Source organism: Capsicum annuum, chromosome 3 (assembly GCF_002878395.1).
Source record: "Capsicum annuum cultivar UCD-10X-F1 chromosome 3, UCD10Xv1.1, whole genome shotgun sequence".
NCBI classification, from domain to species: Eukaryota; Viridiplantae; Streptophyta; class Magnoliopsida; order Solanales; family Solanaceae; genus Capsicum; species Capsicum annuum.
This window is the reverse complement of record NC_061113.1, coordinates 23206877-23278965: the sequence shown is the minus strand read 5'-3', so window position 1 is coordinate 23278965 and position 72089 is coordinate 23206877. Positions and strand designations below refer to the sequence as shown.

The window sequence follows — 72089 nt, the reverse complement described above, 5'->3', positions numbered from 1 at the left end:
TCCCTTCGTTCATTTTTACTTGTCATATTTTAATTTGACTCACCCATTAAAAAAAATAATTAGCATGTCTATTTTACTTTATAACCCATATTAATTGATGTTTCATATTATTAAAAAATAATTTTAAAAATAAAATAAATATAAAAAGATAATTATTTTTTATTAAAATATCAAATGTGTAACATAAATTAATTTATTCATTAATTTTTCAATAAAAAGATAAACAAGCATGGGGGATGGGGTGTACTATAAATTTCTACTATATAGAAAAGCCACTGGCAGGACAACCGGTGACAGTTTGGAAATTCTATCTTTATCTAAGGGCAAAATAGTAATTGCAGTTAAGACGACCAGGGGTAAATTTGTCTTTAACAAAAAATTCAACTTCAACCGATTGTACATTGTGCATAGAGAGTACAATTTTTTCAAAACATCAGTCCAATTTCAATAAATTCTAATGGGCACGTGGTTGGTTATCCATACATTCAAATGTTAAAAGATGTTGCACATATCTGGAGTTGTGGGCCCAATTCATTGAGGTTCTTTTTCTTTTCTTTTGTCTGTTTTTTTCTTAAAAAAAAGACTAAAGTTCAAAAATCAGACTATACAATTTCTTATTTTCCGTTTTCTGAATTAGTATGATATCTAATCCAACACATGCTCTATTTTGCTATTACTTCAACTTAATACATAACTTATTTTTAATTTATCATGTTAACTAAATATAGTAGACTTATTATTTTGAAGTAGAAAAATATTTAATTATTTCTTTCACCTTTATAGAAAAATATAAGAGGGGGTGCACGTTAACACAAATGCTCTCGGTGCACGATAAGTCAAGGTAGGCTAACTTGCGCCAATGGCAAAACAACGAAGACAACCCCCAGCGGCAAAGAAGACCAAGAATCTAGTGACACCAGCTACCGGAATACAACAACAACTAGCTCCGATTACGTTTGGAAATTTTCTTCCAGCTCAATTCCAAGCTGTTGAAGAAATTAGTGAACCTAAGGATGGAGGTGAAACTATTGCGAAACTGAAGGGGAAGGGTGATAGCCTCGGAGACAACGGCGGTACCCCGCCGACTTCATTTCTCTGATGTGAGCACATCGACTGAACCTACACCACAGAGCCGCAGACCTACCTCTCCGGAGAAGGAAGTGGAAACCAAGCCACAGAGCTGCCGACCCACCTCTCTTGTGGAGAATCGAGAAAGCAAACCAGTAAACAATCGAAGCTCACAAATGGGAAAATCACTGAGTTTTGTCCCACCAATGCAGAACAATGGAAACCAGTGGTGATGATAGATGAAAATGACATAAGAGCACAAGAGGATTATTGGGCTAAAGCTTTGATTGGGTATGTAATAGGGGATATACCATATGTGCGATCAATGGAAAACTATGTTGAACGGGTATGGAATTTTGTTCCCAAACCTCGAATCCTCTATCATGATGATGGGTACTATATGTTTAGATTCAACACAGTTGAGGATAGGGATCGTGTTATGCAAGCTGGGCCATACACCGTCCACAACAAGCCATTTATACTACAACACTGGGAAATTGACTTTGACTTTGACCCGGAATGCATTAGGAGAATACTCTTATGGGTACAATTCCCTGGATTGCTTGTAAGGTACTGGTCGACTGAGGCATTGAGTAAAATTGCTAGTGTTTTAGGGAAACCTCTGTACACAGATAAAGTTACTGCTAAAATGGAAAGAATATCGTATGCCAGGGTACTTATTGAGGCTAATGTCTCCAGGGTGTTGCCTGAGAATATTGAACTAATTGTACCAACAGGGGCATTCCAATAGAGGATAAAATATGAGTGGAAGCCTAAGTTTTGCCATGACTGCTTAAAGCTTGGCCATGAGGATATGAATTACTGGAAGAAGGCCAGAGAACAGCCCTAAGAGCTCCATTAGGAAGGACCTCCACTACGAAGGAGAAAAAGAAGAAGACATAGACTTCCCGTTCAGGAATGGCAAAGGGCACCAGAAGAGAAAATGCCAACACCACAACAAGAGGAGAAGCTGGACCAAATGACAACTCAAACAATTATGCAGCAGCAGGGCACTGAAATACAAAGTGAAGCAGATGGCCAAGAGAGAACTGAGGTTAATTCACAGGTATTGAGTATACAGAGACAAACTACTGAACCAAGCTCCTCAGGGATGAGTAAAGCTAGTAGGAGGGAATTTAAACCCCCATGATTATCAGCTCGTGGAATATTAGAGGGCTTAATCAAGCCCTCAAGCAGAAAGAGGTGCTCCTCTTTCTGAAGAAGAATAAGGTTGACTTCTTTGTTGTATTGAGACCAGAGTAAGGGAGAAAAATTCAAAGAAAATATTGCAGAAATTTAATACTGACTGGCACTACTCATGTAACTATACAAAAGGTGAATTAGGAAGGGTATGGGTACTTTGGAGAAAACATCTAACTGTTCAAGTGCTAGATGTACATGAGCAATATATCCATTGCTTTGTAGAGAATCAGGCTACACAATTCAGTACATACATTATAGTTGTATATGCCAGAAATGAACTGCAGCAAAAAGAACTATTATGGAATGAATTGAAAGGGCTTGGAATTCAAGTCCATAGTCTATGGATGTTGCTTGGCGACTTCAATAATGTTCTTAGAACAGAGGATAGAATTGGACAACCAGTCACTCAAGCAGAGATGCAAGGATTCCAGGACCTACTTGCTGATCTACAACTTACTCCCTAACGAACCAAAGGGAGCTTCTTCACTTGGAACTATAATCAACATGTGCAAAGAAGAGTACTTAGCAGAATGGATTGGGCACTGGGTAATTTGGCATGGCTGAGTATGTATCCAAATATTGAAGCCAATGCACTCACTCCTGGTATATCTGATTATACTCCTCTCCTAGTCCAAGGTGGTAAGCAGATTAATTTGCATACTAAGCCCTTTAAACTTTATACTACTGTTATGGAGCATACAGAGTTTGCTGAGGTGGTTCAGAGGGCATGGCATCAACAGGTAGAAATGCCTGCAATGAAAGCTATCTGGCAGAAATTGAAGCTAATCAAAGTTGAACCGAAAGAATTGAATACCTACATGGCTAGCTACAGCCATAAACTCAACCAAACCAGAAAATAATTGGAGCAAGTACAAGCTAAAATTATACACAACCCTCTTTGTCAGACTCTATTTGATCAGGAGAAGAGCCTTATTATAGAAATTAACAAATGGAGTGATGTAGAGGAGAAGGTGCTGAGACAGAAATCAAGGACATGTTGGATCAAGAGTGGTGATGCTAACACTAAATATTTCCATGCCCAATTGAGAATTAGAGCAAGCAAAAACACTATCACATCCATTTATACAACAGCAGGAACTAAGTTGACAGATCCAGAAGCTATTGAAGATGAATTCATGACCTATTTCAAACAGCTAATGGGAAGTAATGCAGCTGCTCTACCATGTCCTAATACTGAAGTCATCCGGAATGGTGTGTGCTTAACCAGAGAGCAACAACTCTTCTTGATCAAGGAGATAACTATTGATGAAATTGATAATGCTATAAAAGGCATGGCCATGGATAAAGCTCCGGGAGTGGATGGGTTTCCAGTGGAATTCTTCACCAAAAACTGGGCTACTATTAAAAATGATGTCTGTGATGCCATCCAGGAATTTTTCTCTATTGGTATCATGACCAAGCATAGAACTGCACGGCTATTACACTGGTTCAAAAACATGTACCCCCTACCCAAGTGAAGGATTATAGACCAATAGTATGCTGCTTTACACTGTACAAAGTAGTGGAAAAGATATTGATAAATATGATCAAAGGTATGATCGGCCAACTAGTAGGCTACTCTCAATCTGCGTTTATTGAAGGCAGAAGCATCATTGACAACATCCTACTTAGTCATGATTTATTTAAGGGATATACAAGAAAGGAAATGTCTCCGAGATGTGTCTTAAAGGTAGATTTGAGAAAGGCATATGATACTTTGAATTGGTGCTTCTTGAAATCTATGCTGGTTGACCTTGGATTCCCACAAAAGTTTGTACACTGGATAATGGAATGTGTGACTACTGTGTCATACTCACTTGTACTCAATGAAGGTTTAACAAAGCCCTTCAAAGGTAAAAGGGGTATTAGGCAAGGGGACCCTATGTACCCTTACCTATTTGTGTTAGTAATGGAGTACCTACAAAGAGAAATGAACCAGCTTGCACAGAATCAAAATTTCAATTTTCATCCAAGATGCAGGAAATTTGGAGTAATACACATGTGCTTTGCTGATGATTTACTCATGTTTTGCAGGGCAGATATGGAATCTGTCAAGCTACTTAAGCATACATTCCAAAGGTTTTCAGATGCTTCTGGGTTACAGGCAAATCTGGATAAAAGTTCCCTTTATATTACTGGTGTATCACAAGAAGTGAAGATGGAGATTATGCAGGAACTTGGTTATGTAGAAGGAACCCTCCCTTTTAAATACTTGGGAGTTCCATTATCTACTAAGAAGCTGAATACCAATCAATGCTTACCTTTTGTGGAAAACATTACTGCCAGGATCACATATTGGTCAGCAAGACTACTTTCTTATGCTGATCGAATGCAGCTCATCAAAGCTGTGTTGTTCGGGATGCAGAATTACTGGGATTAGATATTCATACTACCCAAGAAAGTAATGAAAATGATAGAGGCCATATGTAGATCATTTCTTTGGACAGGAACAGGGCAACTATCAAAGAAGGTTTTAGTGTCATGGGAGAAAACATGCTACCCAAGGGCCGCAGGAGGATTGAATGTGATTAATATCAAGATATGGAATAAAGCAGCAGACATGAAGCAATTATGGGCAATATCAAACAAGAAGGACTCATTATGGATAAAATGGGTACACAGCTACTACATAAAGCACAGGAATCTGGAAGATATGAACTTACCCAAGAATGCAGCTTGGGTAATTAGGAAAATTTTGGGTTGCCAGGACACTTTGATACAGATGAACTCAATACAAGGCTCACTTGTGCAAAGAATAGCTGAACTACAGATGGGAGGGTCCTACCAGATAAACAAAGCTTATACAAGATTACTACCTCAACTACCAAGAGCCCCATGGAAAGCAATAGTGTTGTAGCCTATGGTTCACCCTAGACATCACTTTAACTTATGGCTGGCCCTGCAACAAAGACTTGCCACAGTGACTCGACTCCAAAAATTTGGTATACAGGTACCTATGGATTGTATATTCTGTGCAGGAACTACTGAGAGCTTTTCCCACCTGTACTTTGAATGCACATATACTAAAAGCCTATGGAGTAGACTAGTGTAGTGGTTAGGTTTTGATCACGTTATAGGGAATTGGGAATCAGAAATACAGTGGATCAACCAAATGGCAAAACAAAAATGTGCAGCAGCAAGCATCGCCTGTTATGTATTTGCAATGGTAGTATTTTACATTTGGCGGGAAAGGAACTCTGCTAGGTTCCAAGGAAGATGTATTCGAGTGGATGCAATTTGCAGAGAGGTGACCATGCACGTTCACATAAGAGGGAGTGGAATCATCAAATGGCAGCCACATCTTCAAAGGCTAAATTGTTTTCCTTAATAGTGCTGTTAGGAGAATGCTGAACATTGCCTACACTTAGAGATATTAGTGAGAGGCAAGGGTCTGCCTGAGCCTGGTATTGTAATGCAAACTTTTTTTGATCAATAAAAGCTCGCTTTTAATAAAAAAAAAAAAAGGAATTAGTTTATATTAGTATGATAAATTAATTTCTATTTCTTTTTAGTTTCATACATAATAATTTATTTAATTATAACAAGCTGAAATTTTTAGTCCATATGGAGTGCCATGTGACAAAAATTTCCAAGTAAAAGAGAGACCGTACAATACATATCATCACATATTAGTTGAGTTGTGCTTCTAAACTAATGAGTGGCAGTTTAAATATGAAATTCACACTTTTAATAGTTTAGATCTGAAACTGATAAAAAAAAAAGAGATATTTCAGGTGTATTTTTCATACTTCACTTTATATTAAAGTAAAATCAAACAATAGATAAGAGTAACTTAATTAAATTATATTATCTTCTTAATAATTTTTTAAAAGAGCATTAAAAAATACATGAGAAATGAAATGAATAAGATAGAAGACCTGCCAATAAAGAGTCAATTTGTAGTACTTTATTTTATTTCAAACATATTAAGTTAAATATTTAAAGCTAATGTAAATTTAATTCAATTTTGAAGTTGTGAATCAAAATTTAATTTTAAAATGTAAGTTTTTTTTTTAATTCAATTTACGTATATGGACAATATAATGTCTTTAGAATTTAAAATTAATCAATGCAAAATTTAATAGATTATAATAAATTATTTACTTTATTTTAAAATTATCAATTAGTGCTTAATATTGCTATTCTTTTGGTCTAAACAAGAATGGGCAAGGAATTTCCTTAAAGCAAATTACAAGTTAAATCGTTTATAAAATTTTAGTAGTATTTTTTTTTTTCTCAAAAAACACTTGCGAGAAATATACATTCCGAAGCATCTTTCAAAAATTTTGAAGCACTAATTGTTGTTTAAAAATTCTTTCTTAAAAGCAATTTTGATAAAAAAAAAAATAATAATACTTTTTAAAATAGGTTGATTTCACATGTTTGGCTACATATGCTATTAGAAAAGATGATAAAAATAACAAAGGGAAAGATTTAAAAAATTATATAACCAATCAACATTGATAAGAACGAATTGAAATAAAATAAAAATATCTTAGACAAGAAATTAATTTGATATGTAACTATGTCTATCATATATTTGGAAAACTTCCACTAAAGAATATAAAATATAATTCTAAGCAAAAAGTATAAAATACACTTATGATTTGAGAATCTAAAGCTATATGCGGGCGCGGCTCAACAAATTTGATGGTCTAAAGTCGAATTTTAATATAAGGCTTTAATTTTTTTAAAAAGAAAAACGAACAAAACTTATCACTCTTGCTTCCCCCGCCCTTTAAGTTGTTAGCCCCATATTCTCACTATCTGTTTTAATAAGGACGAACTAATAAATAAATATCTTGCAGGATACATTGAAGATACAGAAGATAAAAAAGAATCACTCTAGAAAGAAAGCAAGCATCTACTCACAAGAAAGTCGGCTCCAAGATTGAAAGAGTATCAATCACGGAGATTATTGACTTCCAAGATTTATGGCAAGCAAATCAAATCAATACAAGAGCGCAAGAAAAGAAGATCACATTATCAATTATGGAGAGTATTGGCTTCCTAGAATTATGGCAAATCGAATCAATCAAGACTTGAGCAAAAGGAAAGAAGACCACACCCTCTACATGGACATATTTGATATGGACATGTGTAGTTATGAAAGTTGTACCACGTATAGACATATCTGATATGAACATACTTTATGGTGTCATTCCTCAATCAAGGAATCAATTCAAATCCTTGATTGAGAAAAAATCTCTTGGATTTCCTTGTGAATAATAGAAGTCGAAGCAGCTAAAGATTATAAAAGAGAAGACCAAAGATCGAACCACTTACGTAACTTCAAGAAATAATCTCAGAGTGTCTTGATCTTAATCTCACAAAACTTTGTAATTCTTTGTTTATAATAGTTATACAAGAATAAGATCGAGCCAATTTTGTAATACAAACTGAGGTTGTGTCACAAGATCTGAAAAATAAAATAAGTCTTCAGAACTTATTTTCCATCATTATACTTGGGCTCTATTTTGAAAAGATCTAAGAAAATTTTGAAATCCAAGAGGACTAGAAGTAGGCACCACATTGGTGTTTCGAAGCATGATAAATCTCCGTGTTCTTATTTTAAGTTGTTTGTTTACTTATCTATTTATTTAAATCTAATCTGATTTGTGAAGTATATTGATTTACAGGTAAGTCGACTGTGAAGACTCAACAGTCGACTCAAGGAAGTTTTCGATTCATCCCTCCCCCCCCCCCTCCTCCCTCTAAATTTCATACATATATATGCAAAGTTGTTGTTTGAAAAAATGAGAAGGCATAATTTACTTCATTTATATCAATTGTCAAATGCAAATGAAGCAAAAAGAGTTATATCCAAAGAATGTAAGGATCTATGGGAGTAATTCATATCATATAAAAAAAGGTATAATTGTACTATCATTCATAATTTCAAAAGTTTCTTTTTTATTATACTTGTTTCATATCAAAATACTTGTCATGTTTCGTTTTTTAGAGAATCAAATTGTATACACCTGAAAATTTGTAATTAACATAGCTTTTTGTGTAATTTATGAATATCTGACGTTTAATTTTAATATGTTGAATTAATCTAATCTAATTTAGCTTTAAAAATAAATTAATTTAACTTTCAAAAAGTAAAACATGCCATATATTTTGAATGGGAGAAGTAAACAATTAGTAGTAAATGCCCCCCCCCCCCCCCCCCCAAAAAAAAAACTTGGAGGCCTGAAGCAGTTGCTTCACTATATGCTGCTTTTTCATTAAGTAGGCGTTTCGCCATAAAAACTAAATCTTTTTGGAGTTGGAGTTGTGTTTCACCATGTCTTTTACGAAATTTTTTCTAGACTTTTGAAAAGACTTTTTTAAATATAATTTTATATCTTCAATTTTTAAAAACTATCAAAATCACCCAACTTAACTAATTTACCTACAAGATACAACCAAATGTAAGAGGAGACAATAATGTTGTCTTTGTTATTGGCATTGCATAAAGAGTCGCAAGTACCAGTTAAAAGACTTTCTTTAAGGGAGAAGATAACTTTTTGGTAACTTTTTGATAGTCCTTAGTTACATTCAAAGTATGTCTTATCAACTAAAAAATTTATAAAATATTACCTTTATATTTGTCTTTTATTACTTTATACACTACATAAAAGTTAAAGAATTTTCAAGACTTTTTTGGTAAATACATGATCTCTTAAACTATGGCTTCATTTGTTTGCACTTAATAGAGATTTGAATCTGAATGGCTCAGACTTCAAACATTAAGTGCATTTATTTTTTATTAAGATTTTAGCTCTGAATAGGTCTTAATCATTTAGATCTAGAATCAAGTCTTAATAGGTCTGAGGAGATATTTTGGTGTTGGATAATATTCATCCCAACTCTGTTCATAATCATCAGTCACCAACTCTGCCACCGCCATCATTGTTAACCACCACAATCAACCACCTTCACCATCACAACCACCATCGACAACAAATATCGCTACCAACCACTATTGTCAACCTCTACTATACCTGCTACTTCTATTATTCTAATTATATTTAACACCACCACCGTCGTCAACAACTCCACCATCATTAACCACTACCAGTCAATTCCTACTATCGAACAACTCATCTATCACAACTAGCACCACCTCTAACTTATACTAATACATCACAACCTCCACACATTCTTCAACGGCCACCACCATTGTTACTAGTAACACCACCTCTACCATCAGTTCAATCACTATCATCGCTACAATTTATCTCTACTAATAACCATCTCCACAATCACAACTAACAATATCTCCAACTAGCACCAACACATCGTCAACCAGCATTCATTCATTTTTCAGCCATCACAATCAACACCTCCAACTACTAACATCAAGCAACGTCACATCACAACCACCATCACCATTATCAACCGTAACCATCATAAAAGTCACTACACAATACCAACCATCACAACTATCACCACTAACATTACTAATAACTAACATCAATCATTGTCACTGCAACCACCATTATGAACCATCTCCACTTTCACTAACAAATATAAATATTTTTTCAATCAAATAATAATTTTGTTGTATTAAATTACATACTTTTCTAATATATGATTAGTTTTTTATTTGAATTGTATTTTTATTTTATTATATATACAAATAATTTTTTTTTTGTACATTCAGATGTTGAAAAACAAATAGTCTTAATCATTCATTTTTCAGATCTAGAGACAACGACTTAATCATTCAGACGTGCATTCAGATTCAGACGTCTGAATCTTACAAAAAAACAAATGGAGCCTAACTTTTTGAAAGTGATGTCACTGTACTGTTTTACATAAATTTAAATTTATAATCTAAATCTCCTTTCAAGAAATATTAGATAGTTCATATAGAACTAAAATTATTTTATAATTTTATGTGATAAATGCTGAATTTTTTTCATAGATTTATTTTCTTATATTTTAAATTTTCTAAGTGAAAATTCTGACTCCGTCAAAATTTTTAATACTTCAAACTTTTAATATTTTAATTTTTGCTCAAAAATCACCTTTCACGAAATACTAAATTGTTTATATAGAATTAAAATTATTTTATATTTTTATGTGGTAAATGTTGATTTTTTTCTTCATATATTTATTTTCTTATATTTTAAACTTTCTAAGTGAAAATTCTAATTCCGCCAAAAATTTTTAGTACTCCAAACTTTTAATATTTTTATTTTTTTCTCAAAAAATACTATCACGCATGAACTTGATGGGTTAACATTTAAAATTGTTAACCTATTTAAAGATATTTTTTTTATTCATTATCAAATAAGCTTACAAAAAAAAATCATTAAATCAGTCTATTAATGTTTTACTAGAAATGAAAAAAGAATTGCATATGTAATATTCATATAAGGCTTCGAATACACAATTTTTGTATCTACTTATGAATTGTAGGTGTAATCACAATTGATGTGCATGTCAACTCGCAAAACAGATATTTAAAAGAAAAAATTTCGTAAAAAAATTAAAGTACATTAAATAGTCAAGGTAAAGAGCTTTTACTATATTATATAATTATAATTATATGCAAGCTTTCATAAAAATTGAGATTTGAAATCTTGAAAATAAGATATATAACTCCATTCATTTCTTTTTGTTTGCTTTATTTGGGTTGTGCTTATATTCCTAAATATTTGCTACTTTAATCTTTCAAGAATAGTTTAAACAAAATGTTCCTATTATGCCCTTGTTCAACAAAAGCGGTCATTATTGATTTGGAAAGAGGTATAAAATTTAATTAGGAGTATATTAGTAAAATTACTTTTAATTTTATAGGAGTAAAAGATTAAGGTGTGAGTCCACCCCAAATAGAGTAAATAAAAAAGAATGAAGAGAGTATAATATAATAGATAAACTAACCTGCATGTAAAATAACTTTAAACTAACAGTAAATAATATATTTTTTTAATCCCTTTATTAAAAAAATTTAACTCCACCAATATTCTTTGTACTCTATTTTTTTATAAATAATTTTCAACTATCAATAATGTATTTTTAGTTATTTTATATCATTTATTATGAAAATGAATTTATGATATATTTATATGGATAAAAATAATCTCTTATCTCCTTGATATAAATATGTTATTTACTTTTATTTATACAGTATATTAGGTAAACAGATCATGTTTTAAAATATTGCTTCTAAGATTTTATAAAAAATGTTAATATATTAACACTTATAATTTTAATTTATCCTCTTGTATAATTTTCAAATAAAATTGAAAAATAAAAATATTAAAATTATTTATTTAATTTAAGAAAATGTATTTGACGGATGTTAAAATAAGCATTAAAGCATATTTTTTATTTTAATTAGAGCAATTTAAATAAGTTGTAAGCTATTATTTGATTTTATAAAAATAAAAAATTATATTTTTTTTAAAGTGTGACCTTAATTATCATTTTCTATCATTTTATTTAAAAATATTAATTTAATTTTTTAATAAACTAATTAAATATTAATAAATATATTTGAAAGGGTAATATTGGGCCCGTAAAACGGGCCTTCATTATCTAGTTCAATTAAACGAGTTCGCCCTTTTTTTTTTCAAATTCGGCTAAAATTAATTTAGCCATTTTTCTTCAAATTCCACTACAAATCCGCTGAAATTTCTGGTCCTTTTTCTTGAAATTCATCAGGTATTATTGCTTTTTTTGCTATTTTTTCCTTTTAATTTGTAATTTTATTTATTTGTATTTGGGCTGTGAATCTGTGGAAAAGTCGTGGTGGGGGTGTTTATAATTTTTGAACTTTTGAAAGTGATAATTGGTAATCTAAAAAGAAATTATTTGGGTGATGGAAAGCAGGGGCTTGTTTTTAGATTGTTGATTTATAGTTTGAGTGCTTGTTTTTGTTGGTTCAGTTTTGAGATAGGACTGTTTTTGGATAAGTAGTAAATTGACCTTATTCATGATTTCTATGCTTTTGGGGCTAATTAGTTATTATTTGTTTATGCCCTCTAAGCCCTTGAATTGGAACCTTTCATTCAATGTAGAGTTGTGGATGTCAGTAATGTGTATTTTAGGCTTTAATTTTCAGACTCTTCCTGTCAAATGATCTATGCTTGGTAAGTGTTGGGAGTAAATCAGATCAAATGTAGGACTAAGTTAACTTAGAATTTGTAGGTTTTAGTGGAGAGTATTCTGCTGACACATTTATTTTGCTGCTAATGACAACTTCAAATCCCAACTAAGAATGTGAAATTGATATGAATATAGGATTGTATGAGGGGGCAATCACTATATAGGGTTTAAGGGCGTAACGAATATTGTAATGAGTATTCTCTAATTCTCATGTTTGTATATGCGCTTGGGGTTTCTTGTTCATGGTGTTTTGGTGATGTCTATGATTTCAAATAGATAGTTTATAGTATTATCTTGTGAGTGTCTTATTTCCTTTATTATCTAGCAGAGTGTTATCCCATTTTTTTGTGTGCTTTTATGTTTTTTTGTTTGTTATATTGTTATCTGTCCTGAGCCGCAGGTCTATTGGAAACAACCTCTCAACTTCATCTGAGGTAGTGGTATGGACTGCGTACACTTTACCCTCCCCAGACCTCACTTTGTGGGAATACACTGGGTATGTTGTTGTTGTTGTACTTCATAGGATAAGTTCATGGATCAAGGTAGGAATCCGCTCTAAAATATTTATATATTTAAGGAAATGAAAATACTGATGGTGAAAATATAGTATGTTTACTAGCTGCTTAGTAGGTTATTATGAAGGATCATAATGTACAAATGCACAAGAATAATAGTTGTTGTTACGTGGAAATTTAACCCAAAAAAAGACTCACATAACTAGTAGAGGCTGGGGTAGTTGGTAGTGCAGGTGACATAACTCAGAGGGAGTGAAAGGATGTTTAGTGTACAGGAAATTGTTGTTTTTAGTATCTTATTTTATTTTCAATTGACAGAGGACTTGTAGCAACAACAGTATTTTTCTCAGAATTCAGAGTATTTTGTTCTGAAAATGTTAGTAAAATAAAGCATTGTAAGAAGACCCATCCTGTTATAGTTATGCGTCTGTTGAGGCCTCATTTATTTATTGTTTTCATTTTCTATTGTTGTCCCAGTTTACGTATTTTACTTAATCCCATGATTACTTTTAAAAAAGTATAATACTATTGGCTTAGTCATGGATATACGAAGCGAGGGACTCATGATTCATATGCGCATTTGGGGAGAGAGAGAGGGGGGAGGGAAGCCTTTTCTATATGTTTTTCTTAACTTGCACATTTGATAGACAATTGTTGCTTAGTGCTGCATGTGTAATGTCATTAATTAGTTTCTCGTGATTAGCTTTTAGGTATACAAAGCCTATTCTGTTGATTCTTTCTTCTTTGTGGCAAGGCCATTTGAAGCCTTGGAAGCTACTCCTTCAATGAGCTATTATAACTCTACCCTGCTTGTCCTCTGTGAAGATCACCATGAAACTCTTAAAGATTTTCTTGGAAGAGCTTTATTTCTATCCATGAAGTAGATGCTTTATCACATTAGTTTGCGATGAGGTGAGTTGCCTTTTTGGTTCCAGAAAGTTGAATTTGAAGTAACAATTCTAGAACCTTACCTGCTCATGCTTGACTAGTGGTCCTTTATACAAAATGCTCAAATGCTTGACTAGTGGTCCTTTATACAAAATGATACAACTGTATTTGACTTAAGTTTTTCTTTCTCACTTAATGTTTTAGATACATCGATTGACGATCATGATTTGACTATTTAAGATATGGAGATGTAGTCGTTCTTTGTTTATAATGAATGTGATGCAAGTATCATCTAAATGACTTGAAGGCAGTCAACCTTGGTAGAATTCCACCAATGCGTTACTTTTTCAGAGCTTTTGTCATTTGAAAATTTTTCTTTCATAGATCACTAGGCCATAGAAAAGGTCTTTTCTGTACATAGTTCTGAACTTTGTCAAGAACTCTAATTGTATCTCATTTTGAACTATTAGAATATGAATAGGAATAACATATTGAATTCTACTTAGAAAGGGATTGTAATGTAGTGTCCTATTAGGAATAGAATTGGAATGTAGTGTCTATAAATAGGGTCTCAATGTAATAATTTAGATACAACAATTCAATAATATTTTCTCTCATATTTTTCACATGGTATCAGAGCAGGTTTTGTGAGAAAATTTTTGGGAGGAAAACTCAATAAGACAGCCCGGTACTTCAATTTCCGGCGACTGTTAAGTCCAATTTGAGCCCTCATCTATTTTTTTATTGTTGTGTGCGAAAACCAACACCACCACGAGGTGAGAAACACCCAGGCGAGCAAACCCCAGTGCTCGAATCTTATCTCCGGCGATCCATGCGCCGCCACGTACCGCCGGAACTTTCAGATCTGCGCCTCACGCACTTCACGCACCGGCGCGTGCGGTTTATTCCGACCAAGTTTTTTTTTCAGCTAGGTCGCCACTTCATTACAAGGTTTTACCAATAGTTTTTTCTTGATTCCGACAAGTCTTTCAAGATTCCGATCACCGGAACCTAAATTTCGGTGACTTTTTCGGCAGTTTCTTTTTTTAAGTAGCCTTGCTTATTCATTCTGAGGCTGCTCATATGATTATTTTCTGATTCCAGGCAACTTTCAAGCATCAAATCTTATATCCGGGGACTTTCCTTTTTTTGGGGCCAAATTCCAACAGTATTTCTTTTTCATGATTAAATCTGAATCTTAATGAGGAGATCAGAAACTCAGATGTCAGAGCTTATGAAGAATCAACAAAGGGAAGGTCGATTTGGAAGATCTTGACCTAGGTGTAGTTATTGTAAAAGGTTTGGACATACTCGTGGCGTATGCTATTCTCGACCTAAGTGTAGTTATTGTAAAAGGCTTGGACATACTCGTGGAATATGCTATTCTTTGCATGGTCGACCATCCAAAAATACTCATATTGCTCAGTCTAACACCACAGGTGATTAACGTGTATATTTATCTGACAAGGAATATAATGAGTATCTTCAGTATCAAACACGTAAGCATATATTTCTACCAATACCCTCAACTGCAAAATCTCCTACCTTTGGATCGTGGGTTGTGGACTCAGGTGCTTCTGACCGTATTTCTGGTGACAAATCGCTTCTGTCTGATATTGTTTATTCACAATCTCTTCCTACTATTACTTTAGCTTATGGAATTTGAATAGAGCCAAAAGGAGTTGGACAAGCCAAACCCTTATCTTCTGTCACTCTAGACTCTGTTCTTTATGTCCCTGGTTGTCCTTTTAATCTTGCATCTGTTAGTCGTTTGACACGTGCCCTTAATTGTAGTATAATTTTTTTTTGATGATTTTTTTCTAATACAAGACCGCAAAATGGGACAGACAACTGGCATAGGACATGAATCACAGGGCCTTTACCATCTTACCTCTTCAAATTCCTTCACAGCATGCTCCGCTACAAATCCTCCCGACCTTATTCACAAACATTTGGGACATCCTAGTCTATCCAAGCTACAAAAGATGGTGCCTAGTTTGTCTAGTTTATCCACATTAGATTGTGAGTCGTGTCAACTTGGGAAACACGCCCGTGCTACTTTTTCACGTAGTATTGCGAGTCGCTCAGAATCTATTTTCTCATTAGTTCATTTCGATATTTGGGGTCCTAGTAGAGTCAGTTCACCCTTAGGATTTTGTTACTTTGTTACTTTCATCGATGATTTTTCAAGATGTACTTGGGTTTACTTAATGAAAGATCATTCTGAGTTATTCTCTATATTCAAAAGTTTTTGTGCTGAAATACAAAATCAATTTGGTGTTTTTATTTGTGTTTTTCGTAGTGATAATGCCTTAGAATACTTATCCTCCCAGTTTCTGGAGTTCATGACTCACCAAGGAGTCATTCACCAAACATCATGTCCATACACCCATCAACAGAACGGTATAGCAGAAAGGAAGATAGGCATCTCATTGAGACTGCTCGCACTCTTCTCATTAAATCCCATGTTCCACTACGTTTTTGGGTAGATGCGGTCCTCGCATCTTGCTATCTCATTAACAGAATGCCATCATCTTCGATCCAGAATAAGGTTCCCCATTCCATACTATTTCCTCAGTCACATCTCTACTCTATTCCCCCTCGTGTTTTTGGGAGCACATGTTTTGTTCATAACTTAGCCCCAGTAAAAGATAAATGTGTCTTCCTTGGTTACTCTCGAGTTCAAAAAGGGTATCGATGCTATTCACCTGATCTGAGTCTCTACCTTATGTCTGTTGATGTCACATTCTTTGAATCTCAACCTTTCTATACATCTTCTGATCATGTTAATATCTCTGAGGTTTTACCCATACCTCCAGTCTTACCCACACCAATCTTTGAGGAATCTACGGTTACTTCTTCATCTCCAGCTACGGTGCCACCACTTTTGACTTATCACTGCCGCCCACGTCCAGTATCAGTCCTAGATGATTCATGTCCTGCACCTGACGCTTCCCCTACTGCGGACCTTCCTCTTCCTAGTCAATCAGTTGCACTTCAAAAAGGTATAAGATCCACTCGTAATGCTAACCCACATTATACTTTCTTGAGTTATCATTGTTTGTCTATCATCTTTGTCCTCTATTTCCATTCCTAAGACTACAGGTGTAGCACTTTTCCATTCAGGATGGAAACAGGCTATGATTGATGAGATGTCTGCTTTACATACGAGTGATACTTGGGAGCTTGTTTCCCTTCCTATAGGTAAATCTACTGTTGGTTGTCGTTAGGTTTATACAGTCAAAGTTGGTCCAGATGGTCAGGTTCATCAGCTGAAGGATCGCCTTGTTGCCAAAGGATATACACAGATATTTGGGCTTGATTATAGTGACACTTTTTCTCCCGTGGCTAAAATAGCATTTGTCCGTCTTTTTCTCTCTATGGCTGTCGTTCGTCATTGGTCTCTTTATCAGTTGGACATTAAGAATGCTTTTCTGCATGGTGATCTTGAGGAAGAAGTTTATATGGAGCAACCACCTGGTTTTGTTGCTCAGGTGGAGTCTAGTAGCCTTGTATGTCGATTGCGCAAGTCACTCTATGGTTTGAAACAATCTCCTCGAGCCTGGTTAGGAAAGTTTAGCACAGTTATTCAGGAGTTTGGCATGATTCGTAGTGGAGTTGATCATTTAGTGTTTTATCGCCATTCTGAACCAACTCTGTGTATTTATTTGGTGGTTTATGTTGATGATATTGTTATCACCGGCAATGATCAAGATGGTATCACTAACTTGAAGCAATATCTCTTTCAGCATTTCCAGACTGAAGACCTTGGCAGATTGAAATACTTTCTAGGTATTGAGGTTGCTCAGTTCAGCTCAGGTATTGTTATTTCTCAACGCAAGTATGCTTTAGACATTCTTGAGGAAACAGGAATGATGGGATGTCGACCCATTGACACTCCTATGGATTCAAATGTTAAACTTCTGGCAAGACAGGGGGAGCCACTCAGTGATCCTGAAAGGTATAGACGGTTGGTTGGAAAGTTGAATTATCTCACAGTGACTAGACCTGACATCTCTTTTCCAGTGAGTGTTGTAAGTCAGTTTATAACTTCTCCCTGTGATAGTCATTGGGATGCAGTTGTTCGAATTTTGTGATATATAAAGTCATCTCCAAGTAAAGGACTACTCTTCGAGGATCAAGGCCATGAGCATATCATTGGATATACAAATGCTGATTGGGCAGGATTACCCTCTGATAGACGTTCTACATCTGGATATTGTGTTTTAGTAGAAGGTAATTTGGTGTCCTGGAATAGTAAGAAACAAAGTGTGGTTGCTCGATCTAGTGCCGAGCAGAATATCGAGTAATGGCTGCAGCAACTTGCGAGCTGGTTTGGATCAAGCAATTGCTGAGAGAATTAAAATTTGGAGAAACTGGTAAGATGGAACTTGTATGTGATAATCAGGCAGCCCTTCATATTGCATCTAATCCCGTGTTCCATGAGAGGACCAAGCATATGGAGATTGATTGTCACTTTGTCAGAGAAAAGATACTCTCAGGAGATATTGTTACAAAATTTGTGAAGTCGAGTGATCAACTTGCAGATATCTTCACCAAGTCCCTCACCAGTCCTCGTATTAATTACATTTGTTACAAGCTTAGTACATATGGCTTGTATGCATCAGCTTGAGGGGGAGTGTTAGAATATGAATAGGAATAGCATATTGAATTCTACTTAGAAAGGGATTGTAATGTAGTGTCCTATTAGGAATAGGAGGAATAGGATTCGAATGTAGTGTTTATAAATAGGGTCTCAATGTACTCCCACCATCCCAAATTATGTGTCATCATTTCCTTTTTAATCCGTCCCAAAATAAGTGTTGCCTTTCCTTATTTGGCAACTTTTTAAAGGCACAATTACCTTTTTACCCTTATTGGTCCCACTTAATTAAAAAAAAAAAGATATTGGCACATTTTTTGATAAAGGATAATTTGGTAAACTTTACCAAGTCTTCCCTTATTTCTTAAACTCCGTGCCCGCTCAAATGGTGACACATAAAATGGGACGGAGGGAGTAATAATTTAGATACAACATTTCAATAATATTTTGTCATATTTTTCACATGAACAAAAAGAGTTCTTGTTGGTGGAGTAGTAGCTTCTACTTTCACAATGTTGTATTATCACTGTGTGGCTGAACTGGTTGAACCGGATATTTTTGTTGGGGTCCAAGCTGGTTAAATCAGTTTATTGCGATCCGTGGCAGATGAAGATGGTAGTTGATTGTGTGACAACTCGGGGCATTTTTTAGTACCTTTACCACTTTTTGATGTGGCTGTGGCCAGTTTCAATAGGTTTGCGTGCAACCAAATCATGGGATCTCTTGTTTATGAATTCTTGTTGTGTAATTGCTAAACTTTTCCATTATCTTCGTAGATAAGAAAGGGGTGCTCCTGGAGGAGGGTGATGAGGAGGTGCCACTAATTGATAGAGCAGAGTACAAGATTTACCAGGAGGAAGATTCTTTGGACAAGTTGGAGAGCCCGTGTGCTTGCATCGGAAGTCTCAAGGTGAAATCTTTTTTCTCCCTTAATTTCACTTTACTTGCAGGAGAATCTGATCATTTTATGGTCATATGAAAAATTGTTTACAGGACAAAGGAAATGTGGGGTTAGATTTTCTCTGATTCTTTGTTTGCTTCATATTTGCCTAGAGGTTGGAAGTACTCATGCTTGTGTTTGAGTTCTGTTTGATTACCTCCTAGACAATGCTTAAATTTATGATACTTGAAAGTGAATTCCAACTAGTTTGCACAAGCGGATGTGTGCCAGGAATTGATTTGGTGATATCTCGGGCGCCATGGTAAAGCGGGGTGGCAGAGGTATCTTTGCATGATGACAGTGTTTATTTTTTGTTCTTTTTCTTTTTCCTCCCCTCTTGGCTGACGTTGGGAGCCTTTTTCTCAACATAAGAGCTGTAAAATGATTAAGAAAAAGAAAGCATTTAAGAAGATGAAACATACAAGTTCAAAAAATGTAGGTGTGACCTCAATAGAAATCAACCCATTGCACAAAAATTAGAAGACGGTCAACAAAAAACACTACTTAGAAACGAAAGATACCATGTCTTGGTCTTGGTATCAAACTAAATAGCCTTTAAGTTGTATAATAGTTGTACCAACCAAGACAAATAAGATTTCTTAAACACAAGATAATACTATAAATAGGAACCTTTATAGAGTACCCTAAAAGAAGAGATGCACTTTATTGACCCAATAATTATACTGTAAAATTCATTAAGCATCTTAATTATCAGATTTAACATGTAAACAGATACACTTTATTTGTATTAAAAAACCTATGAGGAAATGTGGGAGATTAACGATAGAAAGTGGAAGGAATAAGAGGAATTAAAGAGATGAACGCATTATGAAAGGGGGAGGATTGATTTGCGTTTGATGTAGAAGAAAGAATAGGAAGATAAATAAAGAGTTGGCTTTTAGAATTCTTAAACATGAACAATTACACCATGTTTAATTTAATAATAAAAGGAGAAAATACCCAATTACCCCCTGAATTGTACCCAAAAAAGGTATGACACACCTCAACTTAAAGAGGGTCCTCTTACCCCTGAACTAATTAAAAGTGTAATTTTGACATCCTTAGTGCCTACGTGGCACACACATGTGCCTATGTGGACCCTTCAGTATGTTGTGCCACGTAGGCACTAAGGGTGTCAAAATTACACTTTTAATTAGTTCGGGGGTAATAGGACCTCCTTTAAGTTGAAGTGTGTCGTAGTCTTTTTGGGTGTAGTTCAGGGAGGTAATTGGGTATTATCTCTAATAAAAGCACCCTCATTTTAAAGTTACAATGGTTATGTTAGGAAAGAAAATAACAGAATTTTAGCATGAATATAACAAGTAAAAAATAAATAGTTTTTTTTCATATGACCTAATAAATCGTAGATCTTTCATTTTCTTATATGTCTTAACCATTTTTTGATTTATATTTATTTTATTACATTATCACTTATTGCTTAATGGCAATGACTTTTGAGCTTTCTAATATGAAAAAGAGATGGATAATTAAGAGAATGTAATTAACAAATAATTTTTAGGTTTTCTAACATATCAAATAGGTTAATTGAGGGTTGGTAAGTGGTGACGTGGCATAAGAGGATCTTGGGCTTGAGTGAGGGTCCTGGGCCTGAGCGCGGTCTCAGGCCTAGGTGGGGAGCGGAAGTTCCGGCATGAGCATGTTCTCAAACCTAGGCGGGAGGTCCTTGGCTCGAGCGTGGTCTCAGGTCGGGGCAAGGGATCCTGGGCCTAAGCATGGTCTCAGGCTTGGGAGGGTCGGGGGTTTCCCGAGCCAGAGGGTGGTCTTATGCTTGGGCCTGGGCGAGGGCAGGGGTCCGGGCCTGAACCTGGTATTAGACCTGTGCCGGGAGGCGAGGGGCGGGGGGTGGGATTTTGGGCGTGAGCATGGTCTCAGCTATGGGCCGATGGGGAACGGGGGTACCGGGCCTAGCGCGGTCTTAGGCTATGGGCCGATGGGGAGCGGGGGTTCGGACCTGAGCGTGGTCTTAGGGCTGGGGGAGGGGAGGAAGGGGCGGGGCTCAGGCCTGAGTGTGGTCTCAGTCCAGGGCCGGCGGGAATGAAGGAGGGGGTCCGGGCCTGAGCATGGTCACAGGCCTGAGCCGTTAGGGTTGGGAGAAGGGGGTTCGGTCCTGAGCGTGGTCTCAGGCCTAGGCCGGCGGGGGTGGGGGGAGGGCTCGGGGATGGGCATAGACTCGGGCCCGGGCCAGGGGGGGGGGGGGGGGGGGTCCGGGCCTGAGCGTGGTCTCAGGCCTAGGTTGGCAGGGATGAGGGGGGTCCGGGCCTGCTCAGGCCTAGGCCGGCGAGGGTGAGGGGGTTTCGGTCCTGAGCGTGGTCTCAATCCTGGACCCGCCCGAGAGGGAGGGGGGGGCCAGGGTCTAGGTCAGCAGGGGTGAGGAGGGTCCGAGCCTGAGCGTGGTCTCAGGCCTAGGCCCGCTCGGGGAAGGGAGTCTCGGGCCTGGGTTAGCCGGAGGAGGGGGGCCGAGCCTAAGCGTGGACTCAAGCCTAGGCGGGGTGAAGGGGTCCGGGCCTGAGCGTAGTCTCAGGCCTGCGCCCGTCGGGGTAGGGGCGGGGGGTCCGAGCTTGAGCGTGGTCTCAGATTGGGGCCTGCCGAAGGGAGGGGGTAAGGTCCTGAGCGTGGTCTCAGGCCTAGGCCTGGGGTGAGGTGGGTTTGGGCCTAAGCGTGGTCTCAAGCCTGGGCCAACGGGGTGAGGGGGTCCTGGGCCCGCTCAGGGGAGGGGGTCCAGGCCTAAGCGTGGTCTCAGGCCTAGGCCGACAGGGTTGAGGGGGTCCAGGCCTGAGCGTAGTCTCAGGACTGGGGTGGGGGAGGGGGATCCGCGCCTGAGCGTGGTCTCAATCTTGGGCCCGTCGGGGGTTGGGGCGGGGGGTCCGAGCCTGAGCATGGTCTCAGGCCTGGATCGGCGGGGGGCCCACGCTCAGGCCTGGGCCCACCGGGGGAAGGGAGTAAGGGCCTGAGCGTGGTCTCAAGCCCAGGCCATGGGGATGAGGAGGGTCGGGCGTAAGTGTGGTCTTCAGGCTTGGGCCGGTGGGGGTGAGGGGAGTTCGGGCCTAAGCTTGGTGTCAGGCCTAGGCCGGCGGGGGTGGGAGAGGGGGATCCGGGGTGGGGGCGGGGCTGAGCGTGGTCTCAGGTCCGGGCCGACGGGTGGGGGATGGAGTCCGGGCTGAGCGTAGTCTCAGGCCTGGGCTGACGGGGGGCAGGGGTCTGGCTAGCCATGTATGAGATTGCAATTTAAATGGGGTTCAATAAACCTTCTTTTCAGCATGAGTATGATCTTCTGGCCTTGCTAAACTTGGTTCTGGTTGCTGAGAGAGAGGTAGTTTTGTGCTCCTTTTCTAGTTTACTTAAATGGGGTCTCATTGGTTTGTTTTTTGGGGGGTATGTTAAAGAGACTTGATGGTTTTGCCATCAAATTCATGAAGGGTACAGTGCCTTTTTTTCTTGAGATCCATATTCAATGATCAACTTGAGCTTAAATCCATTTTCTGGAGATGCTTTGATGTGAAGTCAGTTTTTCTTTGATGCTTACCATTCTTTGCGATCTTGAAGATTTTTGGTGTTCTATGAATCACATTATTATTGTAGGTATTGTTGCTATTATCATCGAGCATAGTTGTGTGTTTCTCTGTTGGAGGATAATTTCAGATTGCAACTTCCTGTTTAACATTTTTATCACTAGTTACTGCTGTTTTATAGTGGTTGTTGCTTTTAGGGTTATATTTTTCTTGGCACTTCCTATGCTTTATTTTCGTATTTAGTTGTTATAATGCACCAGTATCGTGCTTTATCCAAGCTTGTTTTTAGCTCTATGTCTATTCTTGACATTTCTGTACTGTAATTGCCAATTTGCTTTCAGGTATTCACGGTGTCATATGCACTACGTTGAGAGTATTACTCAATTCCCATTGTGGTTTCATGTTACTGAAGTATTGCCCTTAGGAATTGGTGGGCTGGGGTTCTCTGCTTTGCATGTATTTCTTCCTTCTCTTGTAGTGAACATTTCCGGCACAAGGTTGGACTCGGTGATTGTTCTTGTCCTTTGAGGCCGGTATCATTTGGGTGTTCAAAACTTTGTTTCAAGATTTTGGGTGTGAGATGATATTCAGAAGCTGAAACTTCACATCTTCCATCAATACATTTACAATACAATCAAATAAGCCTCACTCTTGGGTACAATACCTTCCCATTGCGTTTATGGAATTTCCTTCTATCAACAATCCATAGCCCATTAATACAATACCAACATTTGATAAAAACAAGTACTAGAAAATCAAGCAATGAGCATTGTCAGTATTGATAGACTTGAATTAACTGTAACATCTTGAGATGTGCATATTGTGAAAGATTTTGAGCAGGATTTTCTAATTGTAGTTTGTGAAGGTGTATTTGACTGATCTTGCTTGAAAATTTTGTTAAAATGTATCATGTTACTAAGATTTGATGTCACTTTGAAGTTGTAAAACTTTCTTCTTTTCTTCCTTGGATTTTGTCTGGAGGGGAATATTTTTCAGTCAAAAGTAGGACTCAAGTGCCTTGTCTATCTCTCTCTCCAAACTTTAGTGGTCAAGAAGGAATCAATTCTCTGTTGTTGTTTTTGGCAGAGCTCTTATTTATTTTGTTTAATCTTAATTTTGAAAAGCTATATGGACTAGACAGCGGCAGACGCAGAATTTAGGGATTGCAGACGCTTAGAGAGGCTAAAACACATATTGAGATTTAAAGTTTTAAGGCTTCGCTTGTAAACCGAAGCATCCAACCACCTTATTGGTCTACTGGGTGTTTTTTCGGCTTTTATATCAATTTTTATATATTTATTATATAATTATACATAATCTATATCGGATTTAACGAGTGTCTGAGTACTACAGAAGTGCGCCTTGGCTCGCCCCTGAGATCAGACTTCCCTGAGTTGAAATTGTATCGGGAACTCTCTACTTTTGAGTTAGAAATAAGATTTGTTTGGAAACAACCTTTCTACCTATGAGATTGAAAAAAGATTTGCATACATTCTAATCCTTTTCAAACTCTACTTTGTCGGATTATACCACCAAGAGGAAATGAACTTGTGTTTAGATCTTTCATCAATAATTAACATTAACACTCATAAAATAATATTTTAGTAGTTATATCACCTTGATTAAACTTTATACTAAAGGTCTTCTTGCATTTTAGCTTTTTTTTTCATTGGGATTAAACTGTCATCTAAAAGGGTTCCTCATCTATGTTTTCGCACGAAATAATGAAAGATCGATATAAATCTTTTAGGTTTAAATTATAAGGCTCGAGTCAAAATAACACTGCAAAGCCACAGGTCAAAATGCCAATGCCAAATAAATGAAGAAATTCTGGAGTACTGTCCCACAGCTACTTAATTTAATAAAAAAGAAAGCATATACGTGGCACGCTAGTTTATTTAATTTGTCTTGAAATAATTAACTTCAAAATTTTTCTTATACAGGGATCCTTTGGTGTGAGGTGCATAAGGGATAAGTAGTCCCGCAATAAAATAAAAAATTATTTTATTTCATATTTGGTTGGAGATATTAGTCAATATCGGGATAACTTATTCTACCATTTACACCATAGTGATGTGATAAGTTATCCCAGATGCATGAAGGGATAAGTTATGCTGGGTAATCCCGAGATAACTATTTTCCAACCAAGTGGGATTAATGAAATGATTTATTATTACACAACTATCTAAAGATTGTTTTAGGTCACAAGTCTAAAAAGTCTTTATTATTCTTTTCTTAAATATCATGTCAAATTAAATAATCTCACGTTTAGAATTACACTTGGTTTCTGTGGTTGTAGGGTCAAAATGGCAATACCAAACATGAAAACTACAAACTCCTAATAGTAGAAAAACATACTTTTGAAATTTGAAAAATAAGTTAGGCAACTAGATGGCAAATGGATATCATTATTGTCAATGTGAATTATCAAATAAGAACAAAGAGTCGACAGGTACAGAAACTATAATTAATTAAGGTTAATCACATGCACTCATAATAATAATACCCACATATTAAAATTAGAATATTGTGGTTTCATTTCATCCTAAGATTCCATTTACTTTATACTATTTACTCATTTATCCTAAAGGTAGAGCAGACAGAGTGGATATTACCAACATAAATTGTATGTGGTCGTCTGATGGAATGATTGAAATTTCTCCATCTTCATTCAGAAACTCTGAATTCGAGCGTTTGAAAATAAAAAAATATTACCTATATTGCAAGTACCCCTCTTGTAAAATGAATTCTATAATATGGAAATCTAAATTTAATCGAGACTCGGTACAAATATCAAACATCGAGCGTAAACAAACAAAGTTAAAAAGACAGAGAGGACAGGGAGGGAGTGCGCATGCCTGTTCAAATTTGTTATCTTCTGTTCCTTTTATAAAGTACAGAGACTTTGATAGGATAATTTAGTTCCTTCTTCTTTAAAATTCAGCAATATTCGTTACTATTAAGTACCAGTATATAATTACTTAATATTACAATTTTTCATGCATAAAATAGATAGTTATGAGTACCAATAATCTTAGCAAGCTCACACTGATTAAAGTCAAATGACAATTAATAAGATTTAAAACATCTGATACTATAACTCACTGCAAGTACCGATATTACATTTTTTTATCATGTTATAAAAAATAATGAGTTACAATTATGTAGTGAAAATAAATTATTTTTTCAGTAATCAACAGTTCTGTTTTAGTGTTATTTTAGATGATAATAGGTTTGATTCGATCATATTTATACAGTTAATTTGATCTATGTATCATACAAGTACAGTTAAAAGATTAGTGATTTTGCATTGCATGGAACTAGTTTTTGGAACTGAGAGAGGAAGTTTAATTGAAATTGTAACTGAAAAAAAAATATTAGCATGTATTTAAAAAAAAAAATGAACTTTTTGGTTCAAAACAACCTTTTCAATATTTATGTGATTGTAAATTATTCATTAACAATAAAAATTAAATTTTGAAATTAAATTATTTTTAATAGTATAAAGTGACAATTTTTTTTAAGAACGGACTAACTAGACAAAAGGGTGCCATGAGACAGGAGTGAGTTTAAAATGAATTTTATTTGAATAAATGTATTTTTATGAGCGAAAGCATAACTTTTCACTTGAAATACTTATCAAATAATTTTATTTAACTTTCAGAAATTCTTTTAGTTAAATAAAATTCACCTGTTTCTTTGACCTCCCGCCATGATGTGGGGTTTGACCATCACTTCCATCTTGTTAATTTAATTCTAAAATAAAATAGGTATGAGTAAAGCGAATTAACCTTACTAATCCTAATAAAAAATTGATATACTTTCACCATTTTTCTGAATACTTGTCCGAGTTTTTATTTACACTTTTACACGCACTTTATTAAAGACATTAATCGGAGGATAATCTTTATTTAATACTTTTTTCGTTCGATTTTACTTGCCAATAATTTTTTAATTAAATTTTTATTTTTATTTGTTATTTTTTGACATATTAAGAGACAACAACTTTTTTTTTCCTATTTTACCCTTAACGTTAATTACTTTTTTTTCTAAATTAATTTCAAGATATAATGTAAGCATTATTTAATAGGGTTACTATGGTAAAATAATCATATTATTTATTATTTTTCATAATGAGTGTGTCAACTCAAAATGTGACAAGTAAAATCAAATGGAGGGAGTACTTCTTTCTTTTGTACCATATTAATATATTTTCATATTTATGACTAAGTATAAAAGTTGAAACAAACAACTACTCTCTCCATCTCAATTTACTTGGCACGATTGCTAAAAATATTTATCTCAAAATTGTTGGCATGTTTAAAAATGTAAAAAATAATTAATTAAATTTTTTCAACTATAATTATATTATTTGAAGAAGATACTTCTGATCAAAATTAAATAAGGACACTTTAATCAATTTCCGCTCCTTATTAATTTCACCTTAAAAGTCATGTGAAAAAAATAAATGCGTCAAGTAATTTGAGATAAAGAAAAAGTTATATATTAACTTTCTAAAATAACAAATATTATGAAATATTAATTTTTAATAAAGATTACAGGTATTTAGTAATGGAGAGGGAGTATTACTGTAACTCTCTTGCTTCAAATATTATTTTTTTCAGTTTCAGCTTAACTGTTGCCTCCACTGTAATCAGATGTTTTAAAAATGTCCCAAAATAATAATAATAATAATAATAATTAAAAAAACAACTCATAAATATTCTTTATCTTTTTTTTCCTATATAAAAAGGGGGAATAGTACAACTCATTTATGCGTGAAATGATTGTTTGTTTTTTATTTTAAATACCTTATCTTTACGTTTTGCAATAAATTGCTGGGCAAAACAAGTTGGCCCAAAGTTAGAAATTGACTGGAATGAACTGTACAAATACAACCACCAAAGGTAATAATGAAGCACTATTCTATGATCGGGTCAAAATTTGAAGTTTATGTGAATTATATATACCTTGGTAAAATTTTAAATAAATATTAAATTTCAATCAAAATTAATGAATTCGAAAAAACTATAAATTATAGTATGGACTCTCGTGCTTCTTCATCCTTAATCAGTAATATTGAATTTGAGTTTTGCAAATGAAATTATTTCGACAGAGGTTGATCTTTTTCAAAAAGCAAAGTTCCTCTACATATTTGAGTTAACAATTTAAATGTTCATTCAACTTTGGATATTTATCCCAAAAAATCACTTATCTTTAAACTTTATTCAGAAAGTAACTCAACTTCAGATATTTTACTCAAAAAGTCACTCAACCGATTTTATTATTTTTAAACTAATATTTACTTATTGTGGAATTTCTTTTAATAACAAATTTTTGAAAAATACAAAATATTCATTTAATGACTCTTTTATCCCGTTATCTTCATTCCCCTTTAAGTTAAGATTTCTAGTTTCTCCTTCCCACTTTTCCTAGTTAGGGATTTCTCCTCTCCCTCTTATCTCGATTGAGGGCTACGTTTCAAAATTTTATTTTAGAAGATGGAATCAAGGAGAACAAGAAGTGAATCTCAAATAGAGGATTCGAAGTGTCTTATTTGTTAAAACTTGTGCTTGTAAGCTCTTTACTCATTAGTTGCGTATATCAATCTTATAAGCAATATTTTTTGTTAAAGGATATTGCTTATAAAGTGATATTTGAATGGTATTTATAGACTATTTTTTTATCAAGATAATTGAAATTTACCTACTTACTATCAAATTGTGAACTTGTAGACATTGTCACTGTATGATCTTACTTACTATAAGATGAACTGGTCCTTGAAAGAAAGACAACTATAAATCATCTTTTTGATCATTTTTAAAGCTTCTATCTTGACTATTATCTGTTGCAAGCCAATCTGATGAGCACAATGAAAGAAAATTATGTGTTGTATGGTCAAGTAGCCTCTAAGATTTCATGGACATAATAAAAATTCATGCAGTACATGAGTGACCGGGACTATGTGCATTGAACAAGATCAAAGGCAAGATAAACCTCTGCTTTCAAAGAAAAGGTAGACACTGTAGGCCACGTAAATTAATATATTGGTGTCGTAGTTAATAGAATCTCGCAAATCAATAATGAAATATTGTAGGCTCTCAAGAATTTAAATGTAGGTATGAAATGAAAGAAAGGGTAGAATGGTCATTAAATGAATATTTTATATTTTTCAGAATTTTGTTATTAAAAAAAAAAATCTACAAGCAAAAATTAATATAAAAATAATAAAATGAATTGAGTACTAACTTTCTGAGTAAAACATTTAAAATTGAGTGACTTTCTGAATAAAGTTCAAAATTAAGTGACTTTCCAGAATAAAAGTCCAAAATTGAGTGACCATTTACGTTATTAATTCTTACATATTCTCAGCATAATTTAAACTAGTATAAACGAAGCCAAAACAGATAGTAGATGCCACACTGTAATTACAATATTGTTTAACCATGCAATTTTGAAATCATGCTTTGTAATTTTAGTATCAAATATGTAGTACTTGCATTCTAGAGCGATTTTGGAAGGATTTGGATGATCGAGGTGTTAAAGGCGAGACTGAAATAGTTTAACATGTGAAGAGAACATACTATAATGAGGAGGTGTGAGAGATTAGCTATGGTGGGTTTGAGGAGAACTACGGGTAGGTCCTCATCAAAGAAATATTGAGAAAGGTGATGAAACAATACATGTTTTACTTGGAGACTTATTATAGATATGATTGTAGATAGGAGGATGTGAAAGATCTAAAATTATGTAATAGAGTATGTATCTAGCTAGGATTCCCTATCAATTCTAGTATTATTGCTCTCCTATTTTTTGGTATTACTTATTTTTATTATCTTTTACTTAGGTTATCATAGAATTTATTATTGATATTATTTTTTAGCACGACTTTGTTACTGTAGTATTCCTTTTCGTATTATTTTTTATATATGTGTTACAGGTCGAGGGTCATGGGAAACAACTCCTTTCTCTTAACAAGTTTAAATAAGATTGTGTAGACACTAATCCTTTTTAATTCATTTATAAAATTGTACTAAACATGTTAATTGTTATTGTCATACAGTAGTTATAATCCTTATTATCTCGGATTTTTGCACACAGATTAAGGAAAAAATATTAAAGACATAAATTTGAGACATAAATTTGACACAACTTTTTATTTTTACCCAAAAAAAAAGAGAAAAAGCTGACTTTGTAATACCTTTTCAAAAGTTAATTGGTTATCAAATCATAAGGATAAATTTGAAAAAAAATTCAATGATTCACTTATTTTGAAATACCAATAAATACTCCAATAATTCACTTATTTTAAAACGGAGGGAGTAATATTTATTCAGATTGAAAAAAATGAATAATTTATATGTATGATGGTGCGAAGACTCGTGTGAGGACGGTAGGTGGAGATTCGGAGCACTTCACAGTTTTGATAGGGTTGCACCAGGGATCGACTCTTAGCCCGTTTCTATTTGCCTTAGTGATGGATGTTTTGACGCGACATATTCAAGGGGAGATGCCTTGGTGTATGTTATTTGCAGATGATGTGGTTCTGATCGACGAGACTCGGGGTGAAGTTAATGATAAGTTGGAGGTTTGGAGACAGACGCTTGAATCTAAAGGTTTTCGGTTAAGTAGAATAAAGATGGAGTATTTGAAGTGTAAGTTCAGTAATATGTCGCAAGAAGATGGAGTGGTTGTGAAGCTAGACTCTCAGACCATCCAGAAGAGGGAGAGTTTCAAGTATCTGGGGTTTATAATTTAGGATAATTATGAGATTGACGAGGATGTCACGCATCGTATTGGAGCAGGGTGGTTGAAGTGGAGGCTCGCTTCGAGAGTCCTTTGTGATAAGAAGGTGCTCCTGAAGCTTAAAGGTAAGTTCTACAGAGTGGTAGTCCGGACAGCTATGCTGTATGGAGCGGAGTGTTGGTCAGTTAAGAACTCTCACGTCCAAAAGGTGAAGATGGCGGAGATGCGAATGTTGTGATGGATGTGTGGACATACTAGGAAAGATAGGGTGAGGAATGAGATTATTCGGGAGAAGATGAGAGTTGTCTCGGTGGAGGATAAGTTGTGAGAAGTGAGACTACATTGGTTCAGACATATGATGAGGAGGGCCCCTGACGCTCCAGTGTAGAGGTGTGAGACTATGGCTGTGGATGGTTTTAGGCGGGCTAGAGGTAGACCGAAGAAATATTGGAGAGGGTGATTAGGCATGATATGGAGCAATTATAGCTTACAGAGGACATGACCCTTGATAGGAAGGTGGGAAGGACGCGGATTAGGGTAGAAGGTTAGGGGGTGGGAGCGCGGCGATAGTAATAGGGGAGAGCTTCTTTGGGTCTGGAGTTTCTGGTTCGTAGTGTTGGGGCTGTAGTTTTTTGGGTTAGTGGTGTTGACTTTTTTGCATCCCATACTAGTTTATTATGCACTTATCTTTTGTGTTTGTTATACTATTAGTTTGTTTTGTGTACCATACTAATTTGTATCCGCTTACTTTTATTTGTTACACTATTATTGATCCTAAACTGAGGGTCTATCGGAAACAGGCTCTCTACTTCTCTTGAGGTAGTGATATGATTTGCATACACTCTACCCTCCCCAGACCTCATTAAATGGGAATACATCGAATATATTATTGTTGTATTTATTAATAATTTAAACTGAAAAGGAATTACCATTACTTAACTAATTTGAATAACACGAACAAATATTACTGTACGAAAGGATTAGTTATTTCTAAGTTTAGGTCGAAACTGTGTAAGGTACCTAGCCTAGCATAAGAGTAGAGTAGTAGAGTGTTTGAGAAGGGCGGCAAGGCAAGTGACTTTACTTTATGTGACCAATTCCTATCTATCACCGATGCATGTGAGGGGGTTTCAGATTTAACTGGACCCCACATTCCCACTACCCACTTTCTCAGGCTTTTTTTTTTTCTCTTCTTTATCTTTTCTTCCCTTCATTGGTTTCTGGGAAAATTCATCTTTCTTCCACTATCCAAACAGGTGTCATTCTCCTTACCTCACATGACCCCCCGCAGTAGAACTCCTTCGTCCCATTTTATTTATTTTAAATTTTTTAATTTACTTATTATTTTTTATAAACTTAGGAAAAATAATTTCTTTTTTTTCATATTTTACCTTTTATATTAATTAATGTACCAATGAACTTGGGACAAGTAAGTGAGACGGAGGGAGTATCTATCTAGGGTAGTTGCTTTCCCTTCATTAAATTTTCTTCAACCATACAAATATCATTGCTCTCTTATCCTATATCTACTACTAGTACTAGTTCACTACTTTTGCATTTATGTTTATGTTTTATATGATTGTTCTATCCTACTCACTAGTCATTTCATTGAATGTATTATATGTATTTTAAAAACAAAAATTATCTTCGTTACATGTATTACGTATCTCGATTGATTTAGAATTGAAAAAGATATATTGAAAGCTAATTATGCATTTTTATAAAGAAAAAAATTATATCTTTATTGATTATATCGAGATCTAATTTAATACTAGATAGATTTAGAATCGAAAAAAATATATCGAGAGCTAATTATACGTTTTTATAAAGGAAAAAAATTATATCTTCATTGAATATATCGAAATTTAATTGTATATCTCGATAGATTCAAGAATGAGATTTTTAGTAATTATTTAAAATATTTGAATTTTCTATAATTAAGCTTCGAACTGTTGAAATTTATGTTGTATGTCCTTAAATATATTATTTTATGCAAAATAAAGATGAAATAATTTGATAAAAAATAATTGAATCTTGTATAATTAATACTTAGGGATCGTTTGGATGGGAAAGAGTTATCTCAAAATAATTAGTTTTGAAATTAGCTAGTTTTAAATTAGTTGTCTCAGATCACCGTGGTATAAATTATCCAATCACTATAGCATAAATGATTGGATAAATAATCTCGAGATTAAGTTATACCTCCAATCAAATATGGGATAAAATAATCCTGCATATATACCTTATACATCACACCAAACAATCTCTAAGGAGTCGTTCAGTAGAAAGTAAAAGAAAAATAATTTCGGAATAAATTTTGGGAATAATTTTATCCCATGTTTGATATAAGGTACTCTCTCAGTCTAATTTTATGTGCTGTTATTTGACAGGACATGGAGTTTAAGAAATAAATGATGGTTTTATAAAGTTTACAAAATTGTCCCTCTTAAAGTCGCTTTAATGTTTATATTTTAGTTATTTTTTCTTATTAAATGAGACCGAGTAAGAATAAAAATGGAGATGGTGTCATTAAATAGTTGTCAAATAAGAAAAGATGACATTCTTTTTTGAATGGATCAAAAAGAAAATATCGATATATAAAATGGAACGAAGGAAATATTACTTAATCTCGAGACTATTTTATCCCACCATTTATGTTAAACAGGTAAAATTTCTATCCCATAAAAAGGAAGGAATAAAATACTTCTATAAAATATCTCAACTTATGAAATATCCTTACTTATTTCATGAAGTGTACCAAACGACCCCTTATATTATTAATGTCTACGTAACTAAATAGCAATCAAATGGCCCACAAATAGATTTTTAAATACTATATCATTTCTAGAAGACAAAATTTAAAGTTTATTAAAATCTAAAAAAACTTTCTCATTCTAATGACCTCTTAAATAGGGCGTTAGTTTAACTCTTAACTAAAGATTGCGGTAATTGGGTGATCGTTAACTCAAAGGTTTCGAGATCAAAACCTAAAATTTTTGTGACGTTTTACCATTTAAAAATAACAATATCCGATATGAATTTAAACTAATTTGACCCAAAAAAATAATGTACATCGGATAAAATAAAAAAGGAAGCAACATCAACTTATTGATTTTTTAGTACAGTTTAGAGCACAAGTATATTGAGTAAATGTTAATACGAAAAAAAAAAATTTAGTAATTGTGGTTAAATTAAAAAGATTACTAGTAAGTACTTCCTTGAACATCATCTTGTTTAAAGTATTGATATCCTACTGAGAAAAATATTTAACAGCATTAATCGTAAGGAATTTAATTAAATTTTTATTGCATTTCTTTTCAAATGACTTATAACTTATATATATTGCTCAAATTTTGAAAATTATTGCAATATTTATGTTGGAATTCTTAAAAAAAATAAAAAAATGCCCTGCTTTTGAATTCGACATACTTCCGATATTTTTAAAAAACTCGAGCAACATAACTTATAACGGATCAATAGTTTTTTATAAAATTATATAAATTATTTCTTTGAACGATAAGAATTGATTTATAAAAGAAGTATTTTCTTGTACTCAATGATGACGAGGATTCAACCACTAAAGTTGACATAGTGGTTTAGCGCTACATCCCTTAAGCAAGAGGTCGGGGGTTCGATCTCCGCCTCTGGCAAATGGAGCAAACTCTGTTGCCAGTTTCCTACCGCAAAATGCGTTGATCGAGGAACGGAGGATTAGTTTCATGGCTGCCGGCTGTGGGGTTACCTTTGGGAAACCAAAAAAAATGATGACGAGTATTCAGTCAGCTATTGAAATTTGATTTTGTTTCTAATTGAAGTTATCTTTTTTTTTTTTCCTAATAACTAATTAACAAGGTGTAAAGAAAATTTAGTTATATTATTAGAAGATAAATAATCGTTGAAATTAGATTTCGTAATGTTGATTCTTGACAATTTGACTTATGGTTGACAAAAAATAGACTGACATTTGTCAAAACGGTTTGATTGAGAGAAACAAAAAACCTAATACATACGATCAATATATTCTTAAATCTAATGAAACTGACAATCAACCAAATAAAATAACAAAACAAAACAAAATGGTAGGAGACCAAGATATTGTTATTTCCGAAACCACATGAATTATAATCCTTAACTTAAGCAGCACTCCACCCTATATTCCCCTGGCACATGTGAAAGTAATTTTGACAGAAAAAATCTGTGAGTACATCATTAAGAGTAGTAAAAAAAAGAAACTATCATCGGATTATTTTAATATTATTATAACAAATTATGAACCTCACATACTCTAAAAACATTTATCTGCGGACATATTTTGAAACCTCTCCACCTTCATGAGATAGGGATAATATCGTATACTCTATCCTTTCGAAATAACCCAATAACAACAACGTTTCATTATAGTTGAATAAGTAAAATCCATGAAGAATAAAATATATACAGTACCTCAAAAATAAAGAAATTATTTCTAATAAATCTGTAACTTAAAAAACCGTCCAAAACAATGTCAATAAACGAAGTGGAACGGAAGGAGAAAAAAATAACATTCTCTACCAACAACAGCTATCATTATTTGACCAGTAACCATGGAAAATTTTCTATTATAAAAAAACATTGAACTTTCATGGCTTGCTGGTATAGAAAGGAAGAGATAATTAATCCGATATTAACTTTAGATTAATTTTATTTAATATTTGATTGGAATAAAATTATCGAATAATTTATTTTGAAATTAATAATTTATAGTATTATTTTTATCTCACATAGTGGATGAAATAATAAAATTAAAATAACTAAGTCAAAGGTAACTAATCTTGAGATAATTTATTTCCAGATCAATTAACGAGCTCTTGATGTTACCCTCCGTTTCGTATTAGTTGACCCCTATGGACTTGACACATCCGTTAAGAAATTAATAATAGAGATGCATTTTACATATTTACCTTTGTATATATCGTTTAAAGTGCAATAATCAATAAATAATTAAGAGAGAAGAAATAATTACCCTCTGAACTTGTCGATTTTTATTCATCGTACACCTGAACTTTTAACCGTCTTAAATACACCCCAAACTTGTTTTTTCACAACTTCGACTGACCCTTCTTGTCCGACGTGGATAATTATTTGACCACAAACTCCATCACGCGCGTGATGGAGTTTTTTTGTTGTTCAAGTCATCCGTTCCAACGGTAACAAAATAAAAAAATCCATTTTCTCTTTAATTTATTCAATAAAATTTAATTATTCTTCTCCTATTTATTATCCATCTTCTCTATCATCTTCTTCCATCACTTCCAATCTACTTCTCTCAATTTCATTTTATTATTTCTACTTAAGAAAATTTCTAACTCCATGAAGTATAATAGGAGACTTGTATGTGCATGTGGGTCTCCTCCAATTGTGAGAATTTCATGGTCGGATGACAATCCTGGACATAGATTCCTCGATTGTCTGCATTATGGTGTATGTAATTCTTTTTTTATAGTATCTTTTTTTTGTTTATGTTTTGTAACAAGTTAAATTGATAACTTTTTTTCTATTCTATGAATTGCAGTCCCGATTTCGAATTAGTTGCAATTTTTTGGATTGGTATGATGCAGAATTTCCACGTCAAGTCAATATTGTCATTTTGGATTTGTTGAAGAAGACCAACAAACAACAAAAAGAGTTGAAACGCAAAAAGATGTTAAAACTAATTTTGTTCATTAGTTTGATATGTAATGTGATGATGCTAATTTACATTTTGAGTCATTGATTGATTAGCGTATGTAATGGTACTTTAATTTGATAAGATTGTGTATTTTGACGGATATGTTGTATTTGTTTGCTGATTAAAGCAATATATTCTCATTTCTTGGTTATTGTTGGCTTCTCCGTAAGAAAATGATAAGTTGGCAACAGCACAATAGCTGCATAATGTAACAATATAACTTTGTACATAATAAGTGCATTACGAATCATAAGTTGGCAAAAACACAATAAATGCTTAATGTAACAATAAAACTTTGTACATAATATATGAATTCATTAGTGCTTAATTGTTTCGAATTCATGAAATTAACGGCATCATAGTGCTCAATTGTTTCAACCAAAATCAAGTCGGGTACTTCAAAATATAAGACTGTTAAAACACATAAATAAAGACTAGTTCAATCATTCTGTTACGATACCAACAGTAGAACAATTAAGAGATGTCAACAACTAACAACCACCACCAACAGAACGTTTTTCCTTGTCCTTTGTATTTTTCTTTGATGAAATCTTTGCCTTGGTACTCTTTGTTGTTGTTGGAGATTTTCCTAATAGTTGCGCCCTTGTCTTAATTCCAACAGCTTTTGCTCTTGTTTGAACTTAAAGTTGCCTTTGAGTAGTAGCACGTAAATTTTTTCACTTCAGTCCTTTTATTGGTTGATAACCAATATCACCAGTCACATGTGCCGAACTCATTATGCATGTATTAACCCTTCTGCTACTAGTCAGTCCTTGCTGAAAAATGTAGCCAATCCTTGTTAATATTTTGACGAACTTTTGCAAAAATAATTAGAAGAATCAATTTTATAAGACACTTACATTAACATAAGTGTATCTAGATTTAGAAACAAAGACACCTTGACCCACAACTCTTGGTCTCTTGTTACCATACTTTCCATCAGTTTTGTCCATGTTGATTGTGCTGTTTTTTTTCCTCTTTCCAATAGAAGATTGTTGGGAGGCAACATACTAGAAAAACAAAAGAAACTAGTTAATAAGTAATGTATGTTAAAATTTTAAGCAAGCAAATGAGATTATCACCTCTTTTGTGAATGATTTAGATTTACGATTGGGATTATGTGGACATCCTCTCTTGTTATGATTTGGTTGTTTGCAGATTGAACATCTCATTGTCATCCCAAAATTTGGCAGCTTTTCAGATTTTTTCACTTCACCAATCTGTTTCTTTCTATTCTTTGGTGGCCTACCAGGCATTTGTGTCATTTCAGGTGGCTTAACCATAGAATTTCTGCTATTTGACCACATTTTCATAGTTGGGACTAGCTGAATAAAGTAAGAATAGGCCTTCAAATATGCCTCCTTTCTGTACCAGCGAGAAATTACTTGTGATGCATTCAAATTTAAGTAGTTCATTGCCGCTATACCATGTGCATAGGGAATTTCTTTTAATTTTCATGATCTGCAATTACATTTATTTTGCCTCAAATTCACAGTATGTTTGTATGCCCCTCCAGTCACTTCAAATCCTTAATCACCATTCCAGTCAATGTTGCACTGCATTGATTTTTCTACATTTGCATTGAACATCATCATTGTCATTGGAGATATGTCATCTGTCCAAGAATCTGCAAATTTTCTTGCCCTACTCACCCTTGTCATAACTTTTATCCTAATTTCTTCCAACATTGAAATAATTGCCTTGCTCCTAAGAATCAAAACTCAAGCATTGAAACTCTCGGACATGTTATTATCCACACTATCACACTTGAAAAAGATGTTGAAGTAAGCCTTGCACCATCTCTCTTTGTTGTAACCTATCAGATCTTCAACAATGCCTCTACCCAACTTAGAAAGAGCTTTAAGGTTATACTTAAATTGTGCCTCAAAAGTTGATCTAGCACAAGCCCAAAATTTCTTCCTTCTCTCTATACCTCTCCATTTCTTTGACCAATTGGCTAAGATGTGTCTAGCATACATTCTGTGCTCACATTCAGGAAGTATTTATTCTGTAGCAGCAACTTCTCCCTACAGTTTCAAAACAAACAAATGAAGTTAGCTAATTTTGGTCTAACTTAATAAAAAAAAATTACTAATAAATATAGTTACCTTTTGCATATCACTGATAATAGTGAGCTGGGAACCATCTCCTAAGTTGAGATCATCTTGTAATATCATAAAGAATCATCTCCATGTAGCCTTACTTTCTTTGCCAATCACTGCCTATGCTATTGGAATTTGATTGCTTCCATCCTTAGCAATAGCTACAAATAATTGACCTTTACAAACTCCTTTCAAAAAACAACCATCCAGTCCAATACATTTTCTACATCCCTCTTGAAATTCTTTTTTCATAGCATCAAAACAAATGTAGAAAGAGTGAAATTTTTTCATCCCACTATCTGAATCAATCAGCTTCACAACACAAGTACTACCAGGATTTTTTTGGAGCAACATATCCTTGTAGTCTAAAATTCTGTTAAATTCAGCCACATGATCCCCCATAATTTTTTTTAAAATCAACTTTCTTGTCTTTAAACATACTGCCTTGCCAACATAAACACCCAATTCTTTCCTAACCAATTCTTTAATCTCCCACCCTTTGATTGTTGGCTGGGATATAATCCTATCTTTAAGATAATTTGACAGAAATTTTGAATTACAAAAAAAATTAGTGTTTGTCCTAGTACATTTGTGCCTCGGATTGTAGGTCTTGACAGAAAAATTTCTACTCTTTCCTTCCTTGCTAGCATACAACAACCATGGACAACCACCTTTACATCTAACTCTTACTCTATAACTCTCATTCACATATTTGCCTAACTCAACCCCCTTCTTAATAGCATATTTAGTAACTGTTTCCCTCAACTTATTTGCATTCTCAAATACTAAACCTAGCTGCCATACAATCACTTCACAAGTTGGATCATATACTACTGAAGTGCTTTTTTTTCTTCCACTTAACTTTCCTCCCTCAAATTCATCATAAAAAACAGGCAACAAATCATCATCACTTTAAAAACTATTACAATCAGAACTATCATAATATGGCTTATCTTCTGTTAATTTACCCTTGTAATTTTTCTTATCTTTTTCAATATCATCAAACCCAACATCCAGTCCAACTTCACCCAAAGAGCCTTTTGCTTTCTCTTTCTTCTTGTTTCTCCTATTTTCTCTCTTAAACTTTCTCACATTTGCTTTCTCTATCCTCAACTCATCATGCACATCACTTTCATAGTCAATCGATTGGTCAGAATCATCATCATCACCATCACTATTTCTAACCTTTTCTTTTTGAACAAGAGGTTTCCCTACTCCTTTAACAGCAGGTTCAACTAATTTTTGGACAGATATTTCAAGTTCTTCTTCAGCGTCAGTCCAATCTATTGAACTATAATCAACCTCAACCCCAACTTTTGCTGCATTTTTAGATCTGTTACAATTATTTTGAACAGCAGCAGCAGCAGAAGAAGAAGAAGCCAACCCTAGATCTAGATTTTTTTCATTGGTATTTCCACGTGGAACAAAACATACCTCATCTTCTTTTCTATCTGCTAGAGGTGCATTAAAAGACTCACCAACACTTGTAATTTGACTTAATTGTCCTTCAGATTGACCCATATACTCTACAATTGAGTCCTCACACACATATGTATCTATTGTGTCCCTACCTTTAAAAAATAATGCAATGTCATAAATGTCCCCATCTTTTTTCATTTCTACCAAATCAACCCCCAAAGATGACCCAACATAAGTCCTCCCCAACTTTGTAACACCAAATGACTTTGCATAGTCAACAACTTCAGGAATTGACAAATAATCTTCATCCACATTATATACATATTCAGTTCTACCACCAATGTAGATTGGTCCAACCTCACTCACCAAAACACTATCAATTTTAAATCTTAAGTTCAACAACTTAGTAGCCATATGTCAACCTATAACCACAATAAGTAAATTTACAAAAAAAATTCAAAATCGAACAATACAATCCAACAGTAACAAAACAGCACACAAATTACAATAAAAAATTAATTTTACAAAAAAGTCTTAATTTTTGAACTAATTACGAAAAGTTTTAATATCATGCATGCAAAATTTCTCATAATTTCACAATAATTTAACAATATAAGACAATGTACATGTCTAATTTCAAGAAAACACCAAAAAATACACAAGTAAAATTACCAAAATAAAATAAAATTGAACAATACAACCCAACAGTAACAAAAAAACACACAAATTACAATAAAAAATTAATTTTACAAAAAAATCTTAATTTTTGAACTAATTACGAAAAACCTAATATCATGCATGCAAAATTTATCATAATTTCATGACAATTTAATCAATAACACACCGGCTAACAATCAATAATATGATTTCTATTCAAAATCAGAACAGTAATAGAAAGAAAACAACTTCAGTTTCAACACAATCAAAGAAAACGAAAAAATCAAGTTTTTAAGGTAAAACTTACCTGTCAAAACGAAATCTCAATATTACTTTACTTTTGACTAGTGAAAAACTCAAAATCTTCAACGAAATAGCAAAACACAGACTAGGTCACTACAACTTCACCAACAACTTCAATGAAATCTTCACCACCACCTTTGAGAGAAGTCACTACAAATTCACCAACATCAACGAAATCTTCAACAATAACTCAATACGAAATCATTCATTAACTATTACAAGGGAGATTAAAAGAACCGGATGATTTGGTTAGTGAGAGATGGAGGAGTTTAGAGAGAGAATAGAGGGGGGGGGGGGATGTGAAACGTTTCAATTTCTCTTTTTTTTTTTTATTCAACGGATGGTCTCATGTGGACATTATTAATCCACGTGGAAAGACACACAATTAAATTGCCATGGTGAAAGTGTGTGTATTAATATTGTGGCCTTTGGCCAAAGAAGGGTCAGTCGAAGTTGTGAAAAACAAGTTTGGGGGAGGGGGGTATTTAAGATGGTTAAAAGTTCAGGTGTACTATGAATAAAAGTCGACAAGTTCAAGGGGGTAATTATTACTTCTCTCAATAATTAAACATTAAACTTGGATACATGTTACTCCATTTCATGCATCGCACATTGTGTATTTATAATTGAAAAATAGTAGTAATCATTTAATTTCGATTTTGAGAATTGAGACCATTTATATATTATTCAATAATTTTGAAGACTATGTATGTATTCTATCAAGGATAAAATGAAAAATATATATATAAAATATTTTTAATTTTAGAATTTGAGTAATTAAATTAAAATAAATATTTTTAGAAAAAACGTCAACTAATATGAAATAGTGGGGGTAATTTAAAGATCAATTATAACCTATAGGTAAGTATTTTTAGTAGCCGTTTGGCCATGAAAACTAAAATTTTCCGAAGTTGGAGTTGAAGTTGGAGTTGAAATTGGAGTTGGAGTTGTGTTTGGCCATGTCTTTTTTAAAATTTTTTTTGTGACTTTTGAAAAAACTTTTTAAATATGATTTTCTGCCCTAACTTTTACAAACTATCAAAATCACCCAACTAAAATTTACCTACTAATGAAAAAAGAACAAAATTAGCCACTATTATAAAATAATTACATATACATGGTCATATTTAGTGAATTTCAATTATGACATATATAATATTTACATTAATAGCCGTTTTCTCATATTTGAAAATTTTAAATATGGATATTATATTAACAGATTACTGCTTTCTGTTTTTTAGGTAACAAATATTATCTTTCAAACAAATTTATTTTTTTAGGAATTTATTTCCTTCATTTTCCGTTCATAAAAAAATAGGAAATGGTGAGTTGTTATTAAATTTTAGGGTGCCGCTAATTTATTTCTTTAATTTTCTTATACATGAAAGATTTTACTGTGTGTGAATAAATTATTTCTATGTAAAACATGCTTTGCATATTTATGGTATATTATATCATATACCATAAATATATAAATATGCTTAGTATGTTTCTTTATACTTTGTATTTTTATATATGTGTGTATATGATATATACATGGTATAAACTTCATATATAACATACTTTGTATATTTATATTATAAATAAGCTTAGTATGTTTCTTAATACTTTGTATATTTATATATGTATATATGATATATACATGGTATAAAATTTATATATAACATACTTTGTATATTTCTATTATAAATATAATACTTTATATATTTATGGATATAAATATAAATTAGCAGTAAAATAATATCTTAAATAAGGGAGAAAATTAAATAAGAGATAAAAATAATGATGAGAGAGAAAAAGAGATATATATATTAATTAAGATAACATTAAGTTTGAAATTATAATTATTTTATTCTTTAAAACTGCTATATATGTAATATTGAAAAAGTAATGTTATAAGGAGAGTTTTATATAAAAATTTAAAAGATTGGGGTTATATATAATAACAATAAAAGTTGAAATTGAAGTTGGAAAATTGTGAAAATAATAAAAACCTATTTTTCATTTTCAGAAAAAAATTTTGAAATTATTTTTTAAATTTTTATGGCCAAACACCATAATTTCCAACTCTCAAAGAATTTTTCCGAAAAAAAAGAAAAAATTTCCGTGGCCAAACTGGCCTTAATTTTTCTCCCTAGTTGAAAAATAGAAACTTCCTAAAACCCAAACTGCACAGACACAAACACACACGTGCCAACGAACATCTCGTCCACGTCATCACCTCATACACTGTTCAACCTTAACCTTAACTTTATCATCACCACCAAACCCCAAACAAAACTTTGTCCCCTTCCCCAAATCCCCCCTCTCAAATCCCCCTAAATTAGGGTTTCCACTTCCCCAATTTCCAATTTTGCCCCTATGGGTTCCCTCGCCGATCCCGGCGAACTCGACACGGTGGCGCCGCCGCCGAGTTTCGACGAGTTCCAACGTCAAACTTCACTAATGACAAGTTGCACACTTCTTTGGAAGGAACTTTCCGACCACTTCACTTCACTTGAACAAGACATCCTTAAAAAAGCCGAAGCATTGAAAGCGAAGATAACAAGGTTGGATGAAGAGACTAAAGCTTCACTGAAAGTTCTGGAACATCGTGAGAATTCCATGAATGTTTCGCTTTCGATTGCTTTAGACAAAGTGGTCGAGAAGAAACGAGCTGCTATTTTAGCTCTAGATGATCACGATGATGAACCCGATGTTGCTGAGGTTGATAACTCTACTGGATTGATGTTGAAGTTGAAGTGTTTTTGTGTTAAGATGGATTCGAGAAGTTTCTGGAACTTTCTGATAATGAAGAAGAAAGACTTGGATGAACTGCGTGTTGAAATTCCGAAAGCGTTAGGTGATTGTGTAGATCCGCCAAGGTTTGTGTTGGAAGCGATATCCGAGGTGTTCCCAGAGGATAAAAGGGTAGGAGGGAATGAGAGGAACAATGATTTGGGTTGGGCTTGTGTTTTGATGTTGGAATCGTTGATTCCTGTGATGATGGATCCTGTGTTGGGAAATGAGAGGAAATTGGTGACACCAAGTGTGAAGGATAAGGCGAATGAGATTGCAGAGATATGGAAGAAGAGTTTGGATGAAAGAGGAGGGATTGAGAATGTCAAGACACCAGATGTGCATACTTTCTTGCAGCATTTGGTGACTTTTGGAGTTGTTAAGGATGAGGATTTTGATTTGTATAGGAAGCTTGTTGTTGGATCTGCTTGGAGGAAACAGATGCCTAAACTTGCTATCTCTCTTGGACTTGGTGATAAAATGCCTGGTAAATTCTTGTGTTTTGTTTGTACCATGTTGTTTATGTTGTTGCTTTGGCTTGAAAAATATGTGTATTTGTCTTCCATGGTCTTATGTTTTGATGAAATGGGGCTAAACTAAGTGAAGTGGATCGTGAACTAGCTTGGGATTTAGGGGTAACTATGTGATTTTGAGGGAATTAAGTGTGCTTGTGTGTAAACAAGGTCTTGTAAGTTTGGAAAATTTAGCTTAGTTGCTCTGATTGAGTGGCCATGTAGTGCAATATTTGTCAGTTTGTCCTCCTTTTTTCCATTTCCGAGCTGGGATTCCTTCTGGGATGTTCTCTCAAAGCTATATTAGACTGCTTCATACTGATATCTACTGTTGGTGGTGGGAAATCTTACTTTATAAGGGAACTTCTGTATTTGTTTGAAGCAAGGAGCAGCTTCTGAGGTGCCTCCTAGCTAGTCAGGGAACAGTATTTTTATTTAAGCTAATATGTTCTGCTAATTGTTGTAATCTGAGAGTGTTCTTACTCTACGAGATAGATCTTATCTTCACTACCGATGAAAGTTCCATTTGGTATTTAGTTGTTCCTTCTTGGTTGGCTTTCTCCTTGTCGTGGAATACTTGTCTGGTAACTTCAATTGCTTCTGTTTGTGGTTGAGTTCCAATTCTGTATTTTCAAAATAAACATCTAAAACATGTGCCCCAAGATCCAACTTCTTCTCCTCTGATCTACATTGCATTGTATAAACATGCATTCCCCTTGCTTCTTCTGTGGAAACATAATGTCTTTTCTTTCGACAGTCAGTAGGTTTGTCCGATTACAAGCCAAATTTTAAGAAACCATTTGTGTTTTTGGACCAGTTGATTTAGATTGGTTATAGCAGTGATTGCTTTTCTGATAAGGGGTTCAGTTGTCTTGTCCTAGAACTTTACCGGTGGCTGCTTGAGTTAAATTCTTTATTTGACTCCACCATATTAGAAGTGCTTTTAGTTATGTGAACTTGGTTTGGTTTCTTATTCTGGAATTTTAGAAACAAATTATGTGTTTTGAAAAGAGGCAGTTGATGAAAATGAAATAAGGCTAGACTTGTCTCATGCCTTAAAAGTTCTTTTTGTAGTTCAAATGTGAAGTAAAGTGGATGAAATATCATTCTGTAGTCCTCCATATTGTAGTAGATTGTTGAAAGGAATACGATGAGAAGAGAACATGTTGACAGCAGGATCTAAGTCTTAACTTCTCTGGGCGAGTAATTTGTGCTTATGTGCATGAAACCTGCTTTTGGGATCTCCAGAGCATCCCTCATTTTTACGATATAGATGATTTCATATATATATGCTTATCTTAATGGGATTTGTTTGGTTGTAGGTATGTGGTGACGCAATACATTTAAGGATGAACTCTCATTGTCCCTTGTATATGTTTTCAGTTTTGTTTTTGTCTATGGTACTCCAAGAAATGATTCTTGGTATGTAATCTTAGTGTTACTTTGTCTGCAGAAATGATTGAAGAGTTGATCAGCCGGGGACAGCAAGTTGATGCCGTACATTTCACTTATGAAGTTGGACTGGCAGATAAATTCCCTCCTGTTCCCCTTCTGAAAGCTTTCTTAAAGGATGCGAAAAAAGCTGCTGCTGCAATCATGGAAGATCCAAATAATTCTGGTCGAGCTGTGGTATCATCCAATTCTTTTTCTCCTGTTATATATCACATCCAGCTTTCCTTATCTTGTTTAAATTTAATTTCTTCCTGTGTCTTGTCTAAATTTATTTTCCAGGTTGTCTCAATTGTCTCTATCTAAAATAGTGGCAACTGGCTATGTTTGACTTGTCTCTTTCTGCTATCCTCTTCCTGCCAACAATGCCCCATTTTATGTTGAAGTCATTATTTCTCTACCTTCCTTTGGATAAAAATGTTTAGGCGTTCAACTTTGCTAAATCTGCATACATCCCTGTATGCTTGTTGATACATAGTCTGTGAAGTGTTGCCTAATTGATTGACGTAATGATGTAAAAGATCTGAGCTTCTCTTGCACCATGTCAGTCAGGTTATGCATACGTTTGATGCCATTGAGCTTAAAGCTCAAATTTTCTTATGAAGCTCTAATGTTGTGATGTATTGCCTTAAAGTACCACAGCAACAACATACCCACTATGTATTAAAGTCCATTAGGTCTATTACGTCAAAAGAAACATGGGGTTTATTATGGATGATAAAGACACTTTTTTGTCATTCGAATTTACTTATTGGTTTTTTGCCATGTTTAACAGCATTTTGCTGCTAAGAAAGAGCAATCAGCAATTCGTTCAGTTCTCAAATGCATTGAAGAATACAAGCTTGAAGCTGAATTTCCACCAGACAGCCTTAAGAAGCAGCTTGAGCAGTTGGAGAAGCCCAAGAATGAGAAAAAGAGGTCACCAGCAGCTGTACCAGCAAACAAAAGAACGAGAGTCAGTAATGGTGGTCCTATGCCTCCTGCTAAGGCAGGCCGTTCAACAAATGCCTATGTTTCATCTTTCCCTGTAGCTCCAGCATTTGTTAGGTCTCCACAACACACCCAATACCCTGCAGCTTTTCCAGCATATGCCTCACCACCAGCCATCTACGGTAGCAGCAGGAGCCCGCCTTATCCTTACTCCCCAGAAGCTGCTCCATATCCAGGCACCCCAGTGAACTATTCTCCATACGGAGGCTACTGCAATGGAATGGCCCCAGCTTACCCGCAAGCTTACTACCGATAGACATAACATGCATCTAAACTGGTGACAACTGATATGATGACCCAATCTAAATTTCTTTTTTAATATGGCTTGTAATCAGTAATCACTAACCTTTAATGGTAGCTTTATGTGTGTGTTAATTCCTAATTCTGACTTTTATCCTGCTGTCTTGCTTCGCAAAACTGCAGGTTGTATTTCTGATGTTAATTGAATGTGTAGTATTAGGTGGTTGTGAAAAGTAATCAATATGCTTAACAAACGACTATTAGGCTTTGGCGGGAATGACTGGTGATACCCAGTGATGACTTTAATCTGTTTTGAGAATATTAATTCTGTGGGTAAATAGCCGATGATGATGAATATGTTTTGTGTCATAAGGTTATTTATAGATAACATGAGCTGGGTTGTTTACTTTGTTGGTGTATGTACGTTTATTGCTACGTCTCTCTGGCAATGAGCAAATGCCCTGGTAAGATCGGTTCAGGATAATGGGATCTTAGCACAAAATGTACTTCAATGTTGCATTATAACTACTATTGTCTATTTGTATGAAGAAGAAACCACGTGACTGAAGGGGATTTTTGTTTGTACAAATGGTACCTCGAGTATGAAGAGATTAACGATACATTTATTAATCTTTGAGTTGTTTGGATCGGTTGGTCAAGATCTTTGGTCGTTATACGGTCCCGATGAAAAATGGCGTCACTTATGGATTCGTCGAGAGCAACTCTAATCTAGTTCATGACCTATTGAAAGTAGGAGATGCTCTGATGAAATCTTTGTATACTGAGAAAAACTAGAGTTAATTTGATAATAGTCTAGTGACCCTGCTTCTTCGGCCTGGATGCTTGGTAAGTTGAGACATGGGAAATATGTTGCTAAGTCAAGTCACTATGATATCTCCAACTACAGCCTGCAGGTATGACAGTCGGTAAACTTGTAACTAGACCAAATTTGTCAAGAGTCTTGGCGTCTTGGTTGTTTGCTTGAACGTGACGTCCTCTCAGAAGCCCGCGAATAAGACCTCTTCTCTACACTTTATCAAGACAAAAGCATGATATCCTCTCAGAAGCCCGTGAGTAAGACCTTTGTTCTACACTTTATCAAGACAAAAATCACAGTCTTGTCTATTCCTCCAAATACCATTTGCTTTCCACACAAATCCGAAGAAGTAACCACCAACGAGCCACGTGCAGATAAACTTGCACGCGAGAAATATTGACACAACTTTCATCCAAGTTCCAAAACTCAGATTTATGAAACGTTACAGATCTAAGCCAGAAATTCAATTAAAATCATACTTCAACAACTACTGTAAGACTGTCCACTCATCAGAGAATACAAATGATATTTGAACAATTTTGTGTGACGCAGTTTGATTTAAACTATGAAAATACGTCACATGAGATGTGATGAAGCGCCAGTATAAAGGTGAAAGCAAAGCTGAATACGAAGGAAACATGGTGCCTATGTTAAGTGGATAGAGGTGCAACTAGTCGATAAAAGGGGGGATCTCCAATTGATGAAGTTCTAAATCAGTAGTCAAATGTATTACTACTGAATACGCATAAATGATGTGTATCTAATTTATTCTCAACAACAACAACAAATTCAATGTATTCCCACAAAGTAGAGTCTGGGGAGAATAGAATGTACGCAGTCCATACCGCTACCTCCAAAGAAGTAGAGAGATCTAATTTATTCTCATTGTATAATATTTATACGCAGTTTATATATTAATTATACAGGATCATACAGAATAGATATGAGTTTTGATAATTTAACCAATGTATAACTAGTGTACCGTCAGCATATTACTTGTACACTAATGATACGTCAAGCTGGATCCTAAACGCTCACTGTGTCAACTAAAAAACGAGTCAAAGGATCACCTGTTTATTAGCTGTGCTTTCTCAGCTCGTTTATGGGGCAGAGTACTGCACTGGGTGCAGAGGGAAAATGTGCCAAGAACAAGTTGGGGCCAATATGTTTTAGGGCAGTGCTAAACAACTCGAGGGCCGTCGACTCGATTTACTCGAAAATTGTGAATTGACGGATTTGCCCTTTGACTTCAAAACTGCCTATCCTTCCCTCCAAAATTGCAAAACCACTTTTTTATTTTTTTTACTAGACCAACTTCTCCTCTACTCTTTTAACTTTCCTCTTTTACATTTTGTGTTCACTAATCATTCTACTTTACTCAATTAAATTTCCCTAACCATTTCATTGCAGTTGGGCATTAATTTTTCTATCCTCTTCCATTTAATTAGGGCATAATGGATGATAATGAATGTAATAACCAATTAAGAGCAATATTACATGACGTTTTTGGCTTGGAGGACGGTGATAGTTTGCATGGTAATGAAGATTCATATGGTGGATATGCTGAGGGTCCAGATCGATATTTGGACATCGACGACGAAGACCTTCAAAACCTGGCTGATGAGGAGACGAATAGGTCTCATCAATCGGTTCAAGATGAAGATTTAAGTGTTTCCGACGACGAAGAAGATGACTATGGAGAGGATGATGTTGAAGAAGAGGAAGGCCCAATGCATGATGATAGCTACACCGAACTGCAATATACGGCAGACCCTGTTGAAGATATGTATTTTCGTTGTGTATAAACCGCCTTCACATTTTATAAAGAACACAGTTGTTTGACTGGTTTTGGAGTTATTAAGAAAAGTGCAAAAAAACTGGCTGGTGAATTAAAGTATGTGACATTTGGGTGTGATAAGTGCCGAAAAACAACGACTAGGAATCAAAGTAAGAGGGTTGATTGCAAAGCTAGGGTGAACTGTCAAGTGATGAATGATGGTTCGTGAGTAGTGACAAAGGTTATTCTAGAGCATAATCATGAGTTGGAACCTGCGTTGTCGCGTTTTTTGCCCTGCGAATTGAGCAGGACTGTGAAGAAGAGTCTCGTAGCGCATAACATTGCAGGTCTAAGGCCTTCAAAAAGCATAAGGCTCTTGGAGGTCGAAGCTGGAGGCCCCAAAAAAATGAGGTGCACTCCCAAGGACTGTCGTAACTACATTCTTTAGCAACGGAGGTTCCGAACACTTTCCAGCGATGCTGCCGCGTTGCACATATTTTTTGTGGATATGCAGTCCAAGGATAATTTTTTTTCTAATCAATAGATGCCGACAATACTGGCAGATTTCGGAATGCTGTGTAGGTGCACACACACTGCAGGGCTGCCTACCGCGACTTCAGCGATGTCATATGCTTCGATACAACCTACCTCATGAATCAGTGGCGCATGCCATTTGCTTCCTTCATCGGTGTTGGTCACCTCAACCAGTCCATACTTCTGGGATGTGCTTTGCTCACGAGCGAGGACATCAAAATATATACTTTTGTATTCAGAAATTGGCTTACGGCCATGGGTGAAATCCCTCCAACGACTATTCTCACAGACCAATGTGAGAGTATTAAGGCAGCCATTCGCGAGGTACTGCCAAATACCGTCCACAGGTATTGCATTTGGCACATCTTTACCAAGCTACCTGTAAAGCTTAAGGGGGTGACAAATTATAAGCCTGCCAAGGCTTGCTTCAAAGAGATAATCTTTGACAACATTACAATTAGTGAGTTTGAGGATAAATGACAGGAATTCATTGAAGAATACGACCTGGGTCGAAGGATTTGGTTCGAAAGTCTCTATTCGGAGCGGTCCAAATGGGTTTCCGTATTTCTCAAGCATTTTTTTGGGCTGGTATGATATCCCACGCAAAGGTGTGAGTCAATGCATGCCTTCTTTGATGGCTACATTAGCGGTCGAAGCTCTCTAAAGCAGTTTGTTGAGCAATATGAGGTTGCTCTCAGGTTTAAATACGAGAAGGGATTGGAGAGCCAAACCAGCAAAAGAAAACATCTTGTACGACCTACCATCGTATCCGACTGGGATATGCAGATATATGGCCACTACACCTGCGCTATTTATGATTTCTTTAGGGTGCATGTTGTAAGGCTACCACACTGTGAAATTGAAAGACATGTCGATTTCAATGCGGTGGAGGGAGTTGAGGTATATAACGTGACAGACTGTTCCATACAAAGTGATTATCACGGTGATAATTTTGTCTTCACCGTGGAGTACCGTCCCGCCAATCAATATATTGAATGCAATTGCAAGACCTTCGAAAGTGAAGGGATTGCGTGCTGCCACATTATGAGGACGATGACTTTCAAAAAGATTCGTCTGTTTCACGATAGATATATACTTCGCTGTTGGAGGAGAGACATAGTCCGTCCACATCTAAGTAAATTCTTTCCAGGAGGGTACCCAACAATGACAGACGAGTATCGAGTGTACAATGGGATCAAGAAATGGCTTGATAGAAACTGCGACCTCGTATTGGACTGTCCCATTAGACGCAGGACCTGAAGAATGTTTTGAAAGCTTGTTTCAAAACATACATGGCCTGGAAAGATGACATGGCTGTCCCTAACGTTCCTAATTTGGACTCAAATACTGATTCAACAATCGTAAGAAGTCCGAGGGAGGTTTGTTCATATGGAAGGCCCCAGATCAACAGAAATAGATCTTCATGTCAATATTCATGCCGTGAAGATGCTAGGAGATGGGGATCTAGATACTATGATGTATACGAGGAGGGACAAAGCAGTCAAGGTAGGTGTGGAGGCTGGAGATGGGGCCGTAGAGGTAGTAGAAGAGGTGGGGTGTGTGGTAGTAGAGGAGGTAGAGGCGATGATACAAACGTAAGTAATCATCCCACAGTACATGAGTTTTTGTAGTACAGTGCGGCTTTTCTTTTCTTAATCTGTATTGTATATTTGTATTTGATTCTACGACATTGTATGATACTCATAAATACTTCTCTACTTATGTGTAGGTGTTGAAGTTATGAGAATATGTTATCTTAGCTACGCGTATCCCATTTAATCAAATCGTAGTCCACTTTATTGCACGGGATTAAGAATTTTCAGCCTCATCATGCATCATACAGGAAAGAAATATGTTGCTGCTGTTGTACATTTTTAAAACACCGTAATAGATGGCAAAAGTTTATTCAATTTGCTTGCTTAATTGTTTTGTAACAAGACTAAAGACAAGACGACTCTTGTCATTCTCCATCAAATTTTAAGAGGTTAGACAAAACGATCAATGATATGCAAGCTAGTAGACAAAACAATAGTTAAATAATTCAGAGCAATCAACTTTAAAATAATCGAGAACCACTACATTGAAACTAGAAAGGGAAAAATTAGACAAACAAAGATTGGTAAAAAAATTTGTAGCGGCATATATGGAATGTTACTGAACGCTACAGTACTATAACTAGAATCGCTCTTATGTCTCCAATTTATAGGCATCACGTCGTGTTTTCTCATCCCATTGATCCTTGGCCACTTCTATTAAAGAACAAGTCGTGTTTCTTCAGTCGCCACGCAAACTTCAGTCCTCCAAACTGATCCCTCATTGTAGCTACTTCCTTTTTGAAAACCAACCCTGTTTATGTTTTTTGGCCCTCAAAAACATCTTACTTCTGAATACCATTTTTATCTGTCAAACAACGTAAACAGAGATGGTTTTGGAAGAGAAAACGGTTACAGTGAGGGTCCGATTTGTAGATGTTTGCATGACGACTGGTGAAAGACCACCTGTTCTTTAAGAGAAGTGGCCAAGGATTAATGGGATGAAGAAATACGATGTGATGTCAATAAATTGGAGACATAAGAACGATTCTAGTTATACTATTGTAGCGTTCAATAACATTCCATATATGTCGCTACAAATTTTTTTTATCAATCTTTGTTTGTCTAATTTTGCCTTTCTAGTTCCGACCTAGTGGTTCTCGATTATTTTAAAGTTGATTGCTCTGAATTATTTGACGATCGTTTTGTCTACTAGCTTGCATATCATTATTTCTGTTGACTTGGGATCTTCTAACCCCTTCAAATTTGATCCACAGACGTTAATTAAAAGTCACGCATTGTTGCCAATTTGAGCCGATGAGACTTTAGTAGAATTTACTCTTCCAATATTTTCCTAGCAATTAATATAGACATTTATTGGTATGACAATGCAGGCAATGTAGTCTGATTGAAATTAAAAATAGTCTCTAAACATGAAGTTACCTACTTCAATGCTTTTCAACACTAAACCACATCTGTTTAAACATGTCTATTTTATTTTACTTTTATATGTAGTATTCATCAATGCCTTTTCAATTGGAAGTTTTATTTCCAAATCTCCTGCTGGCAGTATTAAAAATGCTTTGATCTTCGAATTATTAGCATCATTAAGAAGATTTTAACTATCACTTATATCTCAGTAATAATTAAACTAATAATGCTGTGCAACATTGAATGGAAAGGCACCCTGTAAAGAGTAATATTGGAATATAAACAAAGTAAAAGTATATGAACAAAAAAAGAGGACAATTATCTGTTTGATGTCATTCGTGGGTCGGAGGTTGGTTTGGTGGCTTCATCGTTTTATCCATCATTGTTTCCATGTAACTTATAAGCAGCTCCTGCTTTCTGCCAAAACTCTCTATGCCTATACTCATAGCATCAACCTATTTTCTGACCTCGTTCGTCTGAGAACATAGCGATAAAAGTTGATTATGGGGAGCCAAAAAGTGTTTGGTGGTGAAAGGGGCTTCGGGATTGGAAGTTGCGGGATTATTTTCTTGGGAGCTCATTTTAAGTATGAATCCTTTTTTTGTTATTTTGTACATGATCTCAACTACACAGATTTAAATAGAAAGGCATTGAAGACTTCAAAAATAAGTGAAGGATAAGGTAATAAATGTGGTAGATGGAAAGTCGAAGAAAGTATTATATTTCCAAGGAATGCAGTTGGAAGGTCGAAAATATCTCAACTTCGAACAATTTTCAACATTCAACATTCAGTAAATCGAAATAAAAAACTCAAACTTTTCAGTTAATAATAGTTTTTCTTTTGTGTAGTTACTCTTTGTAGTTATTTTAAAGTATTACTAATACGGAAAAGTTTTTTGAAATAAAATACGTTAGAAAATTTAAGCAATTCGCTCTAGTTAATTTGTTGATAATTCAAACATTTGTTCTCAACGAGATGGACATATCTTTTAGGTTATTCATCAGACACTTATAGTTTGATGACTCTTCATTTCATTTTCTTCTTTAATCAGTGTAGACGACTGTTGGTTTAACAATTTTTTTTCCGTAATATCATTTGATAGGCTTGCTTGGGCAAACCAAAAATATTAATTCATTCATCTTTTAAATCATGTGCTGTGTTTTAATTCATGCCTTTTAAAAACATTTGGTTTTTATTTTCATTTTTTTTTGCAAATTCATGTCTTTTAGAGATATTTTGGTTTATATTTGTCAATATTTATATTTGAAGTTACATGATCGTCCTCTATGGATGGGATAAATGACTTATCGTGTATTTATAGCAATGAGTTAATAAAGTTGAAACATAAGCATACATTTCATTAAAACTAGAAAGTAAAATTAACATTAAAACATTGAAATTTTCTTTACTACATTTCTATTTTCTCTCTACGGTGCTGGGTGCGTCGAGGAAGTTGGAGGTGGATGGGAGGATCTTGGAGGCGGCATTAAAATTCTGTCCAATATTTTCCCAATAATCTTGATCATGACATCCTGCTTACGCTCAAAACTCTCCATTCATCGAGTTAAGACATCAAGCTCTATTTTGATGTAATGAAGATGAGAGTACAATTCAAGAAGTAGGCGAAGTTCCTCATAACTTTATTGACGGTTGAAAGAGACTCGGTGGTTGGAAGAGGCCAATTGGTAGGAAGACATTTTTGGTGACCTTTGAATGTCGAAAATTGTAGGAATATGTGACATGTTATATAGTTTGTTTACCTTTACTTGTATAATGAATGGTTGCTTCAATGGTTGTCCATATTTATACAAGTGATTTGATTACTCCATGATATGTTAATTAATATTTATATTTAAATTTTGAAGAAAGGAATGAAATTAATGCTAACGTTTGAGCTATTTTAAGATGAGTGTAAGATTGAAATATTGAAAATGACTTTGAACAATTTTCAATCCTAAATCATATTATTTTCCCACACTCTTTGAAAAATGTCACTCATCTAACCTCAATGGACCCTACACATTGGATATTTGGACCCTAACCTACCCATAGATCTTGTTCACAATGTCATATAATGAAATAATTTTTATATTTTATTTTTAACAGTGGAATAAAATTCTTCCCCTCCATTCTAATCCGAGAGTCCGAATGATTATTAAGACAAATAACATTTTTCGTGGACGATTGAAGTATTAAGAAAGATTACCTAACAAGTGAAAAGTTAGAACATTAAACATACGCCTTAGGTAACTTACATCATATTTGGAATGTAAACATTTACTTTCCAGTAAAAATTAAAGTTAATAGTAACTTGTAAAGTAATGTTTGGCTCGTCTACACAATCTACCAATTGGTTAGGCGTGCACATTAAATCCAACATTGATAGTTTATATCTTTCCCCTTTATTTAAACTGTGTGACCACATAGGAATGATGGAGTTAACCATATCAATTTGAAGAAGAAATTTATTGTAGTTGCAGTTGTTGAAGATATGAAGGTATGAGTTGAAACGACCATCCATTGTTGTATTCCTATCATTTTTTGCATGTATGTTTAACCCTACCAATTATCTTATGTATTTACGTCCAGCCTACCAAAGAAAGCTTCGATGGTGTTCAACGTGATACCAAACAAGTATTCAAAGCAATGACTGAGCTAGATGAACAAATGAGAAGGTCGCAAGATCGTCTAGAGTTCATGATGATTAGGATAGATGCTACGAAAGAGTGGTTTGAGGTGATACGAAAGAATTTTTTTATCAATATCGCAAGGATTAAGTTAACTTCCTTCGTTCTTCAACTTAAGCATCACCGACATATTCTCTGTAGTTGAAACCTCCTCTCTGCATGCTAAGCGTTACTTTTACAAAAATTAGTTTTGAAGCATTTTCTTATCTTTTTGGGTGTTACTATTACGTTTTGGATTTTGAATGAATGTCGTAATGCAATATTTGGTTTTAATTATAAATCTTTCTTGCTTTGAAATAGTAAACATTGAAACTAAAAAATTTGCCGAGGTATTAGCTGTAACAGTAGCAACTAATTGGGATGCTAAACTAACGTTGTTGTAAGTATATGTCTGTCTTATTTTATTTTCATGTATTGTAATTACCAAACCCTAGGCATTTAGACAATGTATTTTGTAATCTCTTGCGGGCGTTAGTAATTAAAAATCATTTATTTTTCACAATATTAGCATCAGTAAGGCGATTTCACATAGCATTAACATTTCAATTAAAAAAAGTTTAGATTCACAAAACTTCAATAATTACAAAATGATGCGGCTAAACTACCTAAAGAAGTAGAACTCTAGAATAGGACCTCTTTGTTGGTCTAGTTCCTGAAGCTGCATCGCTTGTGTCGACTTGGTTGGTCCCCTCTGAATGTTGTGGTTCAGCAGCATTGGTGTCTCTTCTAAGGGAGCGAGCAAGGCGGTATTCACGAACTATCTTTTAATAGATGTCAAAAGATTTAGACAAGGGATCGTGGTCAATAAGCAGGAGCTTTTCAATATACGAGCCTCTTTTCCATTTGAACACACGCTTAATGAGCTCAGTCAGCTCATCCTCAAGTACTTTGCATTTCCCTTTGCGTTCTTCATAAAGTGTCTCTAGAACACTAGTGGAATCACAACCTCCTAGGAAAGTCGATCCTCTAATGGGTGTTCTGTCCATGTTGCGAATTAATTTACCTTTGTTATTATTTGAGGACTACAAACGAATGCTTTGGTGCGTGATATTGAAGACGTATATATAGACGGCTTGGCATGCATTGACAATCATTTAAACGAGTGTACATTTATTATAGTTGGTGAATGTGCTTTATTTGAGTGGTTTGTTCATATTTTTGCCAATAAATATATGAATCACACGACATAAATGAGATCTATGATTGATAATGTGGTGCAATTGTAGTTCTTGAACTTAATAAATCATGTATCGGATGTTATATAAAAATACGGGTCAGAACTTCACATATTTTCTATTGGAATGGAACGATATTGGCACAATGAAAATCAACCTTTAACAATATGGTGATTTGAAATCGCAAATCGTTGAGTGAGTAGCTGGAAGGATTAACGATCCTATTTCATGTCTACCCTATAAACGAGAATAACGTGTTGTCATAATTTTAACTATGCAAATGTTGAAGTGACCCAAAACAACTCAATCTTCCAACCATCTCTTCTTAGTCAAGTGCAGACCTACGTCCAATTTGTGTGGTGCTCACTGCTCCGGAACCAGTTAAGTCAATGTGTATTAGGTTAGTACAAAAACACTATAAGGTTGGTTGCATTGGTATTTAGGTTGACTGTAGGGCAATCCACTTGTAGGAATGCCCAGGGTTCGAACCTCATTGAGGTTAATTTTAATATTTTGTCAGTTTAAAAAATCTGTAAGCACCTGCTATCCCTAAATTCTGTGTCCGCGATTGGAATTTTGAGGCTTCCTTTTGCGAAATTCACTGTTGCATGAATGACACAAAATACACGTTATGACCTTGGAATTTTTTAAAATGTAAACCTGCTTCCTAAATGATTTCATAGTAAAGATGATACAAAAATATGGGTCACATCGCAACGTATTTTCTATTGGAATCGAACGATATCGACACAATGAAAATTAACCTTTAAAAATAACGTTACTTGAAATCGCAAATCGTTGGGTGAGTAGTTGGAAGTATTGACGAACCTATATCATGATGCCTACCCTATAAATGAATGACCTATTGTCATAATTTTAACTATCCAATTGGCATTTCATTAATGTTGAAGTGACCCAAAACAACTTAATCTTCCAACCATCTCGTCTTAGTTAGGTGCGGACCACGTCCAATTTGTGGCATGGTTGCTGCTCCGGCACCCAGTAAAGTCGATGCGGAAAAGGTAAAATTAGGTATACGAAAGTAGTATGTATTATATACACCCACTATAGCAAACAAAATTTGATTGGAGTCGAAAAATATCGACACAATGAAAATTAACCTTCAAAAATAACGTTACTTGAAATCGCAAATCGTTGGGTGAGTAGTTGGAAGCATTGATGAACCTATATCATGATGCCTACCTTATAAATGAGAATGACCTCTTGTCATAATTTTAACTATGTAATTGGCATTGCATTAATGTTGAGGTGACCCAAAACAAATCAATCTTCCAACCATCTCGTCTATGTTCAGCTGGGAATAGTTTCCTCGGGAATGACAGAGGTTGTGGGTGCTCAGTTAGTTTAGAAAAAAAGTTTGTTGCAAGCGAGAGCCGAACCCACATCACTTGACGGATCATGAAGGTGCTTAGCTTTCACACCAAAGCCAAAGCTCCGAACAACCATTTTACTTTTGTGGTGCTCAACAATTCATTAATAACCAATATTATTGTATTTCCCTTATAAACGATGACGTGATGAGTTTATGTCATAATCTTTCATTATGCAACAAATTAAAATGATCATATAAATATATTACATTATTTCGTATGTTATATTGGACCTGAATTAAAATGCATAAGAAAAAGTAACTCAAAAGTGATATAGAGGTAGTAGTTGAAAGAGTAGTTGGATACAATTAACTTTGGTAGGTCATAATGATAACCTATATGTTGCTTGTCAAATGCCATCACTTTGTAAGGCCATCACGATGGATGTGACAAATAAACCCGTCCAAGTTGCTCTGCTCAAGTTTGAGCAAGGAGCTTGCATATAGTCGAATCGCTCGGAAATCAACATGGTAAATGACTGCGTAGAAAAAAATGATCATATAATATACCACACCATTGCGCATTTTTCAATTGCACCGGATGAAATCGGTATTAAATAAAAGGGACTAATAGTACGCATCTTTTTAAAAAAATAGAAGTCGCAAGTTCTTGTTTGAGTATTGGAAAGCATTGACGACTCTATGTCATGATGCCTACCCCTTCCAAAATCACAGTGACCTAATTTCATAATCATTTTCAATGCGAATACATTAAAATAAAGCCACAAAAAATAACTCAATTGTCAATGTAACTCTTCTTATGCGGAATGGCTCTTGCTAAACGAGTCCGTAGTGAAAAGTGAGGATATGACTAGGCTAATCCATAATTAAAATGATCATATAAATATACTACAACGTTACGTATTATCTATTCGACCTAAATAGAATCTGCGTATTAAATAGTGACTTAATAAACTACAGATAGTGAGAACTAAGTGGTAGTAGTTGAGTGAGTACTTGATACAATTAATTTGGCTTAACTAGGTCTAAATGATGACCCTATATCTTGCTTTGTCAAAATGTAGTTGTGTGTATGTCCACTAAGATGGATTTGACATTTAAACCCGTCCAAGTTGCTCTTCTAAAGTTTGATGAAGGAGCCTGCAAATCTATTTTGCATGAATGACACAAAATCCACATGAGATACCCTTGGTAAAAATTAACTCGAAAACAACATGGTAAATGAGAAAGAGCACGAGTAGAGCAAATATTTTTGAATTGGTAATTACATGACATAAAGTAAAGTAATTATGTATATGAGTACTACTTCTCAATTTTTTAATAGTTGTAATGTTGAGGAGTCGTGGCTTTGTTTGTTCTAGGAGAGTTGACATGCATGTAACAAAAACGTTATTATTATTTTTAATTAAATTAAATTAAAATGCTATATGCTGTTGTTTGATTATTATGTAACACACGAAAGTATCATGAATTAGGTCTCAACTATGTTTCCTAGGTTCATGAGTAGTTCTAAATGAATCAGGACATAACTTAAACCAACGTTAGTCCGACTATAAGCCATAGAGTTAAAAGAAAGGAACCTTCAGAGGCAGGATCAACAATTACACAAATAATCAACATTTAGCAACTTGAAGAGAAGAAATATCACATTTAATAAATTAAACCAGGTGTTAATTGTTCACCCACTAGGAAGAAAAGTAACCCCACACACAAACCTAACCATCCCAACCACCCTCACCCTCACCCCACCCCCTACCCCACACACACTTGTACAGACGGTCTTCCTTTGGGACCTTCTGGTAGATGTCAAATGCCTTTGTTAGGGGTCTCAGTTCATAAAGCAGGAAAAACTCGGTCCATTCATATTTCTTCTTGTCCACGAGGATTTTGAAGATTTTGGTCATCTCATCTTCCAAGACATCACATTGATTTTTTTTTTGGAGTATAGCTTCTCCAGTATTTTAGGTGACGTGGTTAGCTATAGAGTTTTTCTCGTGGAACTTGAGGGTGTTCTATCCATTGTAGTTGCGGTCGACGATAGAAGTGCGAGAAATGGCCAAGAATTTTTAGAGAAGCTCAGAAATGCAGTATCACAAACGGATTAGGATAAGATAAAGAGATATAGATGTTGTAGACAACCTTTATATAAGGTCTAATATAAGGTGGGGATCTTAGCGTACATGCTATTTTACCGTCCCTATCATAGTACACACGTTTGTACAGTTATGTGAAGTCTTTGCACGAAATGATTTTTCTTTTAAAGTTAGATTTGAAACCTATAGGTGCTTTATTTTGTTAAGTAATACGTCTAACAATTGTGTAGAAAAGAACATCATAATAATAAAATGTTAGAAATACATTCGAAAATCGGCTACATAAAGGATTTCATTTATTTAAACAACAACTACAAATGAAAAACAACCAATACATCACCGAGGCAGGGAAATATGGAGGGGGGGTTGTGTGGTGGTGATGAGGATGCAGAGGGTGATAAAGTAGTCGTTGAAAGAGCCAACGAAGTTGGGGAAAATGAAACACCAGGATCAATGCCTAATCCTACAAATATAGCACTCATCCTAGTATGCAAAGCATTGACGTGTACATCCAACGCGACATGGTAGCTTTCCAGTAATCTAACCTTCTCTTGAATCACATCGATGCGTGCAGACAATTCTTGACGAAGACCATCCAACTTGCCGTCAATGTCTATTAGTTTTGCGGAAATCCTATCGATTTTGTCCTGGAGATCAGCAAAATAATAGGTTAGTGCTGCAACATATTAGCAAGTATTGAATGAATAACTAAATATTGAGATTTGTTTTTACCATTGAACTTATCAAAATTAGTTAAGTAAATCTCAAGTATTACTTAACACTAGAGAACCATTAAATAGTTGTCACCCATTTGAAATTAATGTTCAATGCTGATGAAGCCTTTTCAACGTCCTGGGTTTATTAAATTGTTATCTTTTCAATGCAAATTCTATGAATCTTTTGAAGGGTTTACATTCTTATATCTTTCCAATGCACATTCTTTGAATGTTCTCCTTTTTTTTCATTTCAATCATAATTCTGTTGTGTCTCTACATGTGCCACTAAGGAAAATATTTTTTGAGTTATGTTAATAAATTAAATGACGAGTTATTCATTAAAATACGACATTTGTAATTTTAAACATCATTCTACTAACAAATATCTAGTGTCACTCGAAAAACTGCAAATTGCATTACTCTAAAAGGTTAAATTAATACAACATAAACTAACACTCATAATGTTGAAACCCAATTTATATCATGAGTTTTCATACTTCATTGATTTTGCGGAAGCAAAGTAGTACTGCTCTGCATGGGTGAGTTATTAATTAAACAAAAAACTAAAATGAGTAGGAGCAAACATAGATATTCTTCATTAATAAAACCGAAATAGGGTACCCACACTACAGTCGACGAAAAGTATTCCTTACATACATCAAAAACTACTACATACAACGTCATTACTTTTTTAAAAAACACACGCTTAATTATTATTATTATTATTACTATTCTCGTTATCTTCCGGAGGTCCATTTGGCTGATGACCCACAATTCTACGCATCTCCCTAATCAGCCTCGCTCTAGTGACAGCCAACTCCCAGCGTAAATCATGCACTATCCTCTGTAGATTCCTGATCGCGTTCATCAACACAGCCGCATCCCATATTGGATCTGCCATTGCTACATAATTGATGAACAATAAATTTTAGCACTATTAAAAAATAAAAAAAATCCAAAACTAAAATCTAAATTAGTCATGCAATATGAATTAAATATTACCTAGATAACATTTAGAATGCAAAACTTAAATCTAAATCAGACATACAATATAGAAAAACATTGTCTCAAATAGTATCCCTCAATTATTAACGAAAAATAAGAATACAAAGTTTACAAGAAAAGAACGCCAGTTTAACACTTGACATGTTAGGAGAAGGAAAAGAAAATTACTTCAACTCACGTATAGGGTTATGTTTGCTGGAAAGAATTTTTTTTTCCTAGAAAGTGTTCTCTGCAATTGTTGAGGAGAAGGTGAGTGGTTTGGTGCAATGGTGATCTATTTATATAGTGGATAAGTGATAGTTGAGTTGAGGTTTTTGTAGTACGTGTTTATTGCATTGGATGTTTGAGAGGCTTGAAACATTGTAAATGACGACAAACTGAATAAGAAGAAACGGAGTTACAAACCACAAAAATAAAACTAAAAAGGCAAGACACCACTTAGATGAATGAATTTTTTTCGGCAATCCGCTTTAAAATTTGGAGCAGTCGATAGGCAAAGTTGACAGCCTGGTTGCACTGATGAATCCCCTCAGTACGTAGTCAACACTCCACCCCATGTGATGACTGATCGAAAAGTAAGTAAAGTAGATAGATTTGCTTCCTAGCTTCTTTTTTAATGCAAGATCATTAATTTAGGGGATGTGATGTGAATATTGAGTGTGAAGCATGTCATATTTTGCACCGGGGTTCGCACCACACCATTGTTAGTTCACAAGACTTAAACCACCCATGCTTCGGCCAGTCTAAAATTATGTATTCTTATAACCCATCCTTTTTTAGAACGTTCAATAATTACGGAATTAAAGTATTCAGTTATACCTTTCGTAAATATTTTCTAGATTGACTTGTTACAGACTATAAATAATTTTTAAAATTCTTTACACCCTTTTCATGAAAATTTTAGCTATCTCTAATAGGATAATGAACTTCACATCTTAAGCTCATTTATTAAAAGAAATAATGAATTCAAACTCATATATATATATATATATGTGCCGACTATATTTAATTGCTTAAACCTAATAGATATTTACATATTTTTTTCATAGAAATGGCAGACACCGCTGTAAGAGGTTAACAAGTGAGAAAATATAAAAGAGAAAATTATCATCGTATATTAAGAAAAATCGAAAAAGCTGTGCTAAGCATATTATGGTAACATTTTAAATACATGATATATTTTGGTAGTTTTTTTAGTTTTATGACATATTTTGGTTCCGAAATCGATTTATTTCGTTTAGTTTAACATTGCAGTAGGTTTAAAGTTGGGGTTCATTAAAGTTGAGAAATTTACCACCAAAAAAGGACAATCAGTGACTGATTGACTATTAAACTATCCGATTTGATTGGTCTCTATAAATGCATGTCGGAACCCAAGTAGAGTGATGCATGTAATAGTGTGAATGATTTGACCCCTCTTTACCCTATCCTTGCCTAGGCTACCTAAGTAGAATCAAAATAAAATACATAAAATTTCATCTCACAAAAAATTCCACCATTCATTGACATATAAATACGTAACTTTTTACATTGTACGTTATGTTGCAATTTGGTATTATAATAAAAAAAAAAAATTATCTCACAATAAAATACGTAAAATTTCATCTCACAAAAGAAGTGCAAGATATCAAAATAATTGATAGTGCACTTTTTAAATGCACTATCCATTTATTTTATGAATACTGCACTAAAAGAATGCACTAAACCATAGAAAAGGGCAATAATGCACCAAAAAAGTGCAATATATCAAAAATAATTGATAGTATACTTTTTTAGTGCACTATCCATAAAATAAATGGATAGTGCACTTATTTAGTGCGCTATTCATAAAAAAAATGGATAGTGCACTTATTTAGTGAACTATTCATAAAAAAATGGATAGTGCACTAAATAAGTGCACTATCCACATAAAAAATGGATAGTGCATTTATTTAGTGCACTATCCTATTTTAACGGTGTCAAGACGAGAAAAAGGATATTGTGCACTTATTTTGTGCAAACAGTCTATTTTTGTAATTTTTTAAATCAGTGGCATAGATTGGTTTCTTTTTAAATACGGTGGCATGTTTAGGTTCCGCACTCATATGCATACAAGTTCATCGTCTTAGTCGACTGCACACGGCAGAAACACAGATTGGATAGTAAGGACGATCATCGCATTACTAAATAATCAATGATTCCAGTTGGGTTACCTAACCACTTCCTTTTCTTTACAAATGGATTTTCAATAGAATTGCAAATCGCGTGTTGCATTACAGGATGTCAATTTACCATCTTCGATCTAAATTTCCTACATCTTAAATTAATTTTGGTGGACAAATTTTTTGCAGTGGTGTAAAATATTTTAATATAGTTATTTCATATAATGTTAACCAACTGAGAGTCGACACGATTCATTACTACGCACATGCATTATTCGATCATCCATTATTGCTATTCAATTTAATAAAGTTATTTCATATACTGTTGACCAATTGAGAATCGACGCAATTCATTTTTACGTACATTCTAAATTCGACAATCCGTTGTCACGAGTTAATGTAGTGAAGTTTATGCACGTAATGTTGACCAATTGAGAATCGACGCAATTCATTACTACGCGCATACGTTATTTGACCATCCATTGTTGCTATTTAATTTAATAAAGTTATTTCATATACTGTTGACCAATTGAGAATCGACGCAATTCATTTTTACGTACATTCTAAATTTGACAATCCATTGTCACGAGTTAATTTAGTGAAGTTTATGCACATGATGTTGACCAATTGAGAATCGACGCAACTCATTAGAACGCACATACGTTATTCGACTATCCATTGTTGCTATACAATTTAAGGGTGTTATTTCATATAATGTTGTCCAATTGAGAGTCGACGCGATTCATTACTAGGCACATTCATTATTCGACCATTCATTGTAGCTATTCAATTTAATAAAGTTATTTCATATGCTGTTGACCAATTGAGAGTCGACGTGATTCATTACTACGCACATGCCTTATTCGACCTTCCATTGTTGCTATTCAATTTAAAAAAAGTTATTTCATATAATGTTGACTAATTGAGAGTCGACGCGATTCATTACTACGCACTTGCATTATTCGACCATCCATTGTTGCTATTCAATTTTAAAAAGCTATTTCATATAATGTTGACCAATTGAGAGTCGACGCAATTCATTACTACACACATTCATTATTCGACCATCCATTGTTGCTATTTAATTTAAAAAAAGTTATTTCATATAATGTTGACCAATTGAGAGTCGACGCGATTCATTACCACGCACTTGCATTATTCGACCATCCATTGTTGCTATTCAATTTTAAAAAGCTATTTCATATAATGATGACCAATTGAGAGTCAACGCAATTCATTACTACACACATTCATTATTCGACCATCCATTGTTGCTATTCAATTTTAAAAAGTTATTTCATATAATGTTGACCAATTGAGAATCGACGCAACTCATCACGTACATTCATTCAACAATCACGTGTCGCGGAAGAATATAATAATTTTCATATAATGTCGACCAATTGATAGATGACACAATTCACGACATACATTCATTCAACAATCACGTATCGCGAGATAATTTAGTAATTGCATTTGATAAAATGCTGATCCATGGTCAGACGTACAAGTTCTTTGATGGATTCATTATTATGCAGCACGCGTTGTGCTGAAAGTTTTTGTAGCATATAAGGTCAGTCATCCTGTTAATAGTCCTTACGTTGCGTGTTCGATTCTTCCTAATCCATTTTTTTAGATTATTTATTTTGCATAAGAGCCATAAGTGCTGTAGAGCCTAAATGCTGACCAGCTACCAACGTCCCCACTTCCAAAACAAATCCTACCAATTCCTCTCCTTTTCAAAAGACACCATATGCATGCCTCAACTGTACTACTTCAACTTTGAAAAAAAAAATGTCCCCCTTCATCCCCGTTCACACGCAGACAGGCCCCCATTATCTCTTCCGAGTTAATCTGTGCCGCTCCTACATGGAGAAGGATGCTCTGGTAGATTTATTTGTTGTTTTTTCAATCTATTCTTTCTATGTGTCTTCATTTAATGCATTCATCACTTTTTTTTCTCGGATTGTAGTGGCTGACATTATGCGTCAACGACTACTTTCCCCTAAACCCGATGCCGGTTACGATCTTTCATCGTGAAATAGAGGTGTTTATAGATCAGGTTGCTGCTATCGGCATCAACAGCTATCGTAAGATCAGCAAGGGATGGAGGCGATTTATTAAGGCTACGAATTTTATAAAAGGAGATGTTTTACATATGTTGCTATTACGTAGTTCTGAAAACTCTGTTAAAATTGTTGTTCTTAATGAGGACCCGCACCTACGATTTCTCATTGCACTTCAAGAACCTTTCCCGTTATTGATCAGTCATTAGAAATACCTTGTTGTTTTGATTTGTTATTATATATATATGCAGTACTTCGTGTTCATCAAGTTTATTCTTCTTTATTTATCTTGATGCTTCAATTTTCTGTAAGTTTTAATTCCAATTTCCTAACAATGAATGCAAAACTGATGAAACAAAATCGTATTTCATAAAATAAATTGTGGCAAATGCATTGGCTAGGGGAAAAAGGTAGTAACCTCTGAACCATTAAGTAATTGGGTACACTTGAAATAAAAAATAAATTATTACATGCATAAAGCATCTAAAAATAAGTAGCAATACAACACAAAAAAATTAAAATATTTTTTATTTTGCAATACAACAGTTAAATTAATAGGCCATAGTATTTTGGTACACAAAATGAACTTTCAATTTTCGCTTATATTATGAAAATTTGCAATATTAAGTAACAACACTTCGCAATTTATGACGTACATTCATTACACAATCACTTGTCAAGAGTTAATTTAATCATAGCGTTTGATAAAAGTACGATAAATTGAGAATTATCGTACTTTATTTTGTGCATTCATTAGACAATCGCGTGGCACGAGTGAATTCGACAACGCTTGATATAACATTGATAAATTGATAGTCAACGCAACTCATCACGTATATTAATTCAACAATCACATGTCGTGACAATTTTCATATAATGTTGCCAAATTGATAGTCGACGCAATTCATGACGTACATTCATTCCACAATTCCTCGTGAAGAGTTAATGTAGTGATAGCACTTCATATAAGTACGCCAAATTGAGAATGATCGTTCTTCATGACGTACATTCATTCAACAATGACTTGTCCTGTCTGAATTCAACAATGGCTGATATAATGTTGATAATTTTAGAGTATTTCCAATTCATGATGTACATTGATTCAGCAATCATGTGTCACAAGCGATTTTAATAAATTTTCATATAATGTTGACAAATTGAGATCCGAGAGTCGACCGAATTCATTATAACGTGCTTTCATTCAGCTATCCATTGGCACAAATTAATTTAATAATAGTATTTCATTGAATGTTGATCCCTTGTTAAACGTATGCATTGTGTTGAAAGCTTTACTAGCAAATATGGTCAATCATCTTGTTAATACTCTTTAGCTCGCGAGTTTGATTCTCCCTGACCTGATCTTTTTTGAGAGTCGACGCAATTCGTTACGTACTTTCATTCCACGACTCTTCGTCAAGAGTCAATTTAATAATAACATTTGATATATGTACGACATATTGACAAATGTCGTACTTCATGACGTACCTTCATTCAACAATAACATGTCATATGTGAATTCAACAATGGTTGATATAATGTTGTCAATTTGAGAGTATTCCCAAATCATGACGTTCATTCATTCAAGAATCACGTGTCACGAGAAATTTTAATAAATTATCGTATAATGTTAACAAATTGAAATTCGAGAGGTGACCCAATTCATTACGTACATTCAATCAACGATTTCTTGTCACAATTTTAATTTAATAATAGTATTTGATAGAATGTTAGTACCTTATCAAATGTATGCGTAGTGTTGAAAGCTTTTGTAGCAAATATGGTCAATCATCATGTTAATGCTCCTAAGGTCGCGAGTTCGAATCTCCCTGACCCGATCTTTTTTAATTATTTTTTGTATGATAATAAATACTGCACACCCTAAATGCTGACCTCTACCAATACAAACTCTCCCCATTCCTCTCCTCTTTAAAAGACAACACAGAGCATACTTTATCCACAACCAACTACTGTATTCCTTCGTAAATCTCTAAAAAGGAAAAAAATATCGTCGTTCATCCCCTTTCAAATGCAGACAGGACCCGTCTATATGTTACGAATTTTAGGGAAGGAGATATGTTACATATGTTACTTATTCTCAGTTCTGAAAACTGTGTTAAACTTATTGTTCTTAATCAAGACCCAAACCTACAATTTCTTATTGCAAGCTCAGAACCTTTTTTTATATTTGATCAGGCATTAGTGCATTACTAATACCTTGTTGTGTTGGTTTGTTCTGCTAAATAAATTCAGTAGTCTGTGTACATCACATTTATTCATCTTTATTTACTTGCTGCTTTCTAATTGTTATGTTGAAAATTTCTAAGAGTAATCGAAATTATTAATCAATTTTCTGACGAGTTAATTTAGTAAATTTATTGCATATAATGCAGCCAAATTGAGAGTTGACGCAATTCATTACCACGCACATTTGTTCAACAATCACGTGCCATAAGTCAATTTACTAATAGTGTTTGATACAACGGTGACTAATTGAGAGTCGACGTAATTCGTTACAGTGTACGTTCGTTCAACAATCCATTGTCAGGACTTACTTTAGTAAACTTATTGGAGTCAATTCCTCATATTGTCACTCAACGTAAGAAAATATCCCACTAAAGTCATTTATCTTTTTTTTTATTCCAATAATATCATTCTGGTTTGTACATTTTCCTTACAAATTAATAATTGCTAAAATAGTCTTTATTGTTTAAAAAAAAATTAACCAAAATAGTCCCTTAAGTTATTTTTTGAATTGAAATGATCCATGTTCTTTGACAATATGAAATATTTAAAACTTTTTGACTATAAAAAATAGTGCGTATAATTTTAATTTAACTTCTAGTTGTAATATTAAAATAATGTAGTCCATCAAAAAATGTGATTGATGCTTAGGAGTTCAACTATAAATAATAAAATAATATTTTATATTTTTTTATGATTAATTTTTATTTTTTGATAAAATAGTTTAAATTTAGTTATTTGTTTCTTCTAAAAATAATTGTAAGAAAATTCATAATTCATATAAAAGATGATGAATTCCTTCAACCTCCCGGCTCTCTAGCTAGTAGAAAAACAATCATATATAAATATTTTAAAGAATTTCTATAATAAATTAAAATATTGATGAAGAACATCATGATAATATCATAAATCAATCAACATCAAATGAAATTAGAAAAAATCATATTACCATTGTGTAATTTTAAAATGTTAAAATTTTAAGACTCAATCTTGTCACATTATTTGGGATAAAACTATATTACCTCTTCAACTTGACTTTAAAAACTAAATACATCTCCCAATTTTTTTTATTTTTATTTTTGCTTTTTAATATTATGATATGCCTTTTTAAATTCATTACTCCCTCCATCTCATTTTAGTTGGTCGTCTTACTAAAAATAAATGATCCATATTAGTTGATCACTTACTACATCAAAATAGAATTAATTAATTTTTTCATGATACCCCTACAATTCATAGCATACATTAAAATGTGAACAGTTTCAATTTCAATATTCATTCTATGCCCATATCATTAATATTGCCAAAGGGTGAAATAGTAAAAATTTTATGCAATTTATAATTTCTTAATCATCGTGTAAATGGAATGTGCCCAACTAAAAAGGGGTAAGGGAGTATGTAATGAAGAAAAAATTTGGAATATAGTTGGAGGCCTATTAATATTTCAAATAAAAGAATAAAGACTATTTAAATTTATGGTTTAACTTAACGAACTATTTTGCTCATTTTCCTTACAGAGAATAAGGACTATTTTAGCAATTGGAGTTAATTCCTCAAAATTTCATTGAACTTGTGTAAACATCCCACTAAAGTAACTTTTGTTTCTTTTAGGACAATATTATCGCTGAACTATGCACTTCATTCCATTATAAGGTAAAACTAAGAAATTGTTAAGGATATGTTTGGAGAACCACAACGAAAGTAAAATTAGACGTAATTACATAGTCCAATTGTCAAATAGGAATAGAGAATTAGGTGCAATTACGTGATGTAATTACAAAGTAACATTTGTTTTGCGGATATTTTGACTTTTGAAAAGAGTCGCCACTTAATTTTGAAAAGGAATTAAGAAACCTTTAGAGAGTTACTTCAAATGATTCAAAACAGGAAAATCATTTTAAGTTAGAGATTCTAGATAAGCGGTTCCTATTAACGTTTTGGGAAGGTGTTAGGCACCTAAAATGTCCGCTAACTTGCGGTTATCCGGACTGTTTGAAAACATCTTTTGATTAACTTTTGAAAAGATTAATTTGTTGAAATAGTAATTTGATTTTTTTTTTTTAAAAGACTTGTGTAAAATAGATTTAGGCGACTTAGTAGGGATTTTAACTAAGTCTAAACAAAACTAATAAACAAATAAACACATAAAAGGGGAAGGGAGGAGAAAGTAAATGATTTAGGCCATTGGGCCCAAATCAACGAGACTTGTCCTAGTCTAGTTGGACTTCCGACCCATTTCACTTGTCCTAAACTATTTTTCGAGCCTTTGGCTCGAGTCTTGCTCCACCTATATTAAATAAAAATTTTTCTTCGAGGCCGAAATGAATGAATAAATAAATGACTAAATGAATAAATAAAAAGAAGATAATAATAAAAATTGAGACTTTTCAAGTCTCTTAGTGACCTCATCAATGGGTTTTGATCCATTTTCCTTCTTTGTCTATCTTCTAGCACCCGCACGCCATGTAGTGGACCTTGGGTTTAAACTTCAAACTTGACTCGAAGGGGTGAGCCTCATTTACCCATTACGAAATGCAGGAGGAGAGGAGTCCATTTGGACGCGAGATATTTTTTGCATACAAAGAAAAGATAAAGAAATTAATATATGTTCAAGGCATAAAAGTGACATATTTCAAAGTAAAAGAAACTATCAAGAACCAGTTTTTAAATGACAATGATAAGCACACTTGCACAAGAATGAGAGTCAACAAATAAAATTCAAAGCAAAGACACCCACTTACATGCCTCATGATTTATGTTCATACAAGAATGAATAAAGGTAAAAGGAAGAAGGTCATATTCAATGAATTAATACAAGAAACAAACAACGTAAACTTGCGAAAGTAAAGGGATGAGGCAACAAGGAAAATACTCATGACTTCTAAAATTGAACAAACATAGATACTAATCCATATAACAAAAGAAAATAAAGCTTAACTTTTCAAGCAAGAGAATCCTAAATATCAATTAAGGTGACATTAACGAAAATTCATACATCTAAATCATAATCAACATTTTATAGAAAAACGCGTAACGACCTATGGTTTATATTTCTAAGACATCGTTGATTCTCTTTTGACATTATGAATAAAAGAGAGACATGAATCAAGTTTTTACACACACAAAGAGCACATATAACAATCCGGAGTAAGAAAATAAGAATAAAAGTTTAGCATTTCTAAAAGTAAAATTTCGTTTCACAATCATACTATGCATGAGTCAAAAATATCCAAATAATTTTATTTAGCCGCGGAAGTTCGAACTTTCTTATCATTTTGAAAAGACAACATGCGAACAAAAAGGAATAAACATCTTGGATGAAAAATAAAGCTAGCACTTCATATCTTATATGAGGGTTTTGAAATCCATTAAAATAACTAGTAAGCAAATGACAAATTCTTGACTTAACTAATTACTATTTTTATTAAGGCGCAACAAATAATAATAACTATTTTTCCAAAATAAAATAAACAACTTTACATGTTAAAAAAAACATATCTACCAACAATAAGTTTAAACAATACATGAGTATTGTTTTTCAAGTAAAGATCTAAACTTTATCCAAAATAATCAAAGAATAAAGTAAAAAAAGAGAAACAATCAATATTATCTATTCTTTTCAACATAAAGGAAATAACTTTACATGCTAAAAACAAATATATCTACCAACAATAAGTTTAAACAAGACATGGGTATGTCTTTTCAAGTAAAGATCTAAACTTCATCCAAAATAATCAAAGAATAAGGTGAAAAGGCAAAACATTCAGC

At 34.2% G+C, this 72089-nt stretch overlaps 2 protein-coding genes and 1 long non-coding RNA gene across 3 annotated transcripts; all 3 read left to right on the top strand.

Moving 5' to 3' along the window:
* The first annotated feature begins 35907 nt into the window (after positions 1 to 35907).
* On the top strand, positions 35908 to 36455 carry LOC124897044. The gene is made up of 2 exons (XR_007053475.1): positions 35908 to 36057; positions 36149 to 36455. It is a non-coding gene; the product is annotated as an uncharacterized LOC124897044 (long non-coding RNA).
* A 6505-nt stretch (positions 36456 to 42960) lies between these two features.
* LOC107864094 (FRIGIDA-like protein 4a) lies at positions 42961 to 46991 on the top strand. The gene is made up of 3 exons (XM_016710356.2): positions 42961 to 44050; positions 45529 to 45704; positions 46300 to 46991. The coding sequence occupies exons 1-3, from the start codon at positions 43147 to 43149 to the stop codon at positions 46768 to 46770; spliced, it is 1551 nt and encodes a 516-aa protein (XP_016565842.2). The 5' UTR covers positions 42961 to 43146; the 3' UTR covers positions 46771 to 46991.
* Positions 46992 to 50500: 3509 nt separating this feature from the next.
* LOC124896609 (protein FAR-RED IMPAIRED RESPONSE 1-like) lies at positions 50501 to 51142 on the top strand. The gene has a single exon (XM_047408200.1). It carries the CDS (start codon positions 50501 to 50503, stop codon positions 51140 to 51142), a length of 642 nt encoding a protein of 213 aa, XP_047264156.1.
* Positions 51143 to 72089: the final 20947 nt, after the last annotated feature.

Excerpts from the sequence above, each read along its gene's own strand:
- LOC107864094 (XM_016710356.2), top strand. The coding sequence starts at position 43,147 with ATGGGTTCCCTCGCCGATCCCGGCGAACTCGACACGGTGGCGCCGCCG. Across the intron at positions 44,051-45,528 it reads ACTTGGTGATAAAATGCCTG|AAATGATTGAAGAGTTGATC; the intron begins GTAAATTCTTGT and ends CTTTGTCTGCAG. Across the intron at positions 45,705-46,299 it reads ATAATTCTGGTCGAGCTGTG|CATTTTGCTGCTAAGAAAGA; the intron begins GTATCATCCAAT and ends CATGTTTAACAG.
- LOC124896609 (XM_047408200.1), top strand. The coding sequence starts at position 50,501 with ATGCATGCCTTCTTTGATGGCTACATTAGCGGTCGAAGCTCTCTAAAG.